Raw genomic sequence first — 72089 nt, 5'->3', positions numbered from 1 at the left:
CTTCCTGTTCTTTGGAAGGGGGTTCTCGAGCTCGTCATGAGCTTGACATGTCATTTCGTAGGTCATTAGAGACTCAATGAGTTCTTCAAGAGGGAATGTTTTAAGGTCTTTGGCCTCTTGAATGGCCGTAACTTTTGGATCCCAACTTTTAGGGAAGGATCTTAAGATTTTAGTTACTAGTTTAAAGTTAGTAAAATCTTTACCAAGAGCTTTGAGTCCATTCATGACATCCGTAAACCGGGTATACATGTCTCCGATGGACTCACTTGGTTTCATTCGGAAAAGTTCGTAAGAGTGCACAAGAATGTTGATTTTGGACTCTTTCACTCGGCTAGTGCCTTCATGAGTGACCTCAAGAGTTCTCCAAATATCAAAAGCCGAATCACAAATTGAAACACGATTAAATTCATTTTTGTCTAGTGCACAAAACAAGGCATTCATAGCCTTTGCATTTAAAGCAAAAACCTTCTTCTCCGATTCATTCCATTCGCTCATCGGAAGAGAAGATTTTTGAAATCTGTTTTCAACAATAGTCCAAAGCTCGAAATCCATAGAAACGAGGAAGATCCTCATCCGAGTCTTCCAATACCTGTACTCTGACCCATTAAACATAGGTGGACATGTGATAGAATGACCCTCTTGCATGTTGGAGTAAGCCACCTCTCTTGGGTATTAAACCAAATATGAGAGAGAACCTTACTCTGATACTAATTGTTAGGATCAGAGCGGCACTAAGAGGGGGGGGGGGTGAATTAGTGCAGCGGATTAAAACTTTGGTTTTAGAAAATCTTTCGTACGATAAAAATAATGTTTCGTATGAAATCGTCTTAATTGCGTTGAAAGCGTACGTAATAAGATGAGGGCAGTGAACTTAGCAAAGTAAAGGTTTGCAAAAAGATAAATGCAGTAATGAAATGCAAACCAGAGATCACGCCGATTTTAGAGTGGTTCGGTCAAATGAACTACTCCACTTGCGAGGCCCCTCTTCGATGAGGCTCCCACTTTCCACTAGCAACTCTCTTGAAATGGAAGGGCAAATACCCCTCTTACAACTCTTTACAAGCAGTTCACTCTCTTACAGATTTTCGAGAAGGAATGAGGTGAACACTAGCAAATTGAAAACTAGACTTTCTAAGACCTTTTCTAAGAGCTTTCTCTCAATCAATTGCTGCTCAAAAGTTGTAATCTCAGCTGAGATTTGAGGGGTATTTATAGGCCTCAAGAGGATTCAAATTTGGGCTCCAAAATTTGAATTCTCTTTGGGTTCCCGATGCTGGCGGTGCCACCGCTTGTCAGTGGCGGTGCCACCGCCTGTAACTGTCAAACGTTGACAGTGCTGGGCGGTGCCACCGCCCAGCCCAGGCGGTGCTACCGCCCAGCTCTCGGGCACTGGGCGGTGCTACCGCCTACAGTGTTTTCAGCCCACTAGTTGGGCTTCAATCTTGCCCTAAACTAGTCCGAACTTGGGCCCAATTGGCCCCTAACCAGGATATACGATTATCTCTTAATCCTAATCCTAATTACAAGTGAACTACATAACAAAAAAACATATCCTAAGCAAGCTTTCAACCGCAAACGTCGAGTCTTGTTCTGGCGAGCTTTCCGACGAACTTTCTTCCGACGGACTCCCATCAAGCTCCCGAACTTGTGATGACTTTAATGAGTAGCCGAGCCTTCTCGGTGATCTCCGTGAACAAAAAATCCGAGATTCATCAATCTCCCCCTTTTTGATGATGACAATCAATTGATGACGGAGTTAAACATAACTCCCCCTATCTATATGCCATATTATGAGAAGATAAAGCACTTGAATTCCATCCCATTGAATTCAAGCATAAATCGATAAGTTCTAACCGTAGAACTTATCGTTGTTCTCATTAAGTATAATGTAAATGCGAAACTTCGATGAAAATCTTTTTCAAGTCGAAAGATAAGAGACAAATTTTACTATGACAAAAGATTTTCAACATGAATTTCATGATTATACATTTTAGACATGCATTTTGACAGTGCTGGGCGGTGCCACCGCCCAGCTCTCGGGCACTGAGCGGTGCCACCGCCCAGCCCAGGCGGTGCTACCGCCCAGCTCTCGAGCATTGAGCGGTGCCACTGCCCAGCCCAGGCGGTGCTACCGCCTACAGTGTTTTCAGCCCAACTATAGTGTTTTCAGCCCACTAGTTGGGCTTCAATCTTGCCCTAAACTAGTCCGAACTTGGGCCCAATTGGCCCCTAACCAGGATATAGGATTATCTCTTAATCCTATTCCTAATTACAAGTGAACTACATAACAAAAAAACATATCCTAAGCAAGCTTTCAATCGCGAACGTCAAGTCTTGTTCCGGCGAGCTTTCCGACGAACTTTCTTCCGACGGACTCCCATCAAGCTCCCGAACTTGTGATGACTTTAATGAGTAGCCGAGCCTTCACGGTGATCTCCGTGAACCTCTGACGATCTCTTTGGTGAACTTCCAAAAATTCCGACAAGTTCTCGATTTTTTCTCGGTTGGTTTTGGCAGCATCTCCGACGATTCTTCGAACTCTTAAACGTCCATCGAACTTGACTCCGGTATTCTTGCTTTTTGTTTTCTGGTTATCATAGTTAATCCTGCATACTTAACTCAATAATATGGACTAGATCAAATAACCCATCAATTGATTTTATCATCAAAATCCGAGATTCAACATTTCTGTGATTCTTAGAGCTCAAAACTGTTAGTTCTCCTCTTTCTGTTCTTCAAAGTTTGAATTGTAAAGAGAGGAGAGAAAACTTCTGTAAGGGTTGTCTCCTAAGCCCTTAAAAAGGAGTGAATCTGTAAGAGGGTGGTTGGCCTTCGCCTATTGAAGGAAGGCCTCTAGTTGACGTCAGTGACCTCGTCGGTGGAGGAAGCCAAAAGTGGAGTAGGTCAAGACTGACCGAACCACTCTAAATCTCTGGTTTGCTTTTATTTTGAGCACTTTATCATTACTGTAAACCTCCTACATAGCTACTGCTCTCTACGCTTTTACGAACAAGTTTCTAAGTTCTGATCTTTCCGAATCTGCATTCAGATGTAAATTGGTGTTTTCGTACGATCTTTACATTGCAGTTTACATTTACGTTTTGATTCCATTTATAACTGCAAACTGCCTTCTGCGCTTTTACGAACGAGTGTCTAAGTTCAGATCTTTCCGAATATGCGTTTAGACGTAAACTACGTTTTGACGTAAAACTGTGTTTAGATGCAAACTGCGCTTAGACGCAATCTGCGCTTAGATGCAAACTGCGCTTAGACTCAAACTGCGCTTAGACGCAATCTGAGCTTAGACGCAAACTGCACTTAGATGCAAACTGCGCTTAGACGCAATCTGCATTTAGACGCAAACTGCATTTAGACGCAAACTGCGTAAACTGCGCTTAGACGCAAACTGTGTTTAGACGTAAACTGCACTTAATCATAAGTAATCTTAGAATCGGCTTTTGCATCAAAATAGTTTTTATCGAACGAACGCAGCTTTCATTTTTAATCGCTGAAAGATTTCCGCTGCACTAATTCACCCCCCCCTCTTAGTGCTCTCGATCCTAATAGTTTTAAGATCTTTGGCCTCTTGAATGGCCGTAACTTTTGGATCCCAACTTTTTGGGAGTGATCTTAAGATTTTAGTTACTAGTTCAAAGTTAGTAAAACCTTTACCAAGAGCTTTGAGTCCATTGATGACATCCGTGAACCGGGTGTACATGTCTCCGATGGACTCATTTGGTTTCATTCGAAAAAGTTCGTAAGAGTGCACAAGGATGTTGATTTTGGACTCTTTCACTCGGCTAGTGCCTTCATGAGTGACTTCAAGAGTTCTCCAAATATCAAAAGCCGAATCACAAATTGAAATGCGATTAAATTCATTTTTATCTAGTGCACAAAACAATGCATTCATAACCTTTGCATTTAAAGTAAAAACCTTTTTTTCCGATTCATTCCATTCGCTCATCGGAAGAGAAGAGTTTTGAAATCCATTTTCGACAATAGACCAAAGCTCAAAGTCCATAGAAATGAGAAAGATCCTCATGCGAGTCTTCCAATATGTGTAATCCGACCCATTAAACAAAGGTGGTCGTGCAATAAAATGGCCCTCTTGCATGCCGGAGTAAGCCATCTCTCTTGGGTATTAAACCAAATACGAGAGATAACCTTGCTCTGATACCAATTGTTAGGATCGAAGCGGCACTAAGAGAGGGGGGGGGTGAATTAGTGCAGCCGATTAAAACTTCGGTTTTAGAAAAATCTTTTATACGATAAGAACGGAACTTGAAAAGCCTAACTTGAAAGCGTATTCTTAAAGTTGCGCAGCAAAGGTAATAAGGAACTAAAGCATGTAAGAAGGTTTGCAGTAATGTAAATAGCAATAATGAAATGCAAACCAGAGATTACGCCGATTTTAGAGTGGTTTGGTCAAATGACCTACATCCACTTGCGAGGCCCCTCTTCGATGAGGCTCCCACCTTCCACTAGCAAATCTTTTGAAATGGAAGGGTAAATACCCCTCTTACAACCTTTTACAAGCAGTTCAACCTCTTACAAATTTTCAATAAGAAAGAAGGAGGAGAACTCTCTAGCAAATTGAAAACAAGACTTGCTAAGACTTTCTAAGGCTTTTCTCTCAATCAAATGCTTCTCAAAAGTTGTTATCTCACTTGAGATTTGAGGGGTATTTATAGGCCTCAAGAGGATTCAAATTTGGGCTCCAAAATTTGAATTCTCTTGGGGTTCTCGATGCTGGCGGTGCCACCGCCCAGCGCTCGGGTGCTGGACGGTGCAACCGCCAAGCCTAGGAGGTGTCCCCACCCAGCTCTTGGGTGCTGGGCGGTGACACCGCCTAGCTCTCCGGTTCACTGGTGCACCGCCCAGCTCTCCGGTTCACTGGTTTGGCTTAATTTTAGCCCAAACCAAATCTGACTTTGGGCCCAGTTGGCCCCTATCCAGGATATAGGATTATCTCTTAATCCTAATCCTAATTACAAGTGAACTACATTACAAAACACATCCTAAGCATGTTTTCAACCGCGAACGTCGAGTCTTGTTCCGGCGAGCTTTCCGACGAACTTTCTTCCAACGGACTCCCATCAAGCTCCCGAACTTGTGATGACTTTAACGAGTAGCCGAGCCTTCTTCGGTGATCTCTGTGAACCTCCGACAATCTCTTCGGCGAACTTTCAAAAATTCCGACAGGTTCCCGATTTCTTCTCGGTTGGTTCCGGCAGCATCTCCGACGATTCTTCGGACTCTTAAACGTCCATCGAACTTGACTCCGGTATCCTTGCTTTATGTTTTCTGGTTATCATAGTTAATCCTGCACACTTAACTCAATAATATGGATTAGATCAATTAAGCCACCAATTGATTATATCATCAAAATCCGAGATTCAACATAGAGTTCCAAGGAGGCCGATCCCCTAAAGAGATCAACCCCAAGTTTAGAATATGCAAGGGTTCTAACATGCTCTTCCTCTGGATTATCTGCGTTAGTAGACTCGGGACCATCTATTGGCATTCTTTGAGTAGAAGAGTTCGACTGAAAAGAATCAGACCTACCAATCTCAAGCTCCACCGGCTTTTGCGTTCTATCATTTGTACAACTAGTAGATTCTTCTTTAGAAGATAACATAGACAATTCATCAAAAGTAACATCTTTACTGATTATAAATTTTAGGGATTTGGCATCAGAACACTATAATCTATATCCTTTCACCCCAGAAGCATATCCAAGGAAAATGCACTTTTTCGCTCGAGGCTCTAATTTTCTTTCATTTACATGCATGTATGTTGGACACCCAAAAATTTTTAAATCAGAGTAATCAGCAGAAGTACTTGACCAAACTTCCTTCGGAGTTTTAAAGTTAAGTGCTGCAGAAGCAGCACGGTTGATAACGTAATAGGCCATATTAATCGCCTCTGCCCAAAAGTCCTTTGTCAACCCTGCATTTGAGATCATACACATTGCTCTCTCTAAGAGTATTCTATTCATACGTTCGGCCACACCATTTTGCTGAGGCATCATCCTAACAGTACGATGCTAAACAATTCCTTCATTTTTGTAGAATTCATCAAAGTCACCTTCACAAAATTTCATGCCATTATCTGTTTGAAGCCGCTTAATCTGTTTAACTGTTTGCTTCTCAATCAAAGCCTTCCATTGTTTAAAGGTTAGAAAAATATTATTTTTATGCTTCAAAAAATAAACCCAAACTTTCCTAGAATAATCATTAATAAAAGTCAACATATACCTAGCACCACCCTTAGACTGAACATGAGCTGGACCCCAAAGGTCTGAATGAATATAGTCAAGAGTACCTTTTGTTTTGTGAACGGCTGGAGAATTGAAGTTGACTCTTTTCTGCTTTCCAAAAATGTAGTGTTCACAAAAATCCAGTGGCCCCTTTTGCTCAATATGCTCAAACCTTTTTCACTCATATGACCCAAACGCATATGTCATAATTTGGTGTTGTCAGAATCAGACAATGATGATGACAAGACTGCAATCGAGCCTGTGACAGTAGTTCCCTGCAAAATATATAAACTACCAGACCTACAAGTTTTCATAACAACAAGAGCACTTCTAGAAACTTTCATAACTCCACCTTCAGCTGTGTATTTACACCCAAGGGCCTCTAGGGTGCCTAAAGAGATGAGATTCTTTTTTAAATCAGGAACATGTCTAACATTAGTGAGCGTCCTCACAATACCATCATGCATTTTAATTCGGATTGTTCCTCTACCAACAACATCACATGCTACATTATTGCCTATCAAAACAATTCCACCAATGCAAGATTCATATGTGGAAAACAAATCTCTATTAGGACACATGTGATAAGAACAACCAGAATCTAAAATCCATTCATTTTTAGACCTCGTCCTGTCATCAATAGCAGAGAAAATATTTCCAACATTCTCATTAGTTGCTACACTAGCTTCAGTGGATTCAATAGTTTTCTCAACAAATTTTTCCTTTTGCTTTAATTTATTTTTTAATTTAAAGCAATCAGATTTAATGTGCCCAATTTTATGACAATATCTGCACTCCAAATTTCTATGTCTAGATTTAGATCTACTACTGTCAAATTCCCTTTTATCTGTTCTCCCCCTAACAACTAGACCTTCAGCCTGACTCTCTCTACTTTCCCCAGAGATATCCCTGTCTATTTGCTCTTTAGATTTTAGTGCAGATTTAATTTCCTGATATGAAATTGTTTCTTTTCCATAAATCATAGTATCACGGAAATGCTTAAAAGATTGGGGAAGAGAACACAAAAGTAATAGGGCCTTATCCTCATTATCAATTTTTGTATCTATATTCTCCAAATCCATAACCAAGAAATCAAATTTATCAAGATGTGAGAGTATAGATGTACCTTTAGTCATCCGAAGCATATACAAACTCTGCTTTAAGTAGAGACGATTCTCTACTGTCCTCTTCATATACAAGGCTTTAAGCTTGTCCCACATGCTCTTAGCCGTAGTCTCCATAGCTACCTCCCGTAAAACCTCATCAGAGAGATTTAGAATAATGCTCGATCGGGCCTTCTTATCCATACCCACAAAATCTTCCTTTGACGTACCATCTAGATTGTTCTCAGCTCCCTGTAGTGCCAAATTAACTCCGTCTTGAACCAGAATGGCCTCCATCTTGAGTTGCCACATGCCGAAGTTGACATTTCTGTCGAATTTCTTGACAATGATATTTGTTATTGTTATTGTTGCCAAAAGATCCCAGAACCAACCTCTGATACCAGTTTGTTAGAGCTAGACCCAGGAAATTTACCAAAGGATAATTTTGGTAACCCAATAAAAATAATAAAGTGGAAGAATAAAAGAAGTGATAAGAATACCAGATTTACGTGGTTCGATCAATTAACCTTTACCTACATCCACGGACGAAAGGGGAGCAAATCACTACTATAAAAGAGACTATTACAAGTGCCTTAGGAAGATGTTCCTAGGCCATAAAACACCCGAAAATACTAAACAAGAAAAAATCCAAACTATAAGCCCAAACTATTTAACTAAGTGTGGACTTAAACCCAAAACAAACACTTCGATTTTTCTTGTAGTGCTACTTGTGGTGCCTGTGGTGCATCTGACTTCAAAACCCAAACCCTTATTTATAGTTCAGATAGGAGATAACAAGCTTGATTTTCCCGATGTGAGACTATGGGACTTGCCAAACTAACATGATACCAAAATTTTTAATATTTTTATTACATCATTACATCATTATACATCATTAAATCATCAAACATGATTTCATAAAACATAAAGCATTTTCAATCAAAATAAGTTTCTTTATTGTAATAATGTATTTTTCTTTTTAAGTGAATCTAATTCTTCATGGTTAGTACTGTAACATCCCATTAGTCCCATATCGAGAGTGGGCAATGAGAATGATTGGCTTATATGGGCCTAATGAGTGTATTACAAAAACTCCTGAGCATTTTGGTTCGTGGTTAAAGGATCAAAATGGAGTTATTGGCAAATTGGCTCATCAGACTCAAGTCGTGACATTTGGTATCAGAGTTAAACCTTACATCCCATTAGTCCCACCTCGAGAGTGGGCAATGAGTATGATTGTGTGATTGTGTTAGAACCCTTGCATATTCTAAACTTGGGGTTGATTTCTTTAGGGGATCGGCCTCCTTGGAACTCTATAGGGGTTCGAGTATGATTGTGTGATTGTGTTAGAACCCTTGCATATTCTAAACTTGGGGTTGATCTCTTTAGGGGATCGCCCTCCTTGGAACTCTATAGGGGTTCCTCCCTCCAAGTTGCTGCTCAAAGGCTACAGAAAAGATTCATCTAAGAAAAAACCTCAAGCCTTGTCCTCAGTTGTGTTGGGCAGTTGGATCTGGGGTGACTCGTGTTCTCCCAACTTGGGCTTTAGGCATGATACGTGGAAGATAGGGTGAATTTTGGCATCCTCAAGTAATTTAAGTCTGTACGCCATAGCTCCAATACGCTCTGTGATCTGATAGGGCCTATAAAAACATGGGGATAGTTTCATGGAGGCTCGAGTGTTGATAGAGAGTTGCTTGTATGGCTATAGGTGAAGATAAACCCAATCTCCCACTGAAAATTCTCTTTCACTTCATCGTGTGTTGGCTTGCTGCTTCATTATGGCTTGAGCGGTAGAGAGATTATCTTTTAATAGTTGTAAGAGTTTGTCCCTATCAATCAATTCTTGGTCAACCTGATCTACCTTGGCCGAGCCAATTACATACTTTGGAATCACAGGGGCTGGTCGACCATATAATGCTTCATAAGGGGCACATTTTGTAGATGAATGATATGTGGTCTTATACCACCTTTCGGCCCAGGGAAGCCATTTCGCCCACTCTTTTGGTCGGTCGCTAGCGAAACACCGGAGGTACATCTCTAAGCACCTATTTACTACCTATGTTTGGCCGTTAGTTTGTGGATGATACGCTGTGCTCATCTTGAGTTTGGTGCCTTGTAACTGAAATAACTCGGTACAAAATTTACTAGTGAAGATCCTGTCGCGATCACTTACGATGGACCTTGGCATCCCATGCAGTTTAAAAATATTTTCTATGAAAATCTGGGCAATACTAGCAATAGTGTAGGGATTTCTCACAGCATAAAAATGAGCATATTTCGTAAGTCGATCAACCACCATGAGAATCGTGCTTTTACCTTTGGAAGATGGCAGCCCTTTAATGAAGTCTATTGAGATGTCAGTCCACACTGAGTCTGGTTTGGGTAGTGGTTGTAGCTTCCCTGGATTTGCCACAGTTTCACCCTTGTGCTGTTGACATACATCACATTGTGCCATATATTCAGCAATAATTTTTTTCATCCCTCTCCAATAAAAATTTTGTTTCACTCTTTTGTAGGTTCTTAGAAATCCAGAGTGCCCTGCTGAAGGTATGGAGTGCATTTCATGAAAGATGATTACGATGCAAGGGGAGTCAGGTATAAGCACAATGCGACCTTTGTAGCGTAGATCCCTCGAATCCCAAGTGTAGTGGGCTATTGCACTTGGATCCTCCTCCAATTTTTTTATGATGTTGCTGATCTCTGGATCCTTTTTCCATTCTTCCCTAATGTCCTTGAGGAGACCGGTGGTAGGAAGGGAGATGGATGAAACCTTAGCTTGTTCAGGTAGCCATGAGAGTGCATTTGCAATAAAGTTTTTTTTCCCCTTTTTGTAAATAATTTCATAATCAAATCCAAGAAGTTTGGTTATCCATTTTTGCTACTTAGGGGATGATATCTTTTGCTCCAAAAAGTACTTGAGGCTTTTATGGTCAGTTTTAATTTGAAATTGTCGGCCGATCAAGTAGGGTCTCCACCTCATTACTGCGTGTACAATGACAAGCATCTCCTTATCATATACCGACATGTTTTGATGGGAGGGAGATAATACCTCGCTAGTGTATGTGAGTGGTCGATCATTTTGCATAAGAACGACTCCAATTCCGACTCCAGATGCGTCGACCTCAATGATGATGGGTCTGTTAAAATCTGGTAGCGCAAGCACCGGCATCGTTGTCATGGCTGATTTAAGTTTGTCGAAGACAACAGAGGCTTTGTCCGACCATTGGAAAGCATCTTTTTTCAGTAAAGAAGTGAGTGGTGAATTGATCTTCCCATAGTCCTTAACAAATTTTCTGTAGTAGCCCGTTAGTCTAAGGAACCCCCGCAGTAATTTCACGTTTGTAGGTTTCGGCCAGCCTTGCATTGCCTCAATTTTTGTGGGGTCTACCGCCACTCCTTCTGATATTATATGCCCAAGGTACTCTACATTTTGCTAGGGAAAGCTGTACTTTAGTTGCTTAACAAAAAGAGTATTCTCCCGAAGGATCATCAAAACAATCCGTAAATGCTGAAAGTGAGTTTCAAGAGAAGGACTGTAAACAAGAATATCATCGAAAAATACCAGCACAAATTTACGAAGAAAGCTCCGAAATATATCATTCATGAGACTTTGAAAGGTTGAAGGAGCATTAGTGAGTCCAAAAGGCATTACCAAGAATTCATAATGGCCATCATGTGTGCGAAATGCAGTTTTTGGAATGTCATCGTAACATACCCAAATTTGGTGGTAACCAGATCGGAGGTCCAACTTCGTGAAGACTCGAGCTCCTTTCAATTCATCAAGAAGTTCATCCACCACTGGTATTGGGTACTTGTCCTTGACGGTGATGCCATTTAAAGCTCGGTAGTCGATGCACATCCGCCAAGTTCCGTCCTTCTTGCGTACAAGTAGCACCGGTGAGGAATAGGGGCTGCAACTTGGCCGAATCACCCCTGTTTCAAGCATCTCCTTAAAGGATATTGGTACAGTCGAGTGTTTGCTGGTGGCTTGCTTGGAAGGATTGGAATTCGATGGTCATGTTGCCGTAAAGGAGGAAGACCGTGCGATTCAGCAAATATGTCGGCAAATTCAATAAGCAATTGGGCAAGATTTTAATCTTCAATTTCGATTTTCTTCTCTTCTGGTTGTGGCTGGAGATGCATCAAAAAGCCACCATTTACCTTGTGCAAAACTTTCTCCATTCGTTGGGTCGAAACAGTGGTAACGTTGCTTCCGCGCTTCCCGCATAGGATGATCTGTTTGCCCTTACAGTAGAATTTCATAATTAATTTAGAAAAGTTCCAAGAGACATCACCTAGTGTAGTCAGCCATTTTATACTAAGCACTGCCTCATAGTCATCGATTGGTAGGAGGAAGAAATCGGTGATAATTTCTTGGTCTTGCAGTAATAGTTTCACCTATGGGCATCTTTGGTCGCACTTTAGGATTCTGTCATCAGCAACCTTTACATCGAACTTGCTGCAACCTTCAATATGCAGTGTCATCCGAGCAGCAATCTTACTATTCAGGAAGTTATTAGTGCTACCCGTGTCGATGAGAACAGTGATCGGCTGCTGTTTGAGAAGGCCTCCAACTTTCATCGTTTGCGGATTTGAGTAGCCGGCTAGTGCGTGTACCGTAATGTCGGTCAGCTATAGCTCTTCTTCCATATCTTCTTCTTCATGTTCAAGGCCCTCTTCTAGATGTTCAATGACCTCTTCTTCTACTGGTTCAATCATAAGAAGTCTATCTTTTTTACAGCGATGCTCGCGGCTCCATGGCTCGTCGCAATGCCAACATAACCCCTTCGCAGATCGCTCCCGAAGTTCTTCTCATGTTAACCTTTTCGGTGCAGGGACTAAGTTGATAGTAGGGGGGGCTGAGGGCTTTAGTATTGTAGGTCATGGAGTGATCCTAGTCCTCTGGGCTTCATGGTTCAATCGCTCCTCTTGATGTCGTGCGAAAGAGATGGCTGCCCTAAGTGTGTATGGTTATCGCGCCTTAACTTCTCCCCGGATCTCCGGCTTTAAGCCCTTAATAAAATCCCCCAATAGTTGTTTTTTAGACCAATCATGAGTTTGATTAGATAATCTTTCAAACTTGGTTTGGTACTCCTGAATGGTGGAGGTATGTCGGATCTTTGCTAGTTGTCCGTCAATGTTCTCGTAATAAGTTGGTCCGAAGCGGATCAGTAGTCCTTCTTTGAATTGTCGTCATGAAAGGACTCAATAAGTGTGTTTAAACTAGTCAGACCATTGTATGGCATCCCCTTCAAGATGTATAGCTGTAATTTCCACCATGGATGCATCCGCAGTTTTATAGTACTGAAAATATCGCTCCGTGCGCGAGATCCAACTAATTGGGTCTCCTTTTTCCCATCTAGGGAAGTCCACTCTCATGCGCGAATAGTTGTGGTCAGTTATAGAGCCTCCCCTCTCTTGGAAGTCTTCTCTTTGGGCATGATGTGATTGGTCAGAGCTCCCTCCTTGATGTGATTTCTTCGGGTTTGGTGGTCGGCCCAAACTGAATTTGGTAAGGAGAGTCTGAATCTTATCCTTCATTCGTGCCTCAAAGGCTTCAAATTTAGCATTGATTATCTCCTCAGATACCATAGTATATGTCTCCAAATCTGTGATGTTAAGATCTCTCTTTTGTTGATGGGTTAAAGGCATGTATAGGTTTGATAGAAATCAGTGAAAGTTTGCTACAGAATTGTGTTATCTTGTAAGAGCAGAATTATCGTCGAAGAAACAGCGGTTTCTCGATGAAATTTCCACCAAAAATTTGAGAGATTTGAGGAGGGAATTGACAATAATATCTTAGTTTATATGACAGAGAAAATATAGTATCAAGATCAAACAAACAGTGCTATGCGGTTGAAATTCTGCAATATATCTTTCGTTGTAGAGATGAAAACTTTGTGACGAAAAGTTTATGCAGCAATATAGGAACAAATTTTTTTTTTTTTTGGATTTTCGGATAGGGATAACTAAATTGCAGCATCAGTAAGGTAGGAAACCAGAACCTGTTGCAATTCACGGGATGATCTGCGGTGGTGGAGATGATGGTGAAATTTGGTGACGATCTTTTAAGCAATTGTGGGAATTGCTTTGGACAATTTTGGAGGGTTGATGGATGGTAGTGGAAGAGCAACGAGATGCCAAGAACGCTGCTCTAATACTAGGTGTTAGAACTGTAATATCCCTTACTTTTGAAAATTCGAAAATTTCGGTTTTATCCCACCGCCTCCCATGTCTCTCTGTTTCTTCGAGAAACAGAGAAACAGAGAGAGGAGCGGTGGGGCGTGGGGAGAAGAAGAAGAGAAGTAGAGGGAGAAGAGAAGAAGAGGGAAAAGTGTAATATCCCTCACTTTTGAAAATTATTAATAAGGATTTATATGAAAATTTGAGGACCTATATGTAAATATAAAAATTTCAAGGACTAAACTGCTAAGTTACAAAATGAAAAGAAAATAAAGAAAATCAAAAATTTCGGTTTTATCCCACCGCCTCCCACGCACTCTCTGTTTCTTCAAGAAACAGAGAGGAGCGGTGGGGCGTGAGGAGAGAAGAAAGAAGAAGAAGAGGGAAAAGAAGAGAGGAGGAAGAGGGAGAAGAGAAGAAAAGAAGAAGAAGAAGAAGAGAGGGAAGATGGAGAGGAGAGGGAGAGGTAGCAGCAGCAGCTAGGGCTGCTGCACCTCTGTTTCCCGCAGGTGTAAACAGAGGAGAGGATGTGTGGGGCGTTAGGGAGGAGAAGGGAAGAAGAAGAAGAAGAAGAAGAAGAAGAAGAGAGGAGGATAGCTGCGGCAAGGCTGCAGCGAGGAGGTGTGTGGCATTGGGGAGGAAAAAGGAAGAGGAGAAGAAGAGAAGGAGAAGAAGAGGGAAAAGAGAGGGAAGAGGGAGAGGAGCGAGAGGTGGTAGCAGCTAGGGCTGCAGCACCTCTGTTTCCTGCAGGTGGAAACAGAGGAGAGGTGTGGGGCATTCGAAGAGGAGAAGAAGAAGAGGAAAAGAAGAGGAAGAGGAAGCAGGAGAAGAGGTTGTGATACCTCTGTTTCCTGCAGAGGAAACAAAGGAGGGAAGTAGAAGAGGAGAAGAAGAAGAGAAGGGAAAGGAGGAGCTACGGCTGCGGCGGTGGAAGCTACGGCTGCGGCGGTGGAAGCTACAGTTGGAAGAGAAGGAGAGGAAGAGATGGTGAGGAAGAAGAGAAGAAGTAGAAGCGGGTGAAGAGGCGGCACCTCTGTTTCCTGCAGGAGGAAACAGAGGAAAGGAGGTGCTGTTCATCGGGGAGAAGAAGGGGAGGAAGGAGAAGAAGAGAAGAAGAAGAAAGGAAGGAGGAGGAAGAGGAGAAGGGAAAGAAGTAGCTGCGGCTGCGACTGTGGCAGGGAAAGAGGAAGAGGAAGGAAGAAGGGAAGGGGAGGAAGAAGAGAAGGGGCTGCGGCTGCTGCGATGGCAGCTGCAGTTGGAAGAGAAGAAGGAGAGGAAGATGAGCATGGGAGGAAGAAGAGGTTGCGGCCGTGGCTGCGGCCGCGACTGCAGCAGTGCAGCTGGGAAAGAAGAAAAGGAAAGGAAGAAGAAGATAAAGGAAAAGGGAAGAAGAGAGGAAGAGGAGAAGGGGAGGCAACTGTGGCAATGGCAGTTGTAGCTGGAAGAGAATGAGAGGAAATAGAGCAAGGGGGGAGAAGAGGCTGCGGTTGTGGTGGCTGCAGCCATGGCTGCGACTGCGACTGCGGCAGTTGCAGCTGGGAAAGAAAAGAAAGGAAAGGGGAAAAAGGGGCTGCGGACGGGATTGCGGTCGCAGCGGCAGCGACTGCGTATGCAGCAGTTATGTCTGCGAGAGAAGGGAGGAAGGAAGGTAGTGCGGTGGAAGGGGCCGCGATTGTGGCAGCGGCAGCGGCGGCGGCTGTGGCAGCTGCGTTTGGGAAAGAAAAAGAAGGAATGAGAGTAAGAGAGAGTAGGTGACTGTGCCTCGATGTTCGACACGTGGTGTAGTTGCGAAGAAAGGAAGAAAACGGGAGCACAAAACGAAACAGAGAGAGGACATGGAGGAAAAGTAGAAGGATTGGACTGACACCTTCCTTGGATATTCAGATCAAAATATTTGAAAGGCAAGTTCCCTGATCATTTCTCCTATAATTGCTCTGATATTTCTTATTGCATGTTTCCCGATCGTTCCACCTGTAATTGTTCTAATCTTTCCTATTGCAAGTATCCTGATCTTTCCTCACTGTCATTTTTATCTCTACATTTGCTTTGAATATGAGGAACTTTGAATTGTTCTAGCCTTGCATTTGATATATCTCCTGTTTAGACGTAACGATTCGAATCTGTGCAACTTTTGAGATTCTGACCTTTTGATACCGAGCTGCTTATAAGTCTTTGTTGGAAACTCTGATTTGTTCAAAACTAATTCCATTGGAAACTAGACTCATAGATCTTTCTTTTGATATATGGATTGAAAGATTTGAAATCCAAACACCTGCCCAGTTATCTGTTGAATCTGACATTATGAATTCTGCCAAACAGAGATTTTGTTCTACGACCCTTGTTTACCAAATTATTTGTAACTCTCTATTGGATAGTTCAATTCATATGAAGCCTGTCTTATCTGAAAGTATTATCCAATGATTATTTCTGAGTAAATTGGAGCACGATTGATAGTTTGAATCATTTGTTCAATGTGCCTCTTGTATTCTACCAGAAATCGAGCTTTAGTCGATTTCTCATATTCTGGTTTCATTCCTTTAGAAATTGATATCCTTTAGCCTTCTTATTCAATTGAGCTTTATATTACCGCTTTGAATTCTTGTATGCTCTTGTCCTTAAAATTATTTGCATTCTTGAAAACTATTGTGTAACGTTTAAGCTATATCGTCTTGACTCCTATAGGCACATGTATAACTCATTGTTCCGCATTTGCTTTCGATGTGTGCCTATTCTAGTTTCATTCCTTTGGATATCGAATTCATCTAACCTTCTTATTTGAATTGAGTTATATATGATTGTTTGGAATCCGTGTATACTCTTGCTTTTATTTCATTCCAAATCTGAATACATTTGTGAGAGATTTGTTCCTTGCATCATATTGTCTTGAAAAGGCACATGTATGTTTTGTTGTTCCGCGTGTGCTTCCGATATATGCTACTTAGTGTTAAAACTGCCCCCTTGTACTCTGGTGTGTGGGATTGTCTGGACCTTTGCCAGAAATGGTAAAGGGTATGTGCTTATTGCCCGCTCTGTGGGATATTCTGGACCTTTGCCAGAAATGGTAAAGGGTATGTGCTTAGAGCCTGCGATGCTCTGTCGGCCCCCTCTGACTTCACCTAGACATGGGTGGATGGAGCTCCCAGACGTGGGAGACTTTTGTCAGGTGGTCATTCAGAAATGGATGAATCACATTCTGACTGACCACTACACCTTCTATATGTTTGATATGACATCCAGAGTTTTGGTGAGTTGTTTCTGTTCATGCTCTGGATAAGAATGATATGATTGCAATGTCAAGGACGACGTTTGAGCTTCTGTACGGTATTTGTTTTTGATATGCTCTTAAATGGTTCATTTACTATTGATATGCTTCGAAATGTTCCATATGCCGTTGATATGCTCCGGAACATTTTATACGCCATTGATAAACTCCGAAATGTTTCATTCGTTACTGATATGCTCCAATTACTCTGTGCTCCATTTACTATGAACTGATTGTTAGGATCGAGAGCACTAAGAGGGGGGGGGTGAATTAGTGCAGCGGAAATCTTACAGCAATTTAAAAATGAAAGCTGCGTTCATCCGATAAAAAACGATTTCGATATAAAAGCAGAATCACAGTGCAGTTTGCGTCTAAGCGCAGTTTGCGTCTAAGCGCAGTTTGCCTCTAAACACAGTTTGCGTCTAAGCGCAGTTTGCGTCTAAGCGCAGTTTGCGTCTAAACGCAGTTTTACGTCTAAATGCAATTTTGCGTCTAAACGCAGTTTTGCGTCTAAACGCAGTTTTACGTCTAAACGTAGTTTTACGTCTAAACGCAGTTTTACGTCTAAACGCAGTTTTGCGTCCAAACGCAGTTTTACGTATAAACGCAGCTTTACGTCTAAACGCAGTTTTGCGTCTAAACGCAGTTTTACGTCTAAACGTAATTTTACGTCTAAATGTAGTTTTGCGTCTAAAAGCAGTTTTGAACCTTGAAAACCGTTTTACGTAGAAAGCAATTTGCAGTTATAAATGGAATCCGAATGTAAGCGTAAGCTGCAATGTGAAGATCGTACGAAAACACTATTTACGTTGGAATGCAGATTCTGAAAGATCAGAGCTTAGAAACTTGTTCGTAAAGGCGCAGAGGGCAGTAGCAATGTAGGAGGTTTGCAGTAATGATAAAGTGCTCAAAGTAAAAGCAAACCAGAGATTTAGAGTGGTTCGGTCAGTCTTGACCTACTCCACTTTTGGCTTCCTCCTCCGACGAGGTCACCGACGTCAACTAGCTGCCTTCCTTCAATGGGCGAAGGCTAACTGCCCTTTTACAGTTTCTCTCCTTTTGACAGGCTTAGGAGACAACCTTTACAAATCCTTTCTCTCCTCTCTTTACAACTCAAGACTTGAAGAACAGAAGGAGGAGAACTTTAGGATTTTACACAAATTTGAGCTCTTAGAATCACTGAAAAGATCAAGAATTCGGTGTGGATCTGTTATCCTTTCAGTGCTGAATGGGTGGGGTATTTATAGGCCCCAACCCAGTTCAAATTTGGAGCTCAAAACGATCAAATCGATCAAATCCCAGAATTCTGGGATCAGGCAGTTGCACCTCTTGACTGGAGAGGTGGCACCGCTTGGCAGAGCTCGACGACTGAGCTCAGGCGATTGCACCTCTCTGCCAGAGCTCGAAGACTAAGCTCGATGGTTGCACCGCCTGGCAGAGCTCGAAGACTGAGCTCAGTGGTTGCACCGCCTGGCAGAGCTCGAAGTCTGAGCTCGGTGGTTGCATCACCTGGCAGAGCTCGAAACTGAGCTCAGGCTGATGCACCTCTCTGCCAGAGCTGGAAGACTGAGCTCGGTGGTTGCATCACCTGGCAGAGCTCGAAACTGAGCTCAGGCTGATGCACCTCTCTGCCAGAGCTCGAAGACTGAGCTCGGTGGTTGCATCGCCTGGCAGAGCTCGAAACTTGAGCTCTGGCGGTGCTACCTCTTGACAGAGGAGGTTGCACCGCCTAGTCTAGCTCGAAGACTGAGCTCTGGGCGGTTGCACCGCCTGGCTGGGGCGGTTGCACCGCCCAGTCTCGCTGGGAGACATATCCTGGGCGGTTGCACCTCTTGGCTGGGGCGGTTGCACCGCCCAGTCTTCGCTGGAAGACATAGCCTGGGCGGTGCTACCTCCAACCCTGGCGGTGGCACCTCTTTCACTATTCCAGCTCACTTGGTTTGGCTCCAAACTTGGTCCAAACCAGTCCGAACTTGGGCCTAATTGGCCCCTACTTGGGTTATAGGATTAACACCTAATCCTAACCCTAATTAACGTGCTAACTATGAATTTAAAGACATTTTCTAAGCTATTACAAAGTCCGCAAGTCAAGACTTCTTCTGGCGAGCTTCCGGCAAACTTCCGGCGGTCTTCCGATGAATTCTCGGAAACCATTCTGCGGACTCCCGGCAAGCTCCTAGACTTCACGATTTGATCTTAGCGAGTTTCAACGAGCTTCGTCGGCAAGCTCCGATCTTTCTCGGCGAGCTCCGCGAACTTCCAACGAACCTTCCGGCGAGCTTCCGAAAAAGCCTTCGGCAAGCTCCCAACTCATTCTCGGCTAGTTCCGGTAGCATTCCCGACGAACCTTCGGACTTCCGTCGAACTCTCGAACTCGCAACAAATCCTTCGCGCTTGACTCCGACACTTTGTTTCGCTTTATGTCTTCATTGTTATCATAGTTAATCCTGCACAACAAAACAAAACTTCAATCGAGACAATTAATCCTAAGCAATTAACCAAGTTGTCCGACATGTCATTGGTCCCTCGACGCTTCGTCCGATTCTTCGGCGCATCGTCCTCTTCTGCAGCCTATTGCCCAATCGGTCAGTCGACTCCGCAACTCCGATATCCTTGGCACAATACCCGCTCTTCTTGGCCCGATGCCCGAGTCCACGGCCCGAAGCCTTCTGTCGATACGTTGACCGATCCACCGGCCCGACGTCCAATCTTCTGACATGTTCCTTCGGCACAACATGATTTTCCTACTTTAATTGTCTCATCCTGATCGAAGCATTTTGCGTCACTCAAAACGCAGATTAAATCATAAACATATATCAAGTAGTTTCATCATCAAAATACGAGATTCAACAATCTCCCCCTTTTTGATGATGACAACCACTTGATGACGGAGTTAAACTTAACTCCCAGAGTTTAAATAAACTCCCCCTATCAATATGCCATATTGATAGAACCTTGAATTCAAACTGAATGCAAGTCATTGCAATATTCATCATGAATACTTGCAACACGTCAACATGAACATATGCATAAACTTATGCATCACATGTCATGTCATCAACATACTTCTCCCCCTTTGTCATCAACAAAAAGGAGAAGTATCACAATTAATCGTTTGTGTGTGATATTGGTTCAACTTATTGCATGAAAATCATGATATCAAGTTTTATCATCATGCAATCTTGTAGCTAGAAGATTTAGCAAGTGTTACATCATGCTTAGAACATTCATGCTATCAAGTTTTAGATATGCAAGTTTTATAGTATATAAGATAGCACTTTTGGTAATGTTCAAGATAGCAAGTTCTACATCATGCAAGCTAGCAATTTAGAGATGTTCAAGAAGGCAACTCTTGCTTCTTGAAAATTTTGCTCACTTTGCTAGATGCGCAAGTTAGCATTTTTGCCTCTTGAGATAGGCAAGATAGCACATTTGCTTCTTTTGAGATAGCAACTTTTTGCTTCTCTTTAGACCAACAAGCTAGCAATTTTAACGATATACAAGTTTCACAATATATAAGCTAGCAAAAATTTCGAAAGCAAATGCAAGATAGCTTTCTTGTGTAAGCTCATGATTCTTGCTTCCTATTGCAATGTGCAAATTGCAAGTTTTGCTTCTTGAGATATTCAAGATAGTGATGTTCAAGAAGACAATTTTTCTTCTTGAAATAAGCAAGTTAGCAATCTTTGCTACTTAAAGCTAGCAATCAAGTTTTTGCATCTTCTTGACTTGTACAAGCTAGCTATCTCCCCCTTTGTCATTGTAAAAAAGAAAGAGAGAATACAGTTTTGTAGTTCTCTTTTCCTTTTACAACGATTTCAAAATCATGACAAATGATGAATAATCAAGTTATGAATGTCAAGATAATTTTTCATCATGAATATTTTATAATTGCATGCATCATTATCATAAATTGAAGTATTACATGCATGATATCATATCACCATTCATAATTACATTAATATTTCAATATAACAATTTCTTCTCAAAATGTGTAACTTGGCACTCATAGCATTTTAAATCATGATTTACATCATATGCAATACATCACATCATAATTAGAAATCACAAGTATTGCATGCATAATTACACATCATAAATGTTTCATATCATGATGGTATCAATTTTGTCAAATTATATCCTACCATGCATGATCAAAACTTCTCCCCATTTTATCATTGAAAACAAGAAGAAAGTAGGGGGAAGAGCATAAAAGTGTTAAATATATCAATCATTTAAAGGCATTTACATCATAGATCAAGTCATGATTTGTGATTCATCATAAAGCAAGTTAGTTTTCAATCATCACATAAGGCTTTTAAGGAATTTTTTGAAACATAGGAGAATGATTAATTTAAGCATACAATGTTTCAATCCATGAATACCACAATATATTATTTGTGACTTTAATTTTGCAAGATCAAAATTATGATTTAGATAAAACTTATTCAAATCAAATCATTAACTTGAAATTCATAATCAAGTTATTAAAATTAATTTCGAGATTCACAAAATATCATGAAATCATTAATCTCGATCAGATGGGAAAAGCATTTTTTTTAAGAGATTCTTTTTCATCTAAGCATGCCTTAGTCTTTATATGCCAAATTAAGATAAGCATGAAAGTTCAAGACATAAGGCAAATAAATCTTGTATTATGAAATATATGATATCAAGGCTCATGATTCATTCGAAAAGATATAGTACAAAGAGCAACTTGAAACATTCTTATCAAGATCACATTTTAAAATATTCCAAGTTTCAAGATATCAATATGACACTTCATTGAATTGCATTTCATTTGAAGAACTCCTTTTTGATAAATGTAGGGAGCATAATGAACGATCTTGATTTATAAAGAGCTTCATGTTATAATTACCAAGATCATGATTTTAATAATTATTCTCTTTAGCAAAGAATCACAAAAGCACTTTATTTTTGCATAAGAAATCTCATTGTATTATGATTTATAAATTCTTTTTCTGCACATGAATCATAGGAGATATGAATGTGAAATAAATCTTTGCAAGCAAAAACAGTATCATTCATATTTCAAGATGGAATTTATAAGCAGGAATCATTTCATCAAATCCATTTTAGAAAAATATTTTTCATTAGTGTATGAGAAAATCTGATTGTTAGGATACCAATTGTTAAGTTAATCCGAAAATAAAATTAACACTTTCATATATTCAGACATGATTTTTGCTATAGATCTTGAAATTAAATCAAGAAGATCAAGCAAGCTCATGATCATGGATAACTTAAAATCTCATGCATAAAATTATTAATAACCATTTAATATTACATCTTTATGCATTACTTTAAATCAACCGTGATTTCATTCAACAATGTTAATCAAACATGATACACATTATTACTTCTTAACCATGATCAAAATCATTTTATTTGTTTATCATGCAATATTATCATTTTCGAAATTATCAGCATGATCATAATTTTTGTATTTTTATTTTTAAACATGTAATTTTCAAGAAAATTAATTCTAAACTAAAAAAGAAAATATATCATGGAAGCATCAAGTAATTTTAAAATAAACCAAAGGCATTTTAATTACCTCAATGTCGTAGGCTAGTAAGGCGTAGTTTGCCGCCTCGCTTTTGTTGACTTTCTCGTCTTCAGATGAGCTCGATTCATCCCAATTTTTGTTCTTCTTCTTGCGTTTAAAGCAAGTAGTTCCATTCTTTTTGATTTTTAATTTTCGTTTCATTTGTAGTTTAAGTTCACCATCACTTGAGCTTATGCTCGAGTGGTCTTCAAATGTTCTATGTCCCAAATCCTTCCTGTTCTTTGGAAGGTGGTTCTCAAGTTCTTCACGTGCATTGCACGTCATTTCATATGTGATCAATGAACCAATTAGTTCTTCAAGTGGAAATTGGTTCAAGTTTTTCGATTCTTGAATAGCAGTTACTTTTGAATCCCAAGTTTTAGAAAGTGAGCGCAAAACTTTGTTAACGAGTTCAAAATCCGAAAAGCTTTTACCAAGTGATTTTAAACCATTGACGACATCCGTAAAACGGGTGTACATGTCAACAACGGTTTCGCTTGGTTTCATATGAAAAAGCTTGAAATCAAACAGTAAAATATTAACTTTCGAGTCTTTGACTCTACTAGTTCCCTCGTGCGTGATTTCAAGAGTGCGCCAAATATCGAAAGCCGTTTCGCACAAAGAAACCCGATTGAACTCATTTTTGTCCAAAGCGCAAAATAAGGCATTCATAGCCTTTGCGTTTAAAGAAAAATACTTTTTCTACAAATCCGACCATTCGTTCATCGGTTTGGAGGGAAGTTGAAAACCATTTTCAATGATACTCCATAAATCCAGATTTAGAGAAATCAAGAAAACTCTCATTCGAGTTTTCCAATAAGTGTAGTCCAATCCGTTAAAGAACGGTGGACGAAAGACTGAAAAGCCCTCTTGAAGAGTCATTTCTCTCGGGTGTAAATCCGAAATGAGAAATACCCCGCTCTGATACCAATTGTTAGGATCGAGAGCACTAAGAGGGGGGGGGTGAATTAGTGCAGCGGAAATCTTACAGCAATTTAAAAATGAAAGCTGCGTTCATCCGATAAAAAACGATTTCGATATAAAAGCAGAATCACAGTGTAGTTTGCGTCTAAGCGCAGTTTGCCTCTAAACACAGTTTGCGTCTAAGCGCAGTTTGCGTCTAAGCGCAGTTTGCGTCTAAACGCAGTTTTGCGTCTAAACGCAGTTTTACGTCTAAACGCAGTTTTACGTCTAAACGTAGTTTTACGTCTAAACGCAGTTATACGTCTAAACGCAGTTTTGCGTCTAAACGCAGTTTTACGTCTAAACGCAGCTTTACTTCTAAACGCAGTTTTGCGTCTAAACGCAGTTTTACGTCTAAACGTAATTTTACGTCTAAATGTAGTTTTGAGTCTAAAAGCAGTTTTGAACCTTGAAAAGCATTTTACGTAGAAAGCAATTTGCAGTTATAAATGGAATCCGAATGTAAGCGTAAGCTGTAATGTGAAGATCGTACGAAAACATGATTTACGTTTGAATGCAGATTCTGAAAGATCAGAGCTTAGAAACTTGTTCGTAAAGGCGCAGAGGGCAGTAGCAATGTAGGAGGTTTGCAGTAATGATAAAGTGCTCAAAGTAAAAGCAAACCCGAGATTTAGAGTGGTTCGGTCAGTCTTGACCTACTCCACTTTTGGCTTCCTCCTCCGACGAGGTCACTGACGTCAACTAGCTGCCTTCCTTCAATGGGCGAAGGCTAACTGCCCTTTTACAGTTTCTCTCCTTTTGACAGGCTCAGGAGACAACCTTTACAGATCCTTTCTCTCCTCTCTTTACAACTCAAGACTTGAAGAACAGAAGGAGGAGAACTTTAGGATTTTACACAAATTTGAGCTCTTAGAATCACTGAAAAGATCAAGAATTCGGTGTGGATCTGTTATCCTTTCAGTGCTGAATGGGTGGGGTATTTATAGGCCCCAACCCAGTTCAAATTTGGAGCTCAAAACGATCAAATCGATCAAATCCCAGAATTCTGGGATCAGGCGGTTGCACCTCTTGACTGGAGAGGTGGCACCGCCTGGCAGAGCTCGACGACTGAGCTCAGGCGATTGCACCTCTCTACTAGAGCTCGAAGACTGAGCTCGATGGTTGCACCACCTGGCAGAGCTCGAAGACTGAGCTCAGTGGTTGCACCGCCTGGCAGAGCTCGAAGTATGAGCTCGGTGGTTGCATCACCTGGCAGAGCTCGAAACTGAGCTCAGGCTGATGCACCTCTCTGCCAGAGCTCGAAGACTGAGCTCGGTGGTTGCATCACCTAGCAGAGCTCGAAACTGAGCTCAGGCTGATGCACCTCTCTGCCAGAGCTCGAAGACTGAGCTCGGTGGTTGCATCGCCTGGCAGAGCTCGAAACTTGAGCTCTGGCGGTGCTACCTCTTGACAGAGGAGGTTGCACCGCCCAGTCTAGCTCGAAGACTGAGCTCTGGGCGGTTGCACCGCCCAGTCTCGCTGGGAGACATATCCTGGGCGGTTGCACCTCTTGGCTGGGGCGGTTGCACCGCCCAGTCTTCGCTGGAAGACATAGCCTGGGCGGTGCTACCTCCAACCCTGGCGGTGGCACCTCTTTCACTATTCCAGCTCACTTGGATTGGCTCTAAACTTGGTCCAAACCAGTCCGAACTTGGGCCTAATTGGCCCCTACTTGGGTTATAGGATTAACACCTAATCCTAACCCTAATTAACGTGCTAACTATGAATTTAAAGACATTTTCTAAGCTATTACAAAGTCCGCAAGTCAAGACTTCTTCTGGCGAACTTCCGGCAAACTTCCGGCGGTCTTCCGATGAATTCTCGGAAACCATTCTGCGGACTCCCGGCAAGCTCCTAGACTTCACGATTTGATCTTAGCGAGTTTCAACGAGCTTCGTCGGCAAGCTCCGATCTTTCTCGGCGAGCTTCGCGAACTTCCAACGAATCTTCCGACGAGCTTCCGAAAAAGCCTTCGGCAAGCTCCCAACTCATTCTCGGCTAGTTCCGGTAGCATTCCCGACGAACCTTCGGACTTTCGTCGAACTCTCGAACTCGCAACAAATCCTTCGCGCTTGACTCCGACACTTTGTTTCGCTTTATGTCTGCATTGTTATCATAGTTAATCCTGCACAACAAAACAAAACTTCGATCGAGACAATTAGTCCTAAGCAATTAACCAAGTTGTCCGACATGTCATTGGTCCCTCGACGCTTCATCCGATTCTTCGGCGCATCGTCCTCTTCTGCAGCCTATTGCCCAATTGGTCAGTCGACTCCGCAACTCCGATATCCTTGGCACAATACCCGCTCTTCTTGGCCCGATGCCCGAGTCCACGGCCCAAAGCCTTCTGTCGATACGTTGACCGATCCACCGGCCCGACGTCCAATCTTCTGACATGTTCCTTCGGCACAACATGATTTTCCTGCTTTAATTGTCTCATCCTGATCAAAGCATCCTGCGTCACTCAAAACGTAGATTAAATCATAAACATATATCAAGTAGTTTCATCATCAAAATACGAGATTCAACACTGATATGTTCTGAAATGTTCTATCTGCCATTGATATGCTCCAATTACTCTGTGCTCTATTTGTTATGAATCAAATATGTCTTGAATGACATGATACATATGATTTTGTATCTAATGAGATGGTATCCTTGAGAATTCTTGTATTCTGCCTTACATTATGATACCTTACTTGCTTGAAATCATTCTTTTTGTTCTGAATATGCTTTGTCACTTGCTGGGCCGTTTTTGGCTCACTCCGTTGTTATATAAATCTTTCAGGTCAGCTTGTCACTCTTCGAGATGTTTGATTTGGGCTGAGGCAGTGGATAGCTATTCAGAATTATGGGCAAGTATGGTTGGTTATTATGATATTGTTGTATAAGTATGTTTTGTATGTAATGAAATGTTGTCGATGAACCGAAATGGATATACTGTGTCAAAGTGTTAGGAGACCTCTCTTATTTGAAATTTCAGAATGTTAAAGTCTAATTTATGATGATACGAACTTGTGGTGAATAGTTGGAGTTCTGATTGTATAAATTACTTAGCTTGTGGATTTATAAATGTTGTTCATGTTTGTTAAGTTGGCTTGGGTTGCCATAAATGTGAATTATCGAGTGATGTGATATATGATTATAAATTGCACAGGTTTTATAGATGTGAATTTGATAGAATATTTTTCAGTGTCCTCAAACGTTAGTTTGGATCCTGGATTTGTCTGTGATTAAAATTTTAAAAATCATGGATATTTTGAGGGGGCGTGACAGAAAGAACCTCAGAAGAAGAGGGAGAAGAGAAGAAAAGAAAAAGAAGAAGAAGAAGAAGAAGAAGAGAGGGAAGATGGAGAGGAGAGAGAGAGAGGCAACAGCTGCAGCACCTCTGTTTCCCGCAGGTGGAAACAGAGGAGAGGATGTGTGGGGCGTTGGGGAGGAGAAGGGAAAAAGAAAAAGAAGAAGAAGAAGAAGAAGAAGAAGAAGAAGAAGAGAGGAGGATAGCTGTGGCAAGGCTGCAGCGAGGAGGTGTGTGGAGTTGGGGAGGAAAAGGGAAGAGGAGAAGAAGAGAAGGAGAAGAAGAAGAAGAAGAGAAGGAAGAGGGAGAGGAGCGAGAGGTGGCAGCAGCTAGGGCTGCAGCACCTCTGTTTCCTGCAGGTGGAAACAGAGGAGAGGTGTAACACCCCTCATTTCCGAATGTTCGTATAAATTTTTGGTGATAATGTAAGCATCTATTTTAATTGACAAAAGAAATAGAGTATGGATTAGAGGTAACTTATTTTTAAGATTTGGGAGATTTGTTCAAAAAAAAAAAAAAAAAAAGAATATGAGGACCTATATGTAAACCCTAAGGACCTAATCGTGAATATGATAAAAACAAGGACTAATCTGCAAAATGCACCAAATGACAAATCCCACCGCCTAAGCTTCTCTGCCTTCGTTCTTAAGGAAGCAGAGAAGGCAGCTCGTGGGTGATCAGGGAAAGAAAGAAAGAAAGAAGAAGAAGAAGAAGAAGAAGAAGAGAAACAAAAATTGGGGCTTTTAGGGTTCTTGCTTTAATCTTCTCACTTCGGGTCAAAATTTTCAAAGGCAAGTGTTCTAACCCCATCCTACAGAAGTATTAAACTCTGTTTTTATGTTGATTTAAAATAAATTGAAAGATTTCTATTTAGAAACTGATATGTCTCTCTTTGGACTTAAAACCATGGATTCTGAAATATTTTCGGTATACTGACCCCTATACACTCTTTCGGCTATAAGTTTTAGCACAAAATGTGAATTCAGGCAGGAACTATTTTGTTTATAATTAGACTCCTATGTTTTTCTTTTGACAATGATTTTGTAGAATTTGGACACCGAATACTTACCCAAACATTTTTTTCAAATGAGACTATACACGCTGTAAAACAGAGTTCAAGATTTCTGACCTATCGATACTAAAATGCCTATAACTCCCTGTTGAAAATTCTGATTTGTACCAAACTGATTTTATTTGAAACTAGACTTGAAAATATTTCGTTTGACATATAATTTGAAAATTTTGGAATTCAATTTCCAACCCTATTATCTATTGAGTCCGACCCTATAAATTCTACAAAACAGTGATTGTGATTTTGACCTTGTGTTACCAAATCAGAGGTAACTCTGTGTTGGGAGCCCTGTTTCATATGAAATATGTTCCATCCGAATATAGATTGATATATGGTTCGACCATAGTCTTCTTATAGGTATTGGAGCATAATTGTTATTCTGAAATATTTGTTTGATGTGCCACTGGAATTCTGTCAGAAATCGAGCTTTGGTCGATTTCGCGTATTCTGTTCCATTCCTTTGGATACTTGAATTCGTCTAACCTTCTTATTTGAATTGAGCTAACTATAATTGGATTCCCTGTACACTCTTGCTTTCATTTTCCTTTCTAAAATGAATACATTTGTGAGAGATTTGTGTCCTTGCGTCATTTGTTCTTAAAAAAAGGCACATGTAAGCTTCGTTGTTCCGCGTGTGCTTCCGATATATTCTACTTATTGTTGAAACTGCCCTTTTGCACTCTGGTGTGTGGGATTGTCTGGACCTTTGCCATAAATGGTAAAGGGTATGCGCTATTTGCCCGCTATGTGGGGTCCCGTTATGTGGGATATTCTAGACCTTTGCCAGAAATGGTAAAGGGTATGCGCTTGTTGCCCGCTATGTGGGTATGTGATTAGAGCCTGCGATGCTCTGCCGGCCCCCTTTGACTTCACCTAGACGTGGGTGGATGGAGCTCCCAGACGTGGGAGACTTTTGTCAAGTGGTCATTCAGAAATGGATGAATCACATTCTGACTGAGATCCCACTACACCCTCTATATGTTTGATATGACATCTAGAGTTTTTGTGAGTTATTTTTGTTCATACTCTGGATAAGATTGATATGATTGCAACGTCAAGGACGACGTTTGAGCTCTTGTATGATATGTGTACCTATATGCTCTGAAAGGCTTCATTCACTGATTATTTTGCTTCGAAATGTTCCATATGCCGTTGATATGCTTCGAAACATTTTATATGACATTGATAAGCTCCGATATGTTTCCTTTGTTTCTGATATGCTCCAAATTACTCTATGCTCCATCTGTCAGTAACCAAATATGCATGATTGAAAGGACAAATTGTGATTCTGCTCCTAATGATATTATGTCTACGAAATCGTATATTCTGCTTTGTGTTTTGAAACTATATCTCTTTGGAAATTGTACCATTTTGATATGGATATGTTAGTCACTTGCTGAGCTCTTTATGCTCACCCCGTTTGTTGATAAATTTTTCAGGATAGCGTATCGCTTGCTTAAATGTTAAGAATGGGCTGAGGCAATGGAAAGTTTAGAAGACGTTGGGCAGAACTTTTGTTAGCATATATGTAGTTGTGTATAAGCTACCTTGCATCTAATGAAATGTGACTATGAATCTAAACCTGTGGATTTTGTGTAAGTTAATGGATCCCTCATGTATAGGGTTTTGGAATGTTAAATTAAATTCGTGTAATGATATGAACTTATGGTAAATCGATGATTGTGGTGACTGCATAGAATTCCCCACTTGTGGATTTACACTGTGGTTTTTATTTTGATGAGTTGAGTTCAGATTGTATGAATTATCGAGTGATGTGTGCTATGTTTATGAATTGCACAGGGTTATGAATTGGTAGATTATAGAAGTGAAAATTTTGATCTGAATGTTTTCTTAGTGACCTCAAATGTGTGTTTGGATCCAGGGTTAGTTGTGATGAAGATTTTAAATATTGTCGATATATTTTGTGGGGGCGTGACAAGAGGTGTGGGGCGTTCGAAGAGGAGAAGAAGAAGAAGAGGAAGAGGAAGCAGGAGAAGAGGTTGTGATACCTCTGTTTCCTGCAGAGGAAACAGAGGAGAGTGTGTGTGTGACGCTAGGGAGGAGGAGGGAAGAAGAAGAGGAGAAGAAGAAGAGAAGGGAAAGGAGGAGCTGCGGCTACGGCAGTGGAATCTCTAACTGGAAGAGAAGGAGAGGAAGAGATGGTGAGGAAGAAGAGAGGAAGTAGAAGCGGGTGAAGAGGCAGCACCTCTGTTTCCTATAGGAGGAAAACAGAGGAAAGGAGGTGCTGTTCGTCGAGGAGAAGAAGGGGAGGAAGGAGAAGAAGAGAAGAAGAAGAAAGGAAGGAGAAGGAAGAGGAGAAGGGAAAGATGTAGCTGCGGCTGCGGCTGCGACTATGGCAGCTGCAGCTATGGCTGGGAAAGAGGAAGAGAAAGCAAGAAGGGAAGGAGAGGAAGAAGAGAAGGGAAAGAAGGGGCTGCGGCTGCAGCGATGGCAGCTGCAGTTGGAAGAGAAGAAGGAGAGGAAGATGAGCAGGGGAAGAAGAAGAGGCTGTGGCTGTGGCTGAGGCTGCGACTGCAGTAGTGCAGCTGGGAAAGAAGAGAAGGAAAGGAAGAAGAAGAGAAAGGAAAAGGGAAGAGGAGAGGAAGAGGAAAAGGGGAGGCAGCTGTGGCAGTGGCAGCTGCAGCTGGAAGAGAAGGAGAGGAAATAGAGCAGGGGAGGAAGAAGAGGCTGCGGTTGTGGTGGCTGTGACCATGGCTATGACTGCGACTGCAGCAGTTGCAGCTGGGAACGAAAGGAAAGGAAAGGGGAAAAAGGGGCTACGGACGGGAATGTGGCCGCAGCGGCAGTGACTGCGTATGCAGCAGCGGCAGCGGCGGTGGTTGTGATAGCTGCGTTTAAAAAAAAGAAAACGAAGGAATGAGAGTAAGAGAGAGCAGGTGACTATGCCTCTATGTTCTGCATGAGTTGCAGTTGTGGAGGAAAAGTAGAAGGATTTGGGCTGACACCTTCTTTGGATCTTCGGATCAAAATATTTGAAAGGCAAGTTTCCCGATCGTTTCTCCTGTTATTGTTCTAATCTTTCCTATTGCAAGTGTCTTGATCGTTCCTCACTGCAATTTTATCACTACATTTGCTTTGATTATGAGGAACTTTGAATTGTTCTAGCTTGGCACTTGATATATCTCTTGTTTAGACATAACGATTTGAATCTGTGCAACTTCCAAGATTCTAACCTTTCTACCTTGTTATGATTATAACTTCATGTATTGATATCTGATTTGGACAAAACTTATTTGATCAGAATATAGACTCATAAATCTTTGTTTTGATAGCTTATTTTAAGAATTAGGAGTAAGTTTGTCTACCCAAACTTCTGTTTCAAATAAGCCTATAGATTCTGCAAAACAGGGATCGTAATTTCTGACCTTTTGATACTAAACTGCGTATAAGTCCCTGTTGCAAACATTGATTTATTCAAAGCTTATTTCATTGGAAACTAGACTCATAGATCTTTCTTTTGATATATGGATTGAAAGACTTGGAATCCAAACAACTGCCCAGTTATCTATTGAATCTGACATTATGAATTTTGCCAAACAGAGATTTTGTTCTACGACCCTTATTTACCAAATTATTTGTAACTCTCTCTATTGGATAGTTCAATTCATATGAAGCATGTCTTATCTGAAAGTATAATCCAATGATATATTTATGAGTAAATTGGAGAACGATTGATAGTTTGAATCATTTGTTCAATGTGCCTCTTGTGTTCTGCCAGAAATCGAGCTTTGGTTTGGTCGATTTCTAATATTCTGGACTCATTCCTTTGGAAATTGATATCCTTTAGCTTTCTTATTCAATTGAGCTTTATATTACTGTTTTGAATTCTTGTATGCTCTTGTCCTTAAAGTTATTTGCATTCTTGAAAACTATTGTGTAACGTTTATGCTATATCGTATTGACTCATTTTGGAACATGTGTATCCCATTGTTCCGCATTTGCTTTCGATATGTGCCTATTCCATTTCCTTTCAAAATCCGAATATCATTGTGAAAGATTATTGCTTACTTCGTATTGACTCGTAAAGGCACATGTACGTTTTGTTGTTCCGCGTGTGCTTCCAATATGTGCTACTTATTGTTAAAACTGTCCTCTTGTACTCTGGTGTTTGTGGGATTGTCTGGACCTTTGCCAGAAATGGTAAAGGGTGTTATTCAGGACCTTTGCCAGAAATGGTAAAGGGTGTTATTCTGGACCTTTGCCAAAAATGGTAAAGGGTATGTGCTTAGAGCCTGCGATGCTCTGCCGGCCCCCTCTAGCTTCACCTAGACATGGGTGGATGGAGCTCCCAGATGTGGGAGACTTCTGTCAGGTGGTCATTCAGAAATGGATGAATCACATTCTGACTGAGATCCCACTACACCTTTTGTATGTTTGATATGATATCCAGAGCTTTGGTTATGTGTTTCGGTACAAGCTTTGGATAAGAATGATATGATTGCAACGTCAAAGACGACGTTTGAGCTTCTGTACGGTATTTTTTATTGATATGCTCTGAAAAGTTTCATTCACTGTTGACATGCTTCGAAATATTCCATATGCCATTGATATGCTCCGGAACATTTCATACGCCATTGATAAGCTCCGAAACATTTCATTTGTTATTGATATGCTTCGAAATGTTCCATACGCTATTGATATGCTCCGGAACAATTCATATGCCATTGATAAGCTCCGATATGTTTCATTTGTTATTGATATGCTTCGAAATGTACCATTTGCCATTGATATGCTCCGGAACATCTCGTACGCTATTGATATGCTCCAATTACTTTATGCTCCATTTGTTATGAATTAAATATGTTTTGAATGACAAGATACATATGATTTTGTATCTAATGAAATGGTATCCTTGAGAATTCTTGTATTCTGCCTTGCATTATGATAACTTACTTGTTTGAAACCAATCCTTTTGTTCTGAATATGCTTTGTCACTTGCTGAGCTGTTTTTAGCTCATTCCGTTGTTATATAAATCTTTCAGGTCAGCTTGTCACCATTTGAGATGTTTGATTTGGGCCGAGGCAGTGGATAGCTATTCAGAATTATGGGCAAGTCTTGTTGGTTGTTATGCTATTGTTGTATAAGCATATTTTGTATATAATGAAATGTTGTTGATGAATCGAAATGGATATACTGTGTAAAAGTGTTAGAAGATCTCTCTTATTTGGAATTTCGGAATGTTAAGTCTAATTTATGACGATATGAACTTGTGGTGAATAGTTGGAGTTCTGATTGTATAATTTATTTAGCTTGTGGATTTATAAATGTTGTTCATGTTTGTCAAGTTGGCTTGGGTTGCCATAAATGTGAATTATAGAGTGATGTGATATATGATTATAAACTGCATAGGTTTTATAGATGTGAATTTGATAAAATGTTTTCAGTGTCCTCAAATGTTAGTTTGGATCCTGGATTGGTTTGTGATGAAATTGTTTTAATATCATGGATAATTTTTTTGAGGGGGCGTGACAAGAACCCATGCAGATTCTAAACTTGGGGTTGATCTCTTTAGGAGATCGGCATCCTTGGAACTCTATAGGGGTTCCTCCCTCCAAGTTGCTGCTCAAAGGCTGTAGAAAAGATTCATCTATTACTTATGAAAAGTAGTGGAATACATAACTATTTATAGGGCTTCTAAACCCCAACTCCTAATAGGACTCATACTCAAAACTCCTATTCCTTTACAACTCCTTATTCTTCTCTAAGAAATTGTTAGGATCGGAGCGGCACTAAGAGGGGGGGGGGGGGGGGGTGAATTAGTGCAGCGGCTTAAAACCTTGGTTTCGACAAATCTTTCATACGATAAAAATCAGAATCGGAAGTGCTTAACTTGAAAGCGTATTCGCAAAGTTGTGCAGTAAATGTAATGAGGAAATAAAGCAAGTAAGAGGGTTTGCAGTAATGTAAATAGCAGTAATGAAATGCAAACCAGAGATTACGCTGTTTTTAAAGTGGTTCGGTCAAGTGACCTACATCCACTTGCGAGGCCCCTCTTCGATGAGGCTCCCACCTTCCACTAGCAAATCTATTGAAAGGGAAGGGTAAATACCCCTCTTACAACTTTTACAAGCGGTTTACTCTCTTACAGATTTTTAGCAAGAATGAAGGAGGTGAACACTAGCAAATTGAAAACAAGAAAGGCAAAGACTCTTCTAAGACTTTTCTCTCAATCACTTGCTGCTCAAAGAGATGTGTTCTCAGCTAAGACTTGAGGGGTATTTATAGGCCTCAAGAGGATTCAAATTTGGGCTCCAAAAATTTGAATTCTCTTATGTTCCCGATGCTAGCGGTGCCACCGCCCAGCCAAGCGGTGCCACCGCCCAACGCTCGGGTGCTGGGCGATGCAACCGCCTAGCCCAGGAGGTGTCACCGCCCAGCCTAGGCGGTGCCACCGCCTAGGCCAAATCAGCTCACTGGTTGGGCTCCAAACTTGGCCCAAACCAGTCCGAACTCGGGCCCAATTGGCCCCTACTTGGTTTATAGGATTAACACCTAATCCTAACCCTAATTAACATGATAACTACGAATTTAAAGATATTTTCTAAGCTATTACAAAGTCCGTAAGTCAAGACTTCTTCCGACGAGCTTCCAACGAACTTCCGACGGTCTTCCGATAAACTCTCGGAAACCATTCTGCGGACTCCCGGCAAGCTCCTAGACTTCACGATTTGATCTTGGCAAGTTCCAACGAGCTTCTTCAGCAAGCTCCGATCTTTCTCGGCGAGCTCCGTGAACTTCCAACGAACCTTCTGGCGAGCTTCCGAAAAACCCTTCGGCAAGCTCCCTACTCATTCTCGGCTAGTTCCGGCAGCATTCCCGACGAACCTTCGGACTTCCGTCGAACTCTTGAACTCGCAATGAATCCTTCGTGCTTAGCTCCGATACTTTGTTTTGCTTTCTGTCTTCGTCGTTATCATAGTTAATCCTGCACACACAAGCAAAAACTCTACTCCGATCTAGACAATTATTATAAAGCGAATTGACATTCTGTTGCCCGGCACGTCATTGGTTGGCGCTTCGTCCGATTCTTCGGCGCATCATCCTCTCTTGCAGCTTGTTGCCCAATCGGCGGTTGACCTCCGCAACGCCGATATCCTTGGCGCAATTCCGCTCTTAGCCCGATGCCCGACGTCCGAAGCCTTCTGCCATCCAATATCCTAACGTGATCTCCTCCGGCACAACGTCAATTCCTCCTGCCTTAATTGTCTAATCCTGATCGAGTAGACCTGCATAACTCAAAATGCAGTTAAACATAAACATAATTATCAATTGGTTTCATCATCAAAATACGAGATTCAACAATCTCCCCCTTTTTGATGATGACAACCAATTGATGACGGAGTTAAACTTGACTCCCGGAGTTTAAACAAACTCCCCCTATCAATATGTCATATTGATAGAACATTGAATTCAAACTGAATTCAAGTCATTGCAATATTCATCATGAATACTTGCAACACGTCATTATAAACTCATGCATAGACTTATGCATATCATGTCATTAACATACTTCTCCCCCTTTGTCATCAACAAAAAGGAGAAGTACAACTATTCTTTGTGTTTGTAATATAAGTTCAACTCATTGCATGAAAAATATAATATTAAGTTTTATCATCATGCAGTTTTGAAGCTAGAAAATTTAGCAAGTAATGCATCATGCTTAGGACATTCAAGCTATCAAGTTTTAGATATGCAAGTTTTACAGCGTACAAGATAGCACTTTTGGTAATGTTCAAGATAGTAAGTTCTACATCATGCAAGCTAGCAATATTGAGATGTTCTTGAAATATGCAAATTTGTCAAGTTTTGCTAGATGTGCAAATTAGCATTTTTGCCTCTTAAGATAGGAAAGATAGCACATTTGCTTCTTTTGAGATAGCAACTTTTTGCTTCTCTTTAGACTACAAGCTAGCAATTTTTACGATATGTAAGTTTCACAATATACAAGCTAGCAAAAATTTCGAAAGCAAATGCAAGATAGCTTTCTTGTGTAAGCTCATAATTCTTGCTTCCTATTGCAATGTGCAAGTTGCAAGTTTTGCTTCTTGAGATAGGCAAGATAGCACTTTTGTAATTTTTGTTTCTTAAGATAGGCAAGCTTGTGATGTTCAAAATAACAAGCTCTTTCTTCTAGAAGTGCCATTTTTACTTTCTTTGCAAAGTGTAAGCTAGCAAAATGTTTGAAAAAGTGATCAAGTTTTGCAACATACAAGCTAGCAAAAATGCCAAACTAGCAAGAGATAATGTTTTACATGAGGCAAGCAAACAATTTAGCAAATGTTACATTTGCATCTTCTCTTTTGAGAAGTGCAATTTTTGCTTTCATCTTGAATTGTGCAAGCTAGTTAGTTTGCTTCTTTTCATGATGTCCACGCTAGAAATTCTTGTTCCCCCTTTGTCATTTTCAAAAAGAAGGGAAGGCCCTTATATCAATTTTCATATTATGACAAAGGTAAGTATCATTCTTATTTGTGCATCATTATATATTCAAATTAAAATATACATAATTTTAATAACCTTATTTTTCATGCACGATACCGAAAAATAAATCAATCATCATTAATAAGCATATCACACATGATACTCAAACATTAAAATTTTCAAGCATTTATCAACATGTTGATCATGATACCAAACATTCATCATTTAAAGCATTCATGATATACATCATATGCAATAAATACATCATGTACATCATTATCATAAGTATTGCATACATCATTTTAACTTTATGAATATTTCATCATTGCATGCATCATACCAAAACATTTCAAGCCATGCAAGCCATAAATACAAAGAAATCATGTCATGAAGGATAAAATCATTTGAATACCAAAAGACATGATTCATATAGTAAATATCTTCTTTAAATAAAATATCAAGAAAAAATCATAGGAGCACAAAGAAGAGATCTTGTTTTAAAAGAAAAATCAAGTAATAACTCCAAAAACTCATAAAGAAAAATCATGATTCATTTAGAAAATCTCCTCTCAAGAGAATATCAAGTAAAATCGTAGAAGATAGATTAATGAGAAATTTTGATTTATAATAAAATCTCATGTATCGAATGTCGAGAAATCAAAATGATGATTTATAAAAAAAATCACAAGTTATATTCAAGAGAAAAATCATCATTCATTTTCAACTTATTCAATTTGTCACATCAATATTTCTTAGATATGCATGATACCAAAACATGGTTTTAAATCTTTAACATATAACATGCATAAATTGAAAGGAGAAGGGAAGAATTCAAACGTACAAAGATTTCAACCATCTCATAAACAAATGTAAGACCAAGTCATGAATCCAAAATTCCATGAATCAAAATGATCATCAAAGGTAATCTTATGTTATTCCAAGAAATCAATATCATGATTTTGATAAAACTCATTTCAAATTTAAATAATCAAAATCATCAAAATATCAACATTACTTTCAAGAGATTCAAAATGGTATACATAGATTTATCATAATAAACATCAAGATCAATAGGATAGAGAAAAATAAATTTTCAAGGAAAAAATATTTTCCACTTTTTAGTTGTTTCAATTCATATGATTTTATTTCACTTATACCAAATAAAAACATATATAATGTTTAAAACTGAAAGTGTAAGATTTATTACAACAAAGATAAATAAGCCGCTTTCATTATGGTAAAAATTAATAATCCATAAATCACAAGATTCATATGCATAATTTCGAAATTTATTAAGCATGATCATTATGCATGACACTAAAACATGGTTTCAAAATGTTTAATATTTTCATTACATCATTATGCAATGGTTTCATTGAACATAATTTTGAATGATTCTTATAGATAACTAAGACTTCTTTAGTTTTAATTTATGTGATTGACTTTATATTAGCATGCTCAAGTTTTGTTCTTATGTCAAAAACATACATCATGTTTGAAAACCAAAGACAAGGTTTAAAAAAAATCATCAAGCCTTCCATATAAAAACCATGCATCATCATTGAAGGTTAATATGGAAATCATCAAAATACACATCTTGCTTCTCAAGCACATATATATGATTATTTAAATCTAACATTTTATTCTATTAACATAAAACATACAATTTTCAAGAAAAATAATTATTCAAAAGAAAAGAGAAAATGCATCATGGAAAACATCAAGTAATTTCAAAATAATTCAAGAGAGTTAAGTTACTTACCTTGTAGTCGAAGCCCGTCAAAGCCCAATTCGCCGTTTCACCTTTAGAAGTTTTTGATTCATCCTTGGTTGCCTTCGTCTTCTTTGGCCTCTACCTCCGTTCAAGTTCATTGTTTATTTTAGATTTTTGTTTAATGAACTTATTAAGATTTGGTGTCCGAAATTTAAGTTCATCATTGTCCTCATCACTTGAGTCATCGCTCAAGTGGTATTCATTTGTCCGGAGTTCCAAATCTTTCCTGTCCTTTGGAAGGTGGTTCAAGTGTTCATTGTGTTCATCATGTGTATTGCGCACCATTTCATATGTCATCAATGAGCCGATAAGTTCTTCAAGTGGAAAAATATTTAAATCTTTTGTTTCTTGTATTACCGTTACTTTTGATTCACAAGCTTTAGAAAGTGATCGTAAAACTTTACTAACAAGTTCAAAATTCGAGAAACATTTGCCAAGAGCTTGTAAACCATTGACGACATCCGTAAAACGGGTATACATGTCAACAATGGTTTCGCTCGGCTTCAATCGAAAAAGCTCGAAATCATGTATTAAAATGTTAACTTTCGAGTCTTTGACTCTACTAGTTCTCTCGTGTGTGATTTCAAGTGTTCGCCAAATATCAAAAGCAGTTTCGCACGTTGAAATATGATTGAACTCATTTTTGTCCAAAGCACAAAATAAGGCATTCATAGCCTTTGCGTTTAAAGAAAACATCTTCTTCTCCGAATCATTCCAATGGTTCATTGGAAGTGAAGACATTTCAAATCCATTTTCGACTATGTGCCATAAATTCAAATCCAAAGAAAGTAAGAAAACTCTCATTCGAGTTTTCCAATAAGTGTAGTCCGTCCCATTGAAAAAGGGAGGACAAATGAGAGAGTGACCCTCTTGAAAGCCGTAAAGAGCCATTTCTATTTGGGTATTAAACCAAGGTAGAAAAACGGGGCTCTGATACCAATTGTTAGGATCGGAGCGGCACTAAGAGGGGGGGGGGGTGAATTAGTGCAGCGGCTTAAAACGTTGGTTTCAACAAATCTTTCGTACGATAAAAATCGGAATCGGAAGTGCTTAACTTGAAAGCGTATTCACAAAGTTGTGCAGTAAATGTAATGAGGAAATAAAGCAAGTAAGAGGGTTTGCAGTAATGTAAATTGCAGTAATGAAATGCAAACCAGAGATTACGCCGTTTTTAAAGTGGTTCGGTCAAGTGACCTATATCCACGAGGCTAACGATTCATGAATTTTGAGAATTTGATCTTCAAGTCATCATAGTTCTCCCAAGTGGCATCTTCTATTAGTAGGTTTGCCCACCGTATTAGCAATTCAGTAGTGGATCATCGTCGTCGAGTCATGATCCGTTGATCAATAATGGCACTTGGCTGAGTCTGAAGTTCTCCTTGGGTAGTCATATTTGGTGGGTGGCTTTGGGTTGTCTCCAAGCACCTATTTACAACTTCCGTCTAGCCGTCGGTTTGTGGGTGATATGTCATACTCCTTTTCAATTTAGTACCCTGCATATGGAATAACTTTGTCCAAAATTTGCTCGTGAAGATGCAAGTAGAATTTATCATAAGCACAATGCGTCCCTTATAGTGTAATTCTTTTAAGTCTCAATTGTAATGAGCCATGGGGCTTGGTGCTTCCGCCAATTTTTTTATAATCTTACTAGTCTCTAAATCTTCCTACCATTCCATCTTAATATCCTTAAGAAAGTCGCAGATTGGAAGTGAAACGGTCGAAACTTCAACTTGCTCGGGTTGTTGCGAAAGCGTATCTAGAAGAACATTCTCTTTCCCCTTTTTGTAAGTTATTTCATAATCAAATCCAAGAAGTTTTGTTACCTATTTTTGCTGCTCAGGGGATGATATTTTTCGCTCCAAAAAGTACTTGAGGCTTTTATGGTCTGTTTTAATTTGAAATCGTCGGCCAATTAAGTAGGGTCTCCACCTCGTTGTTACGCGCACAATGGCAAGCATCTCCTTATCATATGTTGACTTATTTTGATACGAGGGAGATAATACCTTGCTAGTGTATGTGAGTGGTTGACCATCTTGCATGAGAATGGCTCCAATTCCGACTCCAGATGCGTCGGCCTCAATAATGAAGGGTCGGTTGAAATCTGGTAGTGTTAGCATCTGCATCGTCGTCATGACTGCCTTAAGTTTGTCGAAGGTAGCGGAGGCTCTATCCGACCATTGGAAGACATCTTTTTTCAGTAAGGAAGTAAGTGGTTTACTGATCTCTCCATAGTTTTTCACGAACTTGCAGTAGTAGCCTGTTAAACCCAGAAAGCTATGTAGCAATTTTATGTTCCTCGGGGTCAGCCAGTTTTGTATTGCTCCAATTTTGAAGGGGTCTACTGCCACACCTTCCTCTAATATGATATGCCCAAGATATTCCACCTTCTTTTGAAGAAAGCAAAAATTCATAGTGGTTGTTGTGTGTTCAAAAGGTGGTTTTCGGTATGTATTCTTCACATACTCGTATTTGATGATACCCGGATCGAAGGTCCAGCTTTGTGAAGATTTGTGCTCCCTTAGCAACTTATCTACAACTGGAATAGGGTATTTATCCTTGATGGTTATGCCATTGAGAGCTCGGTAATCAATACATAATTGCCATATTCCATCCTTCTTTCGTATGAGGAGCAATGGTGAAGAGTAGGGGCTGCAACATGGCCGAATAACTCCTGTTTTAATCATATCTTTTACAATCCTTTCTATTTCATCCTTTTGGAGATGTGGATACTGATATGGCTGAGCATTTGTCGGAGATTTGCCTGGAAGAATTATTATACAATGATCATGCCGACGGGTAAGAGGTAGGTTGCGCGGTTCGTCAAATATATCTGAAAATTCAGCAAGCAAAGAAAGTAGATTTGGATCTTCAAATTTTGTTGGCTCTCCCTTAGTTTGCTGCTCAAGTTGTACCAAAAAGCCACTGCATTCTTTATGCAAAACCTTCTCCATTTGTTGTGTGCAAATCATCGTTACGTCGCCCTCACGTTTCCCATGCAGTATCACCTGTTTCTCCTTACTGTAAAATTTTATAATTAGTTGCATAAAATTTTAAGAAATATCACCTAATGTCATCAACCATTTAATTCTGAGTATGGCCTCATGATCATCAAGATGGAGGAGGAAGAAATATGCAATTATCTCTTGGTCCTGCAGCAACAGTTTCACCTGCGGGCACCTATGATCACACTTCAAAATCCGTCCGTTGGCGACCTTAACGACAAACCTGCTGCAATTCTCAATAGGTAAGTTCATATGGACAGCAACCTTACTGTTTAGGAAGTTATTAGTGCTGCCCGTGTCGATGAGAACAGTGATCGGTTGTTGTTTAAGAAAGCCTCCAACTTTCATCGTTTGCGGGTTTGAGTAGCCAGCTAGTGTATGTACCGTAACTTTGGTCGGTTGTGGCTCTTCTTCTGCATCTTCTTCTTCATGTTCAAGGCTCTTTTTTGGATATTCAATGACCTCTTCTTCTATCGGTTCAATCATAAGAAGTCCCTCTTTACTACAGCGATGCTCACGGCTCCACGGCTCGTCACAATGGCAACATAACCCCTTCGCATATCGGTCCTGAAGCTCTTCTCTTGTTAACCTCTTTGGTGTAGGGACTTGGTCGATAGTAGGGGGGGCTAAGGGCTTAAATATTACTGGTTGAGGAGCGACCCTAGTCCTCCGAGCTTCATGGCTCAATTGCTCCTCTTGATGTCGTGCGAAAGAGATAGCTGCCATAAGCGTATACGGTTGTCGTGCTTTAACTTCTCCTCGGATCTCCGGCTTCAAGCCCTCAATGAAGGTCCTTAATAGCTATTTTTGAGACCAATCATGAGTTTGATTAGATAACCTTTCAAACCTGGTTTGGTACTCTTGAATGGTAGAGGTTTGTCGGATCTTTGCTAGTTGTCCGTCAATATTCTCGTAATCGGTTGGTCTGAAGTGGATCAGCAATCCTTCTTTGAATTGTCGCCATCAAAAGACTCCATAAGTATGTTCAAACTAGTCAAACCACTGTATAGCATTCCCTTCAAGATGTATAGCTGCAATTTTCACCATAGATGCATCCGCGGTTTTATGGTATCGAAAATATCGCTCCGCGTGCGAGATCCAACCAATTGGGTCTCCTTCTTCCCATCTAGGGAAGTCCACTCTTATGCATGGATAGTTGGGGTTGGTCATAGAGCTTCCCCTATCTTGGAAGTCATATCTTCGGGCTTGGTGTGATTGGGCAAAGCTCTCTCCTTCATATGATTTTTTTGAGCTTAGTGGTCGTCCCAATCTGAGTTCGGTAAAGAGCATTTGAATCTTATCCTCCTTTCGCACCTCAAAGGCTTCAAATTTAGCATTGATTACCTCCTCAGATGCCAAAGTATATGCCGTCAAATCTGTGATGTTCAGATCTCTCTTTTGTTGTCGGATTAATGGCATGTAATGGTTGAGAGAGGTGATGGTCGAAAGGGTTGGTGGATTGGTGGATGTAGGCTACGGTTTAGGATTGTTTTGTGGCTATTTTGGGTGCAGTTTGAGGGTGTGGTTTGGTGGAGTTTTAGGGCTGTGGATGAGTGTTTTGGATCTGTGGTAGATGGTAGCAAAGGTTTGATAGAAATCAGTGGAAGTTGCAGCAAGTATGTGCTGCCTTGTAAGAGTAGAATTGTCATCGAAGAAACGACGGTTTCTCGACGTAATTTCCACCAAAAACTTGAGAGAATTGAGGAGGGAATTGATAGAAAAATCACAGTTTATATGACAGCAAGGATATCTAATTTAATGAAGAAAATTTCGGCAGTATAACAGCAAGGAAATTGGTGCAAGTTGCAATTGCAGAATTCTCGTCGAAAAATTTCAGCGGGTTATGACGAAAATTTGCAGCAACATAAAATCATTTTTAGAGATGAATTTCTTAACAGATCAATTTTAGATGGAAGCCAAGATGATCTATAAAGTGTATAAGAAATTTCATTCAAAAAAGATTGCAAATAGATGGGTTAAGGCAACAATATGCGGTTGAAATTTTCTACAGCACAGATTTTTAGGTATAGCAGAATGGACGTAAAAGATCAGTGGTTTATATTGAGAATTTTTTGATGAAACCAAAGGGAAATCCACTGTTAGGAAGTGTCAAATCTATCATAAAAAAATTGTAGAGATTTGGATAGAAACAACATAGTATCAAGATCAATAAACAGTGCTATACGGCAGAAATTTTACAGTGCAGATTTTCAAGTATAGCAGATTAGATGTAAAATATCAATGGTTTATATTGAGAATTTTTTGATAAAACCAAAGGAAAATCTGCTGTTAGGAAGTGTCAAAGATGTCATAAAAATTTCGTAGAGATTTGGATAGAAAAAACATAGTAGCAAGATCAAACAGACGGTGCTATACGGTTGGAATTCTGCAATGTATCTTTCGTCGTAAAGATAAAAACTTTATGACGAAAAATTTATGCAGCAATATAGGAATAATTTTTTAGGATTTTCAAATAAGGATAACTAAATTGCAGCAGCAGTAAGGTAGAAAACCAGAACCTGTTGCAATTCATGGGGAGATCAAAAGATGATCCGTGGTGGTGGAGATGACGGTGGAATTTGGCAACGATCTCTTAAGCAATTGTGGGAATTGCTTTGGGCGGTTGTGGAGGGTTGATGGATGGCTGTGGAAGGGCAGCGAGATGCCAAGAACGCTGCTCTGATACCAGTTGTTAGAACCCTTGTAGATTCTAAACTTGGGGTTGATCTCTTTAGAGGATCGGCCTCCTTGGAACTCTATAGGGGTTCCTCCCTCCAAGTTGCTGCTCAAAGGCTACAGAAAAGATTCATCTATTGCTTATAAAAAGAGGTGGAATACATGACTATTTATAGGGCTTCTAAACCCCAACTCCTAATAGGACTCCTACTCAAGACTCCTATTCCTTTACAACTCTTTTTCTTCTCTAAGAAATAACCTCCTAACCCTAGCCGGCCACTTTACCTCTTTAATAGGGGTCGGCTTAGGTAGGTTTTACATGAATGTCCCTCTCAATTAGGACTCTCCTAGCTAGACTCCTAACAAGGGGATCGGCCTCCTTGGAACTCTATAGGGGTTCCTCCCTCCAAGTTGCTGCTCAAAGGCTGCAGAAAAGATTAATCTTTTGCTTAAGAAAAGAGAAGGAATATATGGCTATTTATAGAGCTTCTAAACCCTAACTCCTATTAGGACTCCTACTTAAGACTCTTATTTCTAACCAACTCCTAATAGGACTCCTACTCAAGACTCCTATTCCCTTACAACTCCTATTTCTTCTCTAAGAATAAACCTCCTACATGAATATCCCTCTCAACTAGGACTCTCCTAGCTAGAGTCCTAACAGAATGTCCCTCTCAATTAGGACTCTCCTAGCTAGAGTCATAACAGATTGGCTTATATAAGCCTGATGAGTGTATTATAAAAAGTCTTACTTGAGCATTTTAGTTCGTGGTTGAAGGATCAAAATGGAGTTATTGGCCAGTTGACTCATCAAACTCGGGTTGTGATAAGTGCTAGGAGTTAATATGCGATTATCATGCTCAAATTTTTAATTTTTTTCCAAATTAAAAGAAACATGATAATTTTTTTATATTTTTTTATTTTTTACTAACTAGTTTAAAAAATAACTCATGAAAAGCATCGAGTAATTTGATAATAAAGTAAAAGAGTTTTGGATGAGTTATTTACCTCGTCGTCGAAAGTCATTAAGGCAAAGTTCACCACCTTATCTTTGTTGGTTTGCTTCTTATTTTCGGATGAGCTCGATTTGTCCTAAGCCGCCTTGAATACTTTCTTCTTCTTTTGTGGCTTCTTCTTTTTAAGTTCATTTTTATTATTTGATTCTTGTTTTAAGTACTTTATAAGCTTTATTGTGAGAAGTTTAAGGTCATCATCATCAACACTTGAGTTATCACTCAAGTGGTATTCTATTATTTGAAGTGTCAAATCCTTCCTATTTTTTGGAATGTTGTTCTCCAAGTGGAATGACTCGATAAGTTCTCCATGTGGAAACTTATTGAAGTCTTTTGCCTCTTATATTGCAATTACTTTAGGATCCCAATTTTAGGAAGAGAACGTAAAATTTTATTGACAAGTTCAAGATTTAAAAAAATTTTCCAAGTGCTTTTAAACTATTGACGACATCCGTAAAATAGGTGTACATATCAACAATGGTTTCACTTGGCTTCATACAAACATTTTAAAATCGTGCATCAAAAGATTAATCTTCGAATCTTTAACTCTACTAGTGCCTTCATGTTTGATTTCAAGTGTATGCCAAATCTCATAAGTAATTTCGCAAATAGAAACTCGAATGAATTCATTTTTATCCAAAGCACAAAATAAAGCATTCATAGCTTTGGCATTCAAAGAGAAAGTCTTCTTCTCCAAATCATTCCAATCATTTATTGGAAGAGAAGTCTTTTGATATCCATTTTCATAAATATTCCATAAATCAAGATTCAATGAATGCAAAAAAACTCTCATCCGAGTTTTTCAATAAGTATAGTCCGTCCTAATAAACATAGGAGGACGAATGAAAGGGTGACCCTCTTGAAAGCCGAAAAGAGTCATTTCTCTTAGGTGTTGAACTAAATGAGAAAAACGTGACTCTGATACCAACTGTTAGGATCAAGTCAGTACTAAGGATGAGGGGGTGAATTAGTGCGTATGTAAAAATCACGTTGAGTCAGAAATCTTCATAAGATAAAAATCCTTTCGATAATGTTTAACTTTAAAAATGTTCATAAGAGTGTGCAGCTAAAGTAATAAGGAAGTAAAGCAGTTGAAAAGCAAATAAATTGTAACAATAGAAATGTAAACCGAGTTTATAGTGGTTCGATCATCGTGACCTATATCCACTCTCGATTCCTCTTCCGTCGATGCCATCGGCATCTACTAACGGTCTTCCTTAAATGGGCCTTTCTCTTAGCCCAAAACAACCCCAATTTGGGCCCAATTGGCCCTTAATTGAGTTAGATTAATTACATTCTAAACCTACTCAATTATGACCTAAACTAACTTGATCTAGACATATTAATACAAAGCACGAATCATCTGTTGTATGGCATGTCATTGGTTCTTCCGGTGCTTTATTTGATCCTTTAGCACATCATTCTCTCCTTCTGCATATTGCCTAATCAACATGTTAACGCCCGTAACTTCCGATCTCCTTGGCGTAATGTCTGATCCTTCATCCCGATGCCCAAATCTACAGCATGAAGCCTTCTACCGACCAATCCTCCGGCCCGACGTCTAATCTTTTGACATGTTCAACTCCGGTCAAACATCCAATTCCTCCTAATTTAATTAATTTGTCTCTTCTAATCAAAGCTAGTCCTATGTCACTTAAAATACAGATTAGATCATAATATTATCAATTGGTTTTATTATCAAAATCCAAGATTCAACACTCCTAAGCTTTGTTAGGCGGTAGGACTGCCCAGCACAAGTGATGGTATTGCCCGTACTAAGAAGACCCAAAAATTTAAATTTTAAGGTCTATTTTTTAAGCTGTTTAGGGCCTATAAATATCCCACTCATCGCTGCTAGGAAGACATAAGAAAGAGTGAACTAAAATGCTGGTGAATCAAAGTTGTAATCTTGAAAAGTGTTGAGAGTTCCCCTTCTCTTTTCAAAAGTTTAGAATTATGTCTAAGGGAGTTGTGAGACTTGTAAAGGTTTTCTCCTAAACCCGTAAAAAGAATAAAGTTATAAAGAGGGTAGTTGGTCTTTACCCATTGAAAGAAGATCGTTAGTGAATGCTGGTGGTCTCGACGAAAGAGAAATCGAGAGTAGACATAGGTTGCGATGACCGAACCACTATAAACTCGGTGTACACATTCTTTTTTTATTTTCATTGTCATTACTTATTGATTCAATTGTCTACTACTCTCATTTGCTCTCTAAGTTTAAATGCATTTTCGATATGGTTTCATAGTTAGAAATTTTCAAACCAATATTTTTACGAAAGCACTAATTCACCCCCCCTCGTAGTGCCGAAATGGTCATAACATTTAGTATCAAAGCTAGATTTTTCTCGATTGGTTTAACACCTAAGAGAGATTAAATGACTTTTGTTAGTAATCTAGAGGGTCACTCTTTCACATATCCTCCTATATTCAGTGGGACTGACTACACGTATTGGAAAACACATATAAAGATTTTTTAATTTCTATATATTTTGATTTATGGAACATTGTAGAATGTAATTTTCAAAAGTACTCTATAATAATGAATGAATAGAATGATCTAGAGAAAAAATATATTTTCTTTAAATATAAAAGTTATGAATACTTTGTTTTCTGCTTTACAAAAATGTGTTTCATCGTGTTTCTATATGTGAAACTGCACATGACATTTGGAATATACTCGAAGTTACACATGAAGGCACAAGTAGAGTTAAAGAGTCTAAAATCAATCTTTTGATATATAGTTTTGAATTATTTTAAATGAAACCAAGTGAAACCATTGGAGACATACTTATAAAAAAAAAAGAAACCATTGGAGACATGTACACACGTTTTATGGTTTGAAAGTACTTGGTAAAAGTTTTACTAATCATGAACTTATTAATATAATTTTATAATCTCTTTCAAAAAGTTGGGATCCAAAAGTGACTACAATCCAAGAAGCAAAGGACTTAAATAACTTTCATCTTAAAGAATTTATAGGGTCATTAATGGCCTATGAAATAACTTATATGACACATGATGAACTTGAGAACAACCATCCAAAGAATAGGAAGGATACGACACTTAGAACTAAAGAAGACCACTCTAGCAAAAGCTTAAGTGATGATGAGAACTTGGCACTCCTAATAATAAAATTTTAGAAATTCATAAGAAGAAACAAAATAAATCATGTAAAACAAGATACCAAGAACAAAAACAAACTAAAAAAGGACATAATCATCTAATACGAATGCAAGAAGCCGGGGCACTTCAAAAGTGAATGTCCTCAACTAAAGAAAAAGAAACTGCCAATGAAGAAGAAATCACTCAAGGTGACTAGGGATGAATGAGTGCATTCGAAGACGAGGAGCAAACCAATGAAGATGAGATAGTAAACTATGCTCTAATGACCCTCAATGATAAGGTAAATGACTCAAATGAATTTGTTTTACCTTATAATGAATTATTTAATGAATTTCATAATTTGTATGATGAGCTCAAAATAGTTGGTAAGAAATATAAATTATTAAAAAGGGATCATGCATCTATCTTTAATGAATTTGATAAATTGAAAAGTGATTATGATAAATGCTTATTAACTCCTTGCATTAAGTGTGAAGAGTTGGATTCACTTAAGAAAGAAAATATAGTATTAAAATAAACTTAAGTAAAATTTAAATTTGATAACAAATCATTAAATATGATTCTTCCTAATAAGGGTCATGTTTGTAGAAAGGAAGGAATTGGCTTTCTGAGCAACACTCAACAAAAGCCAACTACTTTAATTAAAGGACCCACACTATATGTTTTCTCTAAAAATAAATATAATTTTTATGGTAGGTGTGGACATTAAGTTTATTAATATTTATTTAAAAAATATAACTCACACAAATTAGTTTGGGTTCCTAAAGGAACTATAGATAACTTAATGCCATTAGTAAAAATAGGTAGATCTTTTTATGAGGGACTCAAAGCTAAATGGATACCTAAAGCAAACCCCCCTTCTTGTTGATATTGTTGAATCTCATATTTTGATGATAAAACCAATTGATAAGTGTTTATGTTTTAATCTGCGTTTTGAGTGACGCAGGATGCTTCAATCAGGATAAGACAATTAAAGCAGGAAGAATCATGTTGTGTCGAGGGAAAACATATCAGAAGATTAGATGTCGGGCTGGAGGATTGGTCGACGTATCGACAGAAGGCTTCGGGCCATGGATTCGAGTATCGGGCCAAGAAGAGCAGATATTGCACCAAGGATATCGGAGTTACGGAGTCAACTGACCGATTAGGCAATATGCTGCAAGAGACGATGATGCATCGAAGAATCGGACGAAGTGTCGAGGGACCAATGACATGCCAGACAAAATAATTAATGCTTAGTATTAATTGCCTAGATCGAAGTATGTTTTACATGTGCAGGATTAACTATGATAGCAAGGCATGAAGCAAAATGAAGTCCTGGATTCAAGGTCGCGATTTCGTTGGGAGTTAAAGAGTTCGTCGGAAGTCCGGATGTTCGTCATAAGTTCTGGCGGAACCAACCGAGAAGTCTCGGAGCTTGCTAGAGAAGATCATCGGAACTCACCAAGAAGATCATCGTGAAGTCCAGGAGCTAGTTGGGAGTCCACCGGAATATTGCCGAGAGATCATCGGAAGTTCGCCGGAAGATCACCGGAAGAAACCAAGACATAGGGACTTGTTTAGCTTAGCAAATGTCTTAGGAATCATAGTTAGCACATAATTAGGTTTGAATTTTGGCCAACCCAATTAGGGGCCAGCTAGGCCCATGTAAGGACTGTGTTGGGCCCAATGAGAAGCCCAAACAATGCCCCAAGAGGTGACACCATCATGACACAGTCTCTGAGACTGTGTCAAGCGGTGGTACCGCATGTTTGAGCGGTTGTACCGCCCCTAGCAGAGTGTCAATTGGTGGTACCACCAGTCTGGGCGGTGGTACTTCCCGTGCACAGGAAACACAGGATGAGATATTTTTAGGCTCCAAGTTTGAATCAACTTGAGGACTATAAATACCCCTCTTATCTTTGGTTAAAAGACACAAGCACAGAGAGATTAAAAGTGAGAAAATACTATTGCAATAATAAGTGAATCCCCTCCTCTAAATTTTAAGTTTAGAATTCTATAAGGGAGGAGTGAGTGCTTGTAAGGGTTGTTTCCTAAACTCAGGAAAAAGGAGAAGAGGGGTGTAAAAGGTGGTTGATCTTCACCTATTGAAGGAAGACCGATAGTGGATGTTGGTGGCCTCGACGGAAAAGAAATCGACGAAGTGAATGTAGGTCATGACGATCGAACCACTCTAAAATATGGTTTGCATTTCCTTTGAGCACTTTACTTTTATAGCAAATTGCCTCTCCTTTTTACTATGCTTTTACTACGCCTACACTCGCATATGCTTTCAAGCTATCTTAATAAAACGATTTTCATCGGAAACGATTTTATCGTACGAAAGTTTTAAACCGACGTTATTTTACCGCTGCACTAATTCACCCCGCCCTCTTAGTGTCGAACCTATTCCTAACAGATATGTCTATAATCAAAAGCTAGGAGTAAGAGATGGTACCTTGATAATGGATGCTCAAGTTGCATAACCAGAGATTCAACATAATTCTCTAAGCTCACTAGCCAAGATGAAGGATATGTCACCTTTAAAGATAACAATAGAGGAAAAATTATTGGCAAAGGAAATATATATAGCAAATCAAATATCTTAATTGAAAATATTTTATTAGTAGATAGTTTAAAACATAACTTGCTAAACATTAGTCAATTATGTGATAAGGGTTATAACATCAAATTTGAATCTAATGCTTCCATTATAGAGATACCACACAAAAATAGATCTTTAATTGCCTTAAGGACTAATAATGTATATACTATTGATATGATCTTTATTAGTAGATGGTTTATTAGTAGATGGTTTAAAACATAACTTGCTAAGCATTAGTTAATTCTATGATAAGGGTTATAACATCAAATTTGAATCTAATGCTTCCATTATAGAGATACCACACAAAAATAGATCTTTAATTGCCTTAAGGACTAATAATGTATATACTATTGATATGATCTTTATTAGTAGATGGTTTATTAGTAGATGGTTTAAAACATAACTTGCTAAGCATTAGTCAATTATGTGTTAAGGGTTATAACATCAAATTTGAATCTAATACTTCTATTATAGAGATACCACACAGAAATAGATCTTTAATTGCCTTAAGGACTAATAATGTATATACTATTGATCTTGATGAGTTTTGTGATGAAACTTGTTTTTTGGGTTTTGAACGATGATGCATGACTTTAGCATAGGAGGTTAGGTTATGCAAGTATAAAACTAATTTCATAAATTACAACTAAAAAACTTGTAAAAGGTATGTCTAAAATTAAATTTATCAAAGATAAATATGGATTTAAGTCTAAACCACATAATTAATCCATATGGATTTATTTAGACCAATTGATATCTAAGTCCAAGAGGTCGTAAATATACTTTTGTGATAGTTGATGATTATAGTAGATATACTTGGATATACTTCTTGGCACTTGAAAGTGATTGCTTTAAATATTTTTTAAAATTTTATAAACTAGTTCAAAATGAAAAGTGTTTTATGATTTCTTCTATTCATAGTGATCATGGTGGTGAATTTAAAAACCATGATTTTAAAGATTTTTATGAGTTAAATGGGTATGACGATAATTTCTCTGCTCTAAGAAACTCTCAACAAAATAGAGTTGTTGAGTGAAAAAATAGGTGTTTACAAGAAATGACTAGAACCATGCTTAATGAATATCGCATACACAAATATTTTTGGGCCAAAGCTATTAACACAATGTACTATATCATGAATAAGGTTCTCGTAAGACCACTACTTTCTAAATCTTCTAATGAATTGTGGAACAATAAAAAACCCTACATTTTATATTTTAAAATTTTTGATTATAAATATTTTATTTTAAATGAAAAAGATGTTTTAGGAAAATTTGATGTAAAATCTGATGAAGGCATTTTTCTTGGATATTCCTCTATTTCTAAAGCTTTTGGTGTATTTAATAAAAAAACTTTAGTTATAGAGGAATCTATTCAAATTGTTTTTAATGAGATTTTTGAATTTAAGAAAAATAATTTTGATGATAATTTTGATTTTCGTACTTTAAATTTGAATGAAAATTCTTCTCTCCTAAGCAACTTGGATGCATCTACTTCCAAAGAATCCTTACCTAAGGAATGGAAGTATATAGAAACTCATCCTAAGGAGCTAATAATTAGTGATACATCAAAAGGTGTTCAAACTCATTCTTCATTTAAAAATTATTTTGCTAATGTTATCTTTTTGTTTCAAATTGAACACAAATATATTGACGATGCCCTCAAAGATGATTCATGGGTTTTTGCAATGTATGAGGAGTTAAATCAATTTGAGAGAAATGAATTGTGGATGCTTGTTCCTAGTCCTAGTGTTGGCACTAAATAGGTCTTTAGAAACAAGCAATATGAACTTGGTATTATGGTTCGAAACAATGCTAGATTACTAGCCAAATGTTTCAACCAAGAAGAAGATATCGACTATGGAGAAACTTTTGCTCTTGTGGCAAGACTTGAAGCTATAAGAATACTCCTTGCCTATGCATATTGTAATAATTTTAAGTTATTTAAATGGATATTAAAAGTATTTTTTTAATGACTTTATTTCCAAAGATGTTTATGTTGAACAACCATCTAGATTTAAGAATACTCTTTTTCCAAACCACGTTTATAAGTTATCTAAGGCTCTCTATGGATTGAAACAAGCCCCAAGGGCTTGATATAAAAGACTTAGTTTATTTTTTATTAAGAATAATTTCTTAAAAGGTAAGGTTGATACCACATTGTTTATTAAATATTTTATAAATAATTTTCTTATTATTCAAATTTATATTGATGATATTATTTTTGGTTATACAAATAAATCTTTTTGTGAATCTTTTGCCAAAAGTATGAGCTAAGAATTCAAAATGAGTCTAATAGATGAACTAATATTTTTCTTAGGATTGTAAATTAAACAATTAAGTGACAGAACTTTTTGTTAGTCAAACTAAGTATGCTTTATATCTATTAAAATAATTTAATATAGATAGTGCTAAGGCTACTAACACACCAATGAACACTTTTACAAAATTAGATATGGACAATGAAGAGAATGTTTTGATCAAAAGACTTATAGAGATATGATAGGTAGTTTACTCCTCACAACAACTAGACTTGATATTATGCTTAGTGTGGAACTTTGCACTAGATTTCAATCTAATCCTAAACAATCTCATTATAAGGTAGTCAAGATGATTTGTAGATATTTAAAAGGAATTCCTAATCTAGGATTATGGTATCCAAAATTTAAAAATTTTAAATTAATTGCTTATGCTGATGTTGACTTTGTTGGATGTAGAATAAATAGAAAAAACATATCTAGAACATGTCAACTCCTAAGAAATAAAATTCTGTTACATTATCTCCAACTAAAGTTGAATATATAGCAGTAGGGCATGTTGTGCACAAGTTATTTAGATAAAAAATAATTTAGAAGACTATGGACTTTATTTAAAAAATATCCCTATAAAATGCGATAGCACTAGTGCTATTTGTTTAACAAAAAATATCATTCAACACTCTAGAACTAAACACATTGATATTAGATATTATTTTATTAAAAATAATATTAATAATCATGATATATCTTTAGATTTTATTAATATAAAACATCAATTAGTAGATATTTTTACTAAATCTTTGAATGAGGAATAATTCGATTTTATTAGGAGAGAATTAGGCATGTTAAATCTTTTTGAATCTCGTATTTTGATGATGAAACCAATTGATAAGTGTTTATGATTTGATATTCGTTTTGAGTGACGCTGGAAGCTTCAATCAAGGAGAGAAATTTAAAGCAGGAAGAATCATATTGGGCTGGAGAAATATGTCAGAAGATTGGACGTCGCGCCGGAGGATCGATCGACGTATTGACAGAAGGCTTCGAGCCATAGATTCGGGCATCGAGCCAAGAAAAGCGGATATTGCGCCAAGGATATCGAAGTTGTAGAGGTCAACTAGCCGATTGGGTAATAGGCCACAAGAGAGGACGATGCGCCAAAGAATCGGACGAAGTGTCGAGGGACCAATGATATGCCGGACAACATGATTCATGCTTAGTAATATTTGTCTAGATCGAAGTGTATTTTATTTGTGCATGATTAACTACGATAGCAAGGCATAAAGCAAAATGAAGTCCTAGAGTTTAGAAAGCGATTTCGTTGGGAGTTTGAGAGTTTGTTAGAAGTCCAAACGTTCGTCGGAAGTTTTGTCAGAATTGACTAAGAAGTTCTAGAGCTTGCCAAAGAAGCTCGTCGAAACTCGCCAAGAAGATCATCGTGAAGTCCAAGAGCCTGCCGGGAGTCGTCGGAAGTTCACCGAAAGATCGTTGGAAGCTCACCGGAAGAGCAATTAACATATCGGAACTAGAAAGCTTAAAATATGTCTCAGTAATCATAGTTAGCACATAATTAGAGTTGGGATTGGGAGGTAATTTCATTAATTCTGTTAGGGGCCAATTGAGCCCGAAGTTGGGCTGGTTTAGGCCAGATTGAAGGCCCAACCAGGATACCGAAAGCCTAGCCAGTGGTGGCGCCACTTGGGAGATAGTCTCCCAAGTGGTCTCGGCGGTGGTACTGCCTAGACTAGGTGGTGGTACCACCGGCAGAGAATGCTGCCAATGGTGGTACCGCCCCTATCAGGATGTGGTACCACCAGAGCTCAGTCTCTGAGCTCTGTCAAGCGGTGGTACTACCTATTGTCAAGATGCCAGGTAGTGGTACTGCCCATCACAGGTGGTGGTACCGCCCGTACCTAGGAAACCTGGGATGAGATATTTTTAGGCTCCAAGTTTGAATCAACTTGAGGCCTATAAATATCTCTCTCATCCCTGGTTAAGATACACAAGACTTGAGAGTAAAAATAGAAATAAACATGGCTGCAATCTTGTATGAACTCCTCTCAAAAGTTCTAAGTGTTAGAATAGTTTGAGAGAGGAGTAAGTGGGGGTGTAAGGGAGAGAGGAGTAAGTAGGGGTGTAAGGGTTATCTCCTAAACCTGATAAAAGGACAATCAAGTTGTAAAAGGTGGTTGGTCTTCGCCTATTAAAGGAAGACCGATAGTGGATGTCGGTGGCCTCGACAGAAGAGGAATCGACAGAGTGGATGTAGGTCACAACGACCGAACCATTATATAAATTTGGTTTGCCTTTACTTTGAGCAATTTACTTTGAACTACAAACTATCTTCTCATTACTTGTTACGATCTTCTGATTACCTTCAAAGTTAAGCATTTCCGAAATTGATTTTATTGTATGAAACGAAACATTTTTAGAACCGACGTGATTTTCCACTGCACTAATTCACCCCCCCCCCCCACTTAGTGCCGACTCATTCGTAACCGTTAGTTTCAGAGCCTCGTTTTTCTTATTTGGTTTAACACCCAAATAAAAATGGCTCTTTTCGGATTTTGTGAGGGTCACTCTCTTATTCATCCTCACTTGTTCAATGGGATGGACTACACATATTAGAAAACTCGAATGAGAGTTTTCTTGCTTTCGTTGAATCTCGATTTATGGAATATTATCGAAAATGGATTTCAAAGGGCTTCTATTCTAATAAACCATTAGAATGATTTGGATAAGACTTTTTCTTTAAATGTGAAAGCTATGAATGCTTTGTTTTGCGCCTTAGACAAGTAAATTTAATCGTATTTCTATTTACGAAACTGCACACGATATTTGGCATACTCTTGAAATCACACATGAAGGCACTAGCAAAGTTAAAGATTCAAAAATCAACTTTTTGATACATGATTTTAAACTATTTCGAATGAAGCCGAGCGAAACCATTGTTGACATATACACCCATTTTACAGATATCGTCAATGGTTTAAAAACTCTTGGTAAAACTTTTTTGAATTTTGAACTTGTTGGTAAAGTTATACGATCACTTTCTAAAAATTAGAATTCGAAAGTAATGGCTATTCAAAAATAAAAAAAATTTGAATACATTTTTGATCGAAGAACTTATCAAGTCTTTAATGACCTACGAAATGACCAATGTGGCACAAAATAAACTTGAGGACAATCGTCTAAAGACCAGGAAGGATTTCAGACTTAGAACAATTGAAGACCACTCAAGCATAAGCTCAAGTGATAGTGAACTTGAACTCCTCACTATGAAATTTAAAAAGCTCATGAAACAAAAAATAAATAATAAAAAGAATGAAACTACTTGCTATGAATGCAAGAATAAGTTGCCAAAAGATGAATCACGCTCCTCCAAAGACGAGGAGAAAATCAACAAAGGTGAGATGGCAAACTACATCTTAACGGCATTCGACAATGAGGTAAACAACTCAAACGAAACTCCTTTAATTTATTTCAAAATTACATAATACTTTTCATTAGTTATTTTTAAATTAGTTTAGAAAAATTATATATATATATATATATATATATATATAAAATTACATGTTTAATGAAAATGCAAAAATAAAATTAGATAATGCTTACCTTTCTAGTGATTTTAAAAATAATCATGAAAATTATATGTTTTATGATAAACAAACAAAAAGATTTTGATTAAAAATACCTTATGCTCAATGAAACCATGATTGATGAATATGCTTTATGTTTAATGATTTCTTTGGCTTGTATGCCTTATCATGATGAATATTTTAAAAATAAATGTTTGTATCATACTTGATTTTTATGCATGAGGACTTGAAGTAATGATTTGAAATCATATGTTTTGAAATTATGCGTTACACTTTTTGATCTTGATGATTTTTTTATCTTTCCATTTTAAATGTTGATGCATGGTTTTGACATAAGAACAAATATTTGGGCATGCTAATATAAAGTCAATGACACAAATTGAAACTAAAGAAGTTTAGATATCTTTAATAATCATTCAACATCATATTCAACGAAACCATGCTTGACGTCATAATAAAAATATAATGATGATTTGAAAGCATGCTTAACGAGTTTATATTTCGAACTTATGCATGATAAATTTTACGATCTTTTGAAAGTTCTTTTTTGGTGTTAATGAATGATGCATGGATTTGAAACAAAAGAACATGCATGTATGAAATCAATCAATAAGTTGAAACAAAATGAGGAATACATTTTCCATCTTTATCTTATTAATTTTTCATTAATGAATCCATGTATATTATGCTTTTGTGAATCTCATGGATTATGAAAATGATTTAAATTTAATGGATTTTACCGAAATCATGATCTAGATTTCTTGTGATTTATAACTTGACATCGTTTATGAATCAAGATCTTATTTTTTTGAACTCCCATATTTCTTCTTGTTGATTACTAAAGAGAAAAATTTCCTAAATGAATCATGATTTTTTGGAATTATAATTTTTATGATTCATAATGAATTGAGAGATTTTATATGTATGAATTAATATCTTGTTCTCTTATAAGTTTGAATAAATTTTATCTATATCATGATTTCCTAAGAATTCTTTTCGTTATTTATTTAAGAGGATATTTGTTAAAATGAATCATGGTTTCTCTTGAATTCTCAGAATTATAACTTGAAAATTATTTTTATAAATCAAGATTATCTACTATGATTCTTTCTTTTTGTTATTTGAGTTATCCAAAAAGAATCATAATGTCTTTTGATATTCATAATTTGTCTACATGATTTGCATATCTCATCACCAAAATTCTCTTGATATTTTTCATGTGATAATATGAAACTATGCATGAAATACTCAAGAATTTATGTTGATGCAAAAAAATGAGAAGTTATGATCATGCATGATAGGATATAATATAATTTGACATTTAGATACCATCATGATTTGAAATGCTATGATTTGTTGCCAAAATGATGTATCATGAATGCTTGAATATCATGTATAATATGCCCATAGTGATTGATTTATTTGTGTCATGCATGAAGTAAGGATTTTTTTTTTTTATAAGTAAAAGTAAATTGATTTTGTGTAAAGTTTCTACAAATAGCTTTCTCTATACAAGTTATAGACGAAGCTAGGTAACTCGTAGAGTACTCATGTGGTAGTTATGACTACACATGCTGTAGACTATAACTCTTAACTGTGGACAACAAATAAAATTTAAAGTCCAGATATGCCAAGATTTCCTGTGGGTATTGCTTTTGACATCATGCCCAAGATCTTTAGCTAATAGCAAAATTGAATTTGATAAAAAATATTTTTTTCTCTCTGTGTAAGGTGCTCCATTTTGAGATCGTTCTCCATACATGATCTTGAGTCTCTAATAATCTCTGTCAAGAGCTGAGCATTGTTTGTGTGTTGATACTCAAAGATTCTACTACATCTTTCCTTCCACATCCACCAAATAGTGCATCTGAATATAACTTTTGTCAATTTTGTAAGAGACCCCTTTCTTGAAAAACATTGCATGAGATCAGCTAATTCTTGATGCAAGTTTGGTTGCGACATTCTATTGAGTTCGAATCGCTGGAGAATCTCCTTCCATATCCATTTAGTATAGTCACAAGCAAAATAGAGATGGTCAATAGTTTCTTCTTGTTACATGCAAAGGGAGCATCGGTTAACATGATGGATACCTCTTCTTTTCATATTGTCTATTGTAGGTAGTTTATTTAGAAGGGCCTGCCATGTACATAAGGAATGTCTCTGTGATCCCGGTCGATCCCATGTCTAAGTGCTTGGGAGCCACTTATTATTTCTTTGCCTAATTTGATTCCATACGGATGTGGCACTAAATTTACCATTGTCATGAAGCCAAATAAGTACATCTGAAGTGTTGTTCCTGATTGGAATAGCTGTGATAGTCGGCCAAAGTGATAACATTTTAGGAGAAATAGGAGTAGGGAGACACCAGGTACCATTAGCAATGAACTCAGAAACCTTCCAATCTTTGGGAGCCCCAAGGTCTTTTCGTATTCTGTCACCATATAATTGAAATATAATTTTCCCATTCACCCAAGGATCGTACCACATATTAGTATTAGTTCCAGTAGAGATTGCATAAGAAATGTGTTTGATTAGCCAATTCCTTGTCTTTAAAATTCCTTTCCAAGCTGCAGAGTGGTACGTTCTTGTTGAAATTTCCTAAATCGATTCCTTTGATAGATACCTAGTAGAAACCCATTTTGACCATAAAGAACATTTGTTTTGCAAAAGTTCCCACAATTGCTTTACCAAACATGCTTTATTCCAATCTCTTGTATTTCTCAGGTTCAGCCGCCCTTCATCTTTCGGTTTGCACATGCTGTCCCAATTTACCATATGCATTGTCTTATCATTTGTGTCGTTTCAGAAGAAGTTTATTAATAACCATTCAATATCTTGGAGAAGTCCAATAGGCAGAAGAAATGCATTAGACCAATATATAGAGTAAGAGTACAACACCGAACGGATGAGTTCAAGTCGTCTTGCTTTTGAAAGAAGCCTATTTTTCCAGGATGAAATTCTATTCTTTAGTTTTTGCAGGATAGGCTGACAGTAGGTTTTGTGAATGTCAGTGGATATGAGTGGGAGACCAAGATATGTAACTAGCAGATTTCCCTCACTAACCCCTTGTTAGGATCGAGAGCACTAAGAGGGGGGGGGTGAATTAGTGCAGCGGTAATCTTACAGCGATTTTAAAAACGAAAGCTGCGTTCGTCAGATAAAAAACGATTTCGATATAAAAGCAGAATCACAGTGCAGTTTGCGTCTAAGCGCAGTTTGCGTCTAAGCACAGTTTGCGTCTAAGCGCAGTTTGCGTCTAAACTCAGTTTTATGTCCAAACGCAGTTTTACGTCTAAACGCAGTTTTGCGTCTAAACGCAGTTTTACGTCTAAACGCAGTTTTACGTCTAAACACAGTTTTACGTCTAAACGCAGTTTTGCGTCTAAACGCAGTTTTACGTCTAAAAGTAATTTTACGTCTAAATGTAGTTTTGCGTCTAAAAGCAGTTTTGAACCTTGAAAAGCGTTTTACGTAGAAAGCAATATGCAGTTATAAATGGAATCCGAATGTAAGCGTAAACTGCAGTGTGAAGATCGTATGAAAACACGATTTACATTTGAATGCAGATTCTGAAAGATCAGAGCTTAGAAACTCGTTTGTAAAGGCGCAGAGGGCAGTAGCAATGTAGGAGGTTTGCAGTAATGATAAAGTGCTCAAGGTAAAAGCAAACTAGAGATTTAGAGTGGTTCGGTCAGTCTTGACCTACTCCACTTTTGGCTTCCTCCTCCGACGAGGTCACCGACGTCAACTAGCTGCCTTCCTTCAATGGGCGAAGGCTAACTGCCCTTTTACAGTTTCTCTCCTTTTGACAGGCTCAGGAGACAACCCTTACAGATCCTTTCTCTCATCTCTTTACAACTCAAGACTTGAAGAACAGAAGGAGGAGAACTTTAGGACTTTACACAAATTTGAGCTCTTAGAATCACTGAAAAGATCAAGAATTCGGTGTGGATCTGTATCTTTTTCAGTGCTGAATGGGTGGGGTATTTATAGGCCCCATCCCAGTTCAAATTTGGTGCTCAAAACGATCAAATCGATCAAATCCCAGAATTCCTGGATCAGGCGGTTGCACCTCTTGACTGGAGAGGTTGCACCGCCTGGCAGAGCTCGGAGACTGAGCCCAGGCGGTTGCACGTCTCTGTCAGAGGCGGTTGCACCGCCTGAGTCTGGCTCGAAGACAGAGCCCCCGGCGGTGCCACCTCTTGACTGAGGCGGTTGCACCGCTCTGCTAGAGCTCGAAGACCGAGCTCAAGCGGTGCTACCTCTCTGTCAGGGCGGTTCCACCGCCCAGTCTAGCTCGAAGACTGAGCTCTGGGCGGTTGCACCGCCCAGTCTCGCAGCCCTGGCGGTTGCACCTCCTGGCCTAGGCGGTTGCACCGCCTGGTGCAATCAGGGTCCGAATGGTTCGCTCCATTCAGCCCAATTTGAATATTTTCAGGGGCCCAATTGCCCCAAGATTAAGCTAATGGGATCACCTCCCATTTTCAAGCTTAATCATTGTGCTAACTACGATTAACTCTAAGACAACTTCTGCAGCTATGCTCCGATGCGTCAATCGCTTCTTCCGGCGAGTTTCCGGCGAACTTCCGTCGATCATCCGATAAACCCTCGGTGATCCTTCTGCGGACATCCGGCATACTCCTGGACTTTGCGACGATCCACTTGGCGAGTTCTGACGAGCTTCGCTTGGCAAGCTTCTGGACTTCTCGGATCTGTTCTTGCTGAACCTCCGACGACCGTCCGAACTTCCATCGAACTCTCGAACTCCCAACGTGATCATGATATTGACTCCGGCGCAACACCTGCTGCTTGTCTTACTCTCATCGTAGTTAATCCTGCACACTTATCTCAACACATAGATTAGATAACAAATGACAATTGACTTCATCATCAAAATCCGAGATTCAACACCCCTAGGGTATGTGCAATAACATTTTTGTCCTCAATGCAAGGGCTCATGTAGACTTTACTTTTCACATGATTTAACTAAAGGCCAGAAACTATACCAAAATCATTCAGAATGGTAGCCATGTTTCTTACTGAAGTTAAATCATTCTAAAGAAAGATAAGAAGATCATCTGCAAAAATTATATGAATAGGGCCAGCATGGGGTACCTTAATACTACCATCAGAGACCGCATATTCCAACATATAGCTTAGTCCTTCCATTGCAATAGTAAAGAGATATGGAGAGAGTGGATCGCCTTGTCGGATGCCATTCTTGCTCCCAAAAAAACCAATAGGTGAGCCGTTGAAGAGTATTGAAAACTTTGGAGTTTCTAAGTAACATTGAATCTAATTAACCCATTGCTAAGGGAAGTTCATACCGTGGAGCATCTTATAGATAAAGTTCCTATTAACTGAGTCAAAGGCTTTTCGTAGATCAGCTTTAAAACATATTTTTGTCCCTTTTGCTTTTGAGTGCAGATCCTTAACCAAGTCATTAGCATGAAGAATATTATGATGTATACTTCTCCCTTTGATGAAAGCAGCCTGATTTGGACTAATTATTTTGTGTATTATCTTTTGCAATCTATCTGCTAACAGTTTGGAGATGATCTTGTAAATAAAGTTGCATAAAGATATAGGTCGATAGTTCTCTAGTGAATCAGCCCCTGCATTCTTAGGGATTAAAGAAATAAAAGTGCAATTCATCTCTCTAAGAATATGAAGTAAGGATATAAATGTAAGGTTTTGAAATTGTGCATGTTTTAATTTGAAAATATAATGATACACAAATAAGATTGGTACTTTACCTTTATCATGATTTTGAAATTGATGTGAAGGGAAAAGACTTTAACATTGTATTCTTCCCTTCTATTTGACAATGACATAAGGGGAGAAAATTTTGCTAGCTTGCTACATAGCTTGCATACTTCAAGAAGCAAAATTTTTTTTTTGCTAGTTTGTACATCTAAAGAGAAGCAAAAATTACAAATGTACATATCGCAAAGAGAGGCAAAACTTATTAGTTTGCTCATCTCAAAAGCAAGAATTGCTATATTGTAATCTCAAGCAAAAGTGCTATCTTGCATTTGTTTTTGAAAACATGCTAGCTTGCACACTCTCAAATGATATAAAATCTACTAGCCTGCATGTTTCAATATGATGTAACACTTATTAAATTTGCTAGCTTACAAATTGCAATGATGATAGAACTTGATATTATATTTATTATGCAATGATTTGAACTTGTATGTCTAAACACTTGAAAGATACACTTCTCCTTTTTGTTGATGATAAACGAGGAGAAGTATAATCATATTATGCATGATGACGTATTACAAATTTTTATGATGAAATTTGCAATGACTTGAATTTAGCTTAAATTCAAGGTTCTATCAATAGGGGGAGTTAAGGTTAACTCCGTCATCAATTGATTGTCATCATCAAAAAGGGAGAGATTGTTGAATCTATTATTTTGATGATGAAACCAATTGATAAGTGTTTATGATTTGATATGCGTTTTGAGTAACGTAGGAAGCTTTGATCAAAGAGAGACATTTAAAGCAGGAAGAATCATGTTGAGCCAAAGAAACATGTTAGAAGATTGGACGTCACATTGGAGGATTGGTCGACATATCGACAGAAGGCTTTGGGCCAAGGATTCCGGAATCGAGCCAAGAAGAGCGGATATTGTGCCAAGTGTATCGGAGTTGTGGAGGTCAACTGGCCAATTGGGCAATAGGCCGTAAGAGAGGACGATGCACTGAAGAATCGGATGAAGCGTCAATGGACTAATGACATGCCAGACAACATGATTCATACTTAGTAATAATTTTCTAGATCGAAGTGTGTTTTATGTGTATAAGATTAATTATGATAGCAAGGCATAAAGTAAAATGAAGTCCCAGAGTTAAGAACGTAATTTCGTTATGAGTTTGAGAGTTCGTCGGATGTCCGAACGTTCATTGGAAGTTCTGTCGGAATTGACCGAGAAGTCTTGGAGCTTGCTAAAGAAGCTTGTCAGAACTCATTAAGAAGATCGTCGTGAAATCCAGGAGCTTGCTAGGAGTCCATTGGAACATTGCCGAAAGATCGTCGGAAGTTCGCTGGAAGATCGCTGTAAGCTCGCCGGAAGAGCAATTGACGTACCGGAACTAGAATGCTTAGAATATGTCTTAGGAATCGTAGTTAGCAAATAATTGTTGAATCCTATATTTTGATGATGAAACCAATTGATAGTATTTATAATTTAATGTGTTTTGAGTGACGCAGGATGCTTCGATCATGATGAGACAATTAAAGTCGGAAGAATCATGTTGTGCTAGATGAAAACATGTCAAAAGATTGGACATCGGGCCGGAGGATTGGTCGACGTATCGACAGAAGGCTTCGGGCCATGGATTCGGGCATCGGGCCAAGAAAGGCAGATATTATGCTAAGGATATCAGAGTTACGGAGTCAACTAGCCAATTGCGCAATAGGCCACAAGAGAGGACGATGCACCGAAGAATCAGACGAAACGTCGAGGGACCAATAATATGCCGGACAACTTGATTAATGCTTAGTATTAATTATCTAGATCGAAGTATGTTTTACATGTGCAGGATTAACTACGATAGCAAGGCATGTAGCAAAATAAAGTCTCGGAGTCAAGGACACAATTTCGTTGGGAGTTCGAGAGTTCGTCGGAAGTTCGGACGTTCGTCAGAAGTTTTGTCAAAACCAGCCGAGAAGTCTCGGAGCTTGCTAGAGAAGCTCATCGAAACTCGCCAAGAAGATCATCGTGAAGTCCAGGAGCTTGCCAGGAGTTCGTTGGAACATTGCTGAGAGATCGTCGGAAGTTCGCCGGAAGATTGTCGGTAGCTCGCCAGAAGAATAGACTTACAGACTTGTTTGGCTCAGATTATGTCTTAGATTTTGTAGTTAGCATGTAATTGGGTTTGGGTTTAGGTTTGGGCCAACCCAATTAGGGGCCAACTAGGCCCATGTAAGGACTGTATTGGGCCAAAAAAGAGGCTCAAACAATACTCCAAGAAGTCTCACCATCGTGGCACAATCTTCGAGACTATGTCAAGCGGTGGTATCACTAGTCTGGGGGGTTGTACCGCCCCTGGTAGGGTGCCAAGTGGTGGTACCGCTAGTCTGGGTGGTGGTACCACCTAGCACTGCCCCCCTAGCGACGATACCACCTAGGGCAGTGTCAAACTAACATTAGGAGGTGGTACCGCCCGTGCTTGGGGAACCCGAGATAGGAAAGTTTTAGGCTCCAAGTTTGAATCAACTTGAAGCCTATAAATACCCTTCTCATCCCTGGTTAAAACACACAAGCAATATTCAAAAGTGAGAAAACGTTGCTGCAATCTCTTTAGAAATTCCCTCCTCCACTCTAACTTTAGAATTCTGTAAGAGGAGTGTGAGTGCTTGTTGTTGAATTTCGGATTTTGATGATGAAGTCAATTGTCATTTGTTGTCTAATCTATGTGTTGAGATAAGTGTGCAGGATTAACTACGATGAAAGTTAGACAAGCAGCAGGAGTTGCACTGGAGTCAAGATCATGATCACGTTGGGAGTTCGAGAGTTCGACGGAAGTTCGGACGGTCGTCGGAGGTTCTGCGAGAACAGATCCGAGAAGTCCAGAAGCTTGCCAAGCGAAGCTTGTCGGAACACACCAAGTGGATCGTTGCAAAATCCAGGAGTTTGCCGGAAGTCCATAGAAGAATCACCGAGGGTTCATCGGATGATCGACGAAAGTTCGCCGGAAACTCGCCGGAAGAAGCGATTGACGCATCGGAGCAAATCTGCAGAAATTGTCTTAGATTTAATCGTAGTTAGAACATTGATTAAGTTGAAAAATGGGAGGTGATCCCATTAGCTTAATCTTGGGGCAATTGGGCCCCTGAAAAGATTGAAATTGGGTCGAATGGAGCTAACCATTCGGACCCTGGTTGCACTAGGAGGTGCAACCGCCTAGGCCAGGAGGTGGCACCGCCTGGGCTAAGTCTCCCAGCGAGACTGGGTGGTGCAACCGCCCCAGCCAGGAGGTGCAACCGCCTGAGCTCAGTCTTCGAGCTAGACTGGGCGGTGCAACCTCCCTGACAGAGAGGTAGCACCGCCTGAGCTCGGTCTTCGAGCTCTTGCAGAGAGGTGCAACTGCCTCAGTCAAGAGGTGGCACCGCTTGGGGCTCAATCTCTAAGCCAGACTCAAGCGGTGCAACCGCCCCTGACAGAGAGGTGCAACCGCCTGGGCTCAGTCTCCGAGCTCTGCCAGGCGGTGCAACCTCTCCAGTCAAGAGGTGCAACCGCCTGATCCCGGAATTCCGGGATTTGATCGTTTTGAGCTCCAAATTTGAATTGGGTTGGGGCCTATAAATACCCCACCCATTCAGCACAGAAATGATATAGACCTACACCGAAATCTTGATTCTTTCTGTGATGCTAAGAGCTCAAAATTGTTGTAAAGCCTTTAAGTCTCCTCCTTCTGTTCTTTAAGCTTCTGAATTGTAAAAGTGAGGAGAGAAAGGTTCTGTAAGGGTTGTCTCCTGAGCCCATCAAAAGGAGTGAAACTGTAAAAGGGCAGTTGGCCTTCGCCCATTGAAGGAAGGCAGCTAGTTGACGTCGGTGACCTCGACGGAGGAGGAAGCCAAAAGTGGAGTAGGTCAAGACTGACCGAACCACTCTAAATCTCTGGTTTGCTTTTATTACAAGTACTTTATCATTACTGCAAACCACTTACATAACTACTGCTCTCTGCGCATTTATGAACAAGTTCTAAGTGCTGATCTTTTCGAATCTACATTCAGACGTAAATCTGTGTTTTTCGTACGATCAGCTTACGTTTGTGTTTTGATTCTGCAAAACTGTCTTCTGCGCTTTTTATGAACTAGCTTCTAAGTTTAGATCTCTTTGAAACTGTTTTAGACGCAAACTACGTTTAGACGTAAAACTGCGTTTAGACGCAAACTGCGTTTAGACGTAAAACTGCGTTTAAACGTAAACTGCACAAACTGTGTTTAAACATAAAACTGTGTTTTAGACGTAAACTTCTTTTAAACGTAAAACTACGTTTAGACGTAAAACTGCGTTTAGACGCAAACTGCGTTTAGACGTAAAACTGCGTTTAGACGTAAACTGAGTTTAGACGCAAAACTGCGTTTAGACACAAACTGCGCAAACTGTGTTTGGACATAAAAACTGTGTTTTAAACGTAAACTACTTTTAGACGCAAACTGCATTTAGACGTAAAAACTGCGTTTAGACGTAAATTGAGTTTAGACACAAAACTGTGTTTAGACGTAAAACTGTGTTTAGACGCAAAACTACGTTTAGACGCAAACTGTATTTAGACGCAAACTCAGTTTAGACGTAAACTGTGCTTAGACGTAAATTGCGCTTAATCTTAAGTAATCTTAGAATCGGCTTTTACATCGAAATCGTTTTTATCGGACGAACGCAGCTTTCGTTTTTAAATCGTTGAAAGATTTCCGCTGCACTAATTCAACCCCCCCTCTTAGTGCTCTTGATCCTAACAATTGGTATTAGAGCAAGGTTAACTCTCTAACGGATTAAAACCCAAGAGAGATGGCATACGTCGGAAACCAAGAGGGGCATTCTATTACACGTCCACCCATGTTTAGTGGGACGGACTACACCTACTGGAAGACCCGAATGAGGATCTTTCTTATTTCTATGGATTTTGAACTGTGGAACCTTGTTGAAAACGGATTTTCAAAGTCTTCTCTTCCAATGATCGATTGGAATGAATTGGAAAAGAAGGCTTTCGCTCTTAATGCAAAGTCTATGAATGCCTTATTTTGCGCACTTGATAAAAATGAGTTTAATCGTGTTTCAACTTGCGAAACTGTATTTGATATTTGGCACACACTTGAAGTGACCCACGAGGGCACAAGTAGAGTGAAAGAGTCAAAAATCAATCTGTTATTGCATTCTTTTGAACTTTTCCGAATGAAACCGAGTGAAACCATTGGCGACATGTTTACCCGTTTCACGGATGTCGTCAACGATTTGAAAGGACTCGAAAAAAGTTTTTCGGATTTTGAACTCGTAAATAAGATACTAAGATCCCTTCCTAAGAGTTGGGATCCTAAAGTCACTGCTATTCAAGAGGCAAAAGATCTGCGCAACTTCCCTCTTGAAGAACTAATCGGGTCATTAATGACCTACGAAATGACTTGTAAAGCTCATGAAGAGCAAGAAGACATCCTTCCAAAGAACAGGAAGGATATGGCACTCAAAACTTCTGAATGCCACTTGAGAGAAAACTCAAGTGATGAGGACTGTGATGATGACTTGGCACTTTTAACAAGAAAGTTTAAAAAGTTCTTTAAAAGAAACAAGTTTAAGAATGACGCGAAAAATAAACTTGAACCCAAGAAGGACCAAGTAATCTGCTATGAATGCAAAAAGCCGGGACACTACAAGAGTGATTGTTGAATCTCGGATTTTGATGATGAAGTCAATTGTCATTTGTTATCTAATCTATGTGTTGAGATAAGTGTGCAGGATTAACTACGATGAGAGTAAGACAAGCAGCAGGTGTTGCGCCGGAGTCAAGATCATGATCACGTTGGGAGTTCGAGAGTTCGACGGAAGTTCGGACGGTCGTCGGAGGTTCAGCGAGAACAGATCCGAGAAGTCCAGAAGCTTGCCAAGCGAAGCTGGTCGGAACTCGCCAAGTGGATCGTCACAAAGTCTAGGAGTATGCCGGATGTCCGCAGAAGGATCACCGAGGGTTTATCGGATGATCGACGGAAGTTCGCCGGAAACTCGCCGGAAGAAGCGATTGACGCATCGGAGCATAGCTGCAGAAGTTGTCTTAGAGTTAATCGTAGTTAGCACGATGATTAAGCTTGAAAATGGGAGGTGATCCCACTAGCTTAATCTTGGGGCATTTGGGCCCCTGAAAAGATTCAAATTGGGCCGAATGGAGCGAACCATTCGGACCCTAATTGCACCAGGCGGTGCAACCGCCCAGGCCAGGAGGTGCAACCGCCAGGGCTGCGTCTCCCAACTAGTTTGGGCGGTGCAACCGCCCCGGCCAGGCGGTGCAACCGCCCAGAGCTTAATCTTCGAGCTAGACTGGGCGGTGCAACCTCCTCTGTCAAGAGGTAGCACCGCCAGAGCTCAAGTTTCGAGCTCTGCTAGGCGGAGCAACCACCGAGCTCAGACTTCGAGCTTCGCCAGGCGGTGTAACCACCGAGCTCAGTCTTCGAGCTCTTCCAGGCGAGGCAACCACCGAGCTCAGTCTTCGAGCTCTGGCAGAGAGGTGCATCAGCCTGAGATCAGTTTCGAGCTCTGCAAGGTGATGCAACCACCGAGCTCAGACTTCGAGCTCTGCCAGGCGGTGCAACCACCGAGCTCAGTCTTCGAGCTCTGCCAGGCGGTGCAACCATCGAGCTCAGTCTTCGAGCTCTGGCAGAGAGGTGCAATCGCCTGAGCTTAGTCTTTGAGCTCTGCCAGGCGGTGCCACCTCTCCAGTCAAGAGGTGCAACCGCCTGATCCCAGAATTCTGGGATTTGATCGATTTGATCGTTTTGAGCTCCAAATTTGAACTGGGTTGAGGCCTATAAATACCCCACCCATTCAGCATTGAAAAGACACAGATCCACACCGAATTCTTGATCTTTTCAGTGATTCTAAGAGCTCAAATTTGTGTAAAGTCCTAAAGTTCTCCTCCTTCTGTTCTTCAAGTCTTGAGTTATAAAGAGAGGAGAGAAAGGATCTGTAAAGGTTGTCTCCTGAGCCTGTCAAAAGGAGAGAAACTATAAAAGGGCAGTTAGCCTTCGCCCATTGAAGGAAGGCAGCTAGTTGACGTCGGTGACCTCGTCGGAGGAGGAAGCCAAAAGTGGAGTAGGTCAAGACTGACCGAACCACTCTAAATCTCGGTTTGCTTTTACTTTGAGCACTTTATCATTACTGCAAACCTCCTACATTGCTACTGCCCTCTGCGCCTTTATGAACAAGTTTCTAAGCTATGATCTTTCAGAATCTGCATTCAAACGTAAATCGTGTTTTCGTACGATCTTCACACTGCAGCTTATGCTTACATTCGGATTCCATTTATAACTGCAAATTGCTTTCTATGTAAAACGCTTTTCAAGGTTCAAAACTGCTTTTAGACGCAAAACTACATTTAGACGTAAAATTACGTTTAGACGTAAAACTGCGTTTAGACGCAAAACTGCGTTTAGACGTAAAACTGCGTTTAGACGTAAAACTACGTTTAGACGCAAAACTGCGTTTAGACGTAAAACTGCGTTTAGACGTAAAACTGCGTTTGGACGTAAAACTGAGTTTAGACGCAAACTGCGCTTAGACGCAAACTGTGTTTAGACGCAAACTGCGCTTAGACGCAAACTGTGTTTAGACGCAAACTGCGCTTAGACGCAAACTGCACTGTGATTCTGCTTTTATATCGAAATCGTTTTTTATCGGACAAACGCAGCTTTCATTTTTAAATCGCTGTAAGATTTCCGCTGCACTAATTCACCCCCCCTCTTAGTGCTCTCGATCCTAACAGTGATTGTCCCCAAGTCAAAAGAAGAACATCAAAAAGAAGGTGCTTCAAGCAACATGGGACGACTCGAGCACGTCCGAAGAAGAGGAGACCAACACCGAGCAAGTTGCTCATTACGCCCTAATGGCCATCGAAGACGAGGTAACAAATTCATTAGATGCAGATTTATCATTCGATGAATTATTAAATGCTTTCCATGAATTGTTTGATGAGTGTAAGACTATTAGTGGTAAATACAAATTGCTAAAAAAGAAGTATGATAGTCTTATTTACAAGTTTGATAAGTTAAATGCTGAACATAGTGATAGTTTAAACTCATGCATAAAATGCCTTTGATCTAGAAACTCTTCAAAAAGAAAACTTGCTACTTAAGGACACCTTGAAGAAATTCGAGGTTGGTAGCAAGTCATTAAACAAGATCCTTACAAACAAGGGTCATGTTCCCAAAAGAAGTGGGATTGGATTTGTGAGGAGTTCTCACCAAAATCCAACTACCTTCGTAAAAGGCCCCATCTTACATGTTAGACATCAAAGCAAATGCAACTTTTGTTGCAAGTTTGGACATAGGACGCATTATTGTCCATTGAGGAAAATTAGTCCAAACAAATTGATTTGGGTTCCTAAAGGAACCATGACAAATTCTATGCAACATGATAGAAAATGTAGATCTATTTGTGAGGAACCCAAAAGCAAATGGGTACCTAAACATCATCCTTTCTTGTAGAAAACTAAACCATCGCAAGCTATGAGCAAGAGATGGTACCTTGATAGTGGATGCTCAAGGCATATGACCGGAGATCCATCCCAATTCTCTAAGCTCACTAGCATAGACGAAGGATATGTCACCTTCGGAGACAACAACAAGGGTAAAATCATTGGCAAAGGAACCATAGGTAACAAATCCAACTTCTCTATTGAAGATGTTTTGCTAGTTGATGGTCTAAAACATAACCTCTTGAGCATTAGTCAATTATGTGATAAAGGATATATTATCAGATTTGAATCTAATGCTTGCATCATTGAAAAACCACAAAAACATATCTATGATTGCATTAAAACAAAATAACGTATACACTATTGACATCAATGATTTATGTAATGAAATATGTTTTTCTGCTTTAAATGAGAATGTTTGGATATGGCACAGAAGATTAGGTCATGCTAGCATGAAGCTAATCACTCAAATATCATCCAAAGAACTTGTAAGAGGAATTAGTTGTCAAAGGTTTCAACCAAGCAAAATGAAAATGGTATCGTGGTTAGAAACAAGGCTAGATTAGTTGTCAAAGGTTTCAACCAAGAAGAAGGTATCGATTACGAAGAAACCTTCGCTCCTATGGCTCGTGGAAGCCATAAGGATGCTCCTTGCCTACGCTAGCAGTAATAATTTTAAGGTGTTTCAAATGGATGTTAAAAGCGCTTTTCTAAATGGTTTTATCTCCGAAGAAGTTTATGTTGAACAACCTCCTGGTTTTGAAAATGATAGCCTCCCTAATCATGTGTTTAGATTAACTAAAGCTCTCTATGGTTTAAAACAAGCCCCAAGGGCTTGGTATGAGAAACTTAGTTCTTTTCTTATCGAAAATAATTTCACAAAAGGCAAGGTTGATACTACATTATTTATCAAGAATTTTGAAAATAATTTTCTCATTGTTCAGATTTATGTTGATGATATTATCTTTGGCTCTACAAATGAATCTCTCTGTGAATCTTTTGCTAGAACCATGAGTCTTGAATTCGAAATGAGCTTAATGGGAGAATTAACATTCTTCTTAGGTTTACAAATCAAACAATTAAGAAACGGGATCTTTATTAGTCAAACAAAATATGCTATGAATTTATTAAAAAAGTTTAATATGAACAACTCAAAGGCTATTAACACCCCTATGAGCACCTCCACTAAGTTAGAAATTGATGAAAGTGGAGAAAGCGTTAATCAAAAGAATTATAGGGGTATGATAGGAAGTTTACTTTACCTCACTGCCACCAGACCAGACATCATGTTCAGTGTAGGACTTTGTGCTAGATTTCAATCAAACCCTAAGATATCTCATCTCAAAGCAGTCAAAAGAATACTTAGATATCTTAATGGAACCACAAGTCTAGGATTATGGTATGCAAAATCAGAAAATTTTGAGTTAACAGCTTATGCTGATGCGGACTTCGCTGGCTGTAGACTAGATAGAAAAAGCACATTAGGATCATGTCAACTTTTAGGACATGCCCTTGTATCCTGGTCATCTAAGAAACAAAGCTCGGTTGCTCTATCAACAACCGAAGCTAAATATATTGCAGCAAGTGCATGCTGTGCACAAGTTGTATGGATGAAAAACACTTTAGAAGATTACAAAGTGTTGAATCTCGTATTTTGATGATGAAACTACTTGATATATGTTTATAATTTAATCTTCGTTTTGGAGTGACG

This window comes from Musa acuminata, chromosome BXJ1-7 (genome assembly GCF_036884655.1).
Source record: "Musa acuminata AAA Group cultivar baxijiao chromosome BXJ1-7, Cavendish_Baxijiao_AAA, whole genome shotgun sequence".
Classification (NCBI taxonomy): Eukaryota; Viridiplantae; Streptophyta; class Magnoliopsida; order Zingiberales; family Musaceae; genus Musa; species Musa acuminata.
Note: the sequence above shows the minus strand (reverse complement) of the source record.